General features: G+C 51.8%; 2 protein-coding genes across 3 annotated transcripts in view; one reads left to right on the top strand and one right to left on the bottom strand.

Annotated features, from left to right (window-relative positions):
- Nucleotides 1–608: 608 nt before the first annotated feature.
- PI4KB (phosphatidylinositol 4-kinase beta) lies at nt 609–34827 on the bottom strand. 2 transcript variants are annotated; one of them, XM_073608659.1, is made up of 12 exons: nt 34622–34827; nt 29648–30564; nt 23782–23826; nt 13878–14105; nt 12872–13099; nt 12674–12783; nt 12416–12520; nt 12208–12331; nt 11028–11293; nt 5563–5695; nt 4504–4624; nt 609–1723 (listed from the first exon to the last, which is right to left on the bottom strand). In XM_073608659.1, exons 2-12 carry the CDS (start codon nt 30536–30538, stop codon nt 1542–1544), a joined length of 2433 nt encoding a protein of 810 aa, XP_073464760.1. In that variant the 5' UTR covers nt 30539–30564; nt 34622–34827; the 3' UTR covers nt 609–1541. The 2 variants fall into 2 exon arrangements, with proteins under 2 accessions (XP_073464760.1, XP_073464762.1); XM_073608661.1 differs by lacking the exon at nt 23782–23826.
- Nucleotides 34828–54911: 20084 nt separating this feature from the next.
- ILF2 (interleukin enhancer binding factor 2) overlaps nt 54912–56785 on the top strand; it is a 341977-nt gene continuing 340103 nt past the window's right edge. The window contains 1 exon segment of the mRNA XM_073608662.1: nt 54912–55041. Within this exon segment, the coding sequence (XP_073464763.1) occupies nt 55037–55041 (5 nt within the window). The 5' untranslated portion in view covers nt 54912–55036.

The raw sequence follows: 56785 nt of genomic DNA, 5'->3' as shown, positions 1-56785 counted from the left end.
TTGGTATGCTGACGCCTTAGGAGTTCCCTTCACTGGAACTAAGGGGCCAAGCCCAACCCCTGAGGAACACCACCCCACACCATAATCCCCCCTGCGAGAAGATCTGTAAAGAAAAGTGGACCAAAATCCCTCCTGAGATGTGTGCAAAACCTGATCACCACCTACAAGAAACGTCTGACCTCTGTGATCACCAACAAGGGTTTCTCCACCAACTACTAAGTCATGTTGGACTTGAGTCTTTTTTTCAACCTCACCTACTATGTAACTATGTTTTTGCCTGAGGATCAAATACTTATTTTACTCACTGAAGGGCAACTCCATTTATAACATCTGTATTGTGTGTTTTTTCTTTATTTTTGGTTGATATTCTGTCTCTATCATATAAAATACACCTATGATAAAAATTATAGACCCTTCATTTCTATGTAAGTGGGCAAAACTTACACAATCTGCAGGGGAGACGATCAGTATTTTCCCCTCTGTATGTACTTTGTGTTCATGCCTCTCTATACTATTACCGATGTTCCCTGACAGAACTACGCGTTTCAGGTTTATTCTTTCACTCAGTAAATGACGAAATAAACAGAACAAAGACGAGGTCGGAGAACTTGCTGGATTATCTTATTTTAATACAAAGTAAACATTAAAGCATTCAAGATGTATCTGCTTCTTTAAAAAGACCCCTCCCACCCCTAAATAAAGACACCCCTCCCACCCCAACAAGCCACGCCTCCACCCTGAACCGGGTGGGGGGGGAGGGGGGGAAAAGAGTCCCGTCTGCAGCCTGACGCGGCCTGCTTACCACATCCCGTGTGATCCGTATCGCCACGGAACGGTCAAAGTGCCTTTTTTCTGCGCACACAAATAGAACGCTACAGAGGATGGCGGACAGATTCCGAGACAGAAGAAGAAGCAAAGTTTTCCCCAATAAAACCATTTAAATAAAAATCGGGAAAATAAATTTATAGACAACAAAAAAAAGTTGAACTTGATGGTTGAGGGGATCCGCTTAACCCTCGCTGTGCCGGGAAGTGCTGCTCGTTCCTGATTGGGGGAAGGGATTAATAAAAACGACGAGATTATACAAAATGTATATGAGAACAGAGCGAGGATGATTTTATACTGCGGACAGAAGGGGGTGTCACAGTAAGAGGTAATGCTCAGAGAAGGGGGGGGTGGGGGAGAAGGGTTGTAAACTTGCGCGGGGGGGGGAATTATCGCCATCCTGCCCCGTCTCCATGGTAAGGTAAGGGGGCGTCGGTCCTGATTTGAGGTGTGTGCTGTAGTCACATGATTGCGCAGGGGGAGGGGTTTGGCGGACTTGTCTGAACACTGTCGATTTCGGAGAGAATACTGAGAGAGACGGGAAGGCGGCTGCATAGTGGTCTGTGAGATGCCAGCGGAGGGGCGGAGCCGCCGTCACAGCGTGATCCAGTTCTGAGGCGGGGCAGGTGAGGTTGCTCCTCCCCCACTACGGCTCTGTTATAAAAGTCAGGAGTCCTGGAGCGGGGGAGGGGTGTGCCGTGCTCCTCCCCTCCTCTTCACATGATACCATTGGTCAGGTACTGGAAACCATCGTAGAGTTTGGTGGTTATGGACCTCATGCTGCCGTCCACCATCTGCTCCACCAACAGCTGCAGCTGCTCCTCCGTCATGTTCATGTGGAAGCGTTCCTTCAGGTTCCGGATGGTGCTGGAGCCATGGAAACAGGGAAGATGAGAGCCTGGGGGAGGGGGAGAGAGAAAAAAAAGATGAGATGGGGAGGGAGGGGGCGAGGCAGACCGGGGAGGGAGCGAGGGAGACCGGGGAGGAGGCGAGGGAGACCGGGGAGGAAGCGAGGGAGACCGGGGAGGAGGCGAGGGAGACCGGCGAGGGAGACCGGGGAGACCGGCGAGGGAGACCGGGGAGACCGGCGAGGGAGACCGGGGAGACCGGCGAGGGAGACCGGGGAGACCGGCGAGGGAGACCGGGGAGGGGGCGAGGGAGACCGGGGAGGGGGCGAGGGAGACCGGGGAGGAGGCGAGGGAGACCGGCGAGGGAGACCGGGGAGACCGGCGAGGGAGACCGGGGAGACCGGCGAGGGAGACCGGGGAGACCGGCGAGGGAGACCGGGGAGGGGGCGAGGGAGACCGGGGAGGGGGCGAGGGAGACCGGGGAGGGGGCGAGGGAGACCGGGGAGGGGGCGAGGGAGACCGGGGAGGGGGCGAGGGAGACCGGGGAGGGGGCGAGGGAGACCGGGGAGGGGGCGAGGCAGACCGGGCAGGGGGCGAGGGAGACCGGGCAGGGGGCGAGGCAGACCGGGCAGGGGGCGAGGCAGACCGGGCAGGGAGCGAGGCAGACCGGGCAGGGAGCGAGGCAGACCGGGCAGGGAGCGAGGCAGACCGGGCAGGGAGCGAGGCAGACCGGGCAGGGAGCGAGGCAGACCGGGCAGGGAGCGAGGCAGACCGGGCAGGGAGCGAGGCAGACCGGGCAGGGAGCGAGGCAGACCGGGCAGGGAGCGAGGCAGACCGGGCAGGGAGCGAGGCAGACCGGGCAGGGAGCGAGGCAGACCGGGCAGGGAGCGAGGCAGACCGGGCAGGGAGCGAGGCAGACCGGGCAGGGAGCGAGGCAGACCGGGCAGGGAGCGAGGCAGACCGGGCAGGGAGCGAGGCAGACCGGGCAGGGAGCGAGGCAGACCGGGCAGGGAGCGAGGCAGACCGGGCAGGGAGCGAGGCAGACCGGGCAGGGAGCGAGGCAGACCGGGCAGGGAGCGAGGCAGACCGGGCAGGGAGCGAGGCAGACCGGGCAGGGAGCGAGGCAGACCGGGCAGGGAGCGAGGCAGACCGGGCAGGGAGCGAGGCAGACCGGGCAGGGAGCGAGGCAGACCGGGCAGGGAGCGAGGCAGACCGGGCAGGGAGCGAGGCAGACCGGGCAGGGAGCGAGGCAGACCGGGCAGGGAGCGAGGCAGACCGGGCAGGGAGCGAGGCAGACCGGGCAGGGAGCGAGGCAGACCGGGCAGGGAGCGAGGCAGACCGGGCAGGGAGCGAGGCAGACCGGGCAGGGAGCGAGGCAGACCGGGCAGGGAGCGAGGCAGACCGGGCAGGGAGCGAGGCAGACCGGGCAGGGAGCGAGGCAGACCGGGCAGGGAGCGAGGCAGACCGGGCAGGGAGCGAGGCAGACCGGGCAGGGAGCGAGGCAGACCGGGCAGGGAGCGAGGCAGACCGGGCAGGGAGCGAGGCAGACCGGGCAGGGAGCGAGGCAGACCGGGCAGGGAGCGAGGCAGACCGGGCAGGGAGCGAGGCAGACCGGGCAGGGAGCGAGGCAGACCGGGCAGGGAGCGAGGCAGACCGGGCAGGGAGCGAGGCAGACCGGGCAGGGAGCGAGGCAGACCGGGCAGGGAGCGAGGCAGACCGGGCAGGGAGCGAGGCAGACCGGGCAGGGAGCGAGGCAGACCGGGCAGGGAGCGAGGCAGACCGGGCAGGGAGCGAGGCAGACCGGGCAGGGAGCGAGGCAGACCGGGCAGGGAGCGAGGCAGACCGGGCAGGGAGCGAGGCAGACCGGGCAGGGAGCGAGGCAGACCGGGCAGGGAGCGAGGCAGACCGGGCAGGGAGCGAGGCAGACCGGGCAGGGAGCGAGGCAGACCGGGCAGGGAGCGAGGCAGACCGGGCAGGGAGCGAGGCAGACCGGGCAGGGAGCGAGGCAGACCGGGCAGGGAGCGAGGCAGACCGGGCAGGGAGCGAGGCAGACCGGGCAGGGAGCGAGGCAGACCGGGCAGGGAGCGAGGCAGACCGGGCAGGGAGCGAGGCAGACCGGGCAGGGAGCGAGGCAGACCGGGCAGGGAGCGAGGCAGACCGGGCAGGGAGCGAGGCAGACCGGGCAGGGAGCGAGGCAGACCGGGCAGGGAGCGAGGCAGACCGGGCAGGGAGCGAGGCAGACCGGGCAGGGAGCGAGGCAGACCGGGCAGGGAGCGAGGCAGACCGGGCAGGGAGCGAGGCAGACCGGGCAGGGAGCGAGGCAGACCGGGCAGGGAGCGAGGCAGACCGGGCAGGGAGCGAGGCAGACCGGGCAGGGAGCGAGGCAGACCGGGCAGGGAGCGGGGCAGACCGGGCAGGGAGCGGGGCAGACCGGGCAGGGAGCGGGGCAGACCGGGCAGGGAGCGAGGCAGACCGGGCAGGGAGCGAGGCAGACCGGGCAGGGAGCGAGGCAGACCGGGCAGGGAGCGAGGCAGACCGGGCAGGGAGCGAGGCAGACCGGGCAGGGAGCGAGGCAGACCGGGCAGGGAGCGAGGCAGACCGGGCAGGGAGCGAGGCAGACCGGGCAGGGAGCGAGGCAGACCGGGCAGGGAGCGAGGCAGACCGGGCAGGGAGCGAGGCAGACCGGGCAGGGAGCGAGGCAGACCGGGCAGGGAGCGAGGCAGACCGGGCAGGGAGCGAGGCAGACCGGGGAGGGAGCGAGGCAGACCGGGAAGGAAAGAAGGAGGGGGAGGGAGGAAGGAGAGGAACATGCACACAGCGACTGGCTTACCTTGCTGCATTATCTCCACAATCTGCACCACGCGATCCATGTGTTTGCGGGCAGCGATCAGCCCCTGCAGCATCAGCATCTTGTAGTAATTGAACATGTCTCCATTCAGTCCCCCCATCACCTGGAGGACAGACAAGGCTGGTCAATCAGCGCAACATGCGGGAGGAACTGGTGACGGCACTCCCTTCACACCTTCTGTAATATACAGCACCCCCTACAGGAGAACAGGCTACTGTACTCCCTTCACACCTTCTATAATGTACAGCACCCCCTACAGGAGAACAGGCTACTGTACTCCCTTCACACCTTCTATAATGTACAGCACCCCCTACAGGAGAACAGGCTATGCTCAATGTAATATTTGTGGAATGTATCTCTATGGAATTTGATTCTGAAAACATGAAACATCACAAGACTATTTCCCGGAGGTTCCACTGCACAGACGGGGTGGGGGGAGGAGGCTGGAAGAAGATGTTAAGATTTGGATATAATAAAGTCTAAAGACAATAAAGATGCAGTTTCACAAAACCGAGAGACAGTTGTTTACAGAAGAGAGAAGAACAATAGGGGTGAAATTCAGCGATTCCTCTCACCCAACCCGTCTGTCTACATTCCTCTGAGCGGAAGAACGTCAGCGCTATGATGGAGACATACGTAATCCTGCCACCATGTTGGCTGATGGGGACAAGAGTCTCCTACTACTCAGATGGTGGTGGGTGGGCAGGGCCGAGGGCAGCAGTGAAGCCCAGATGGAGTATTTCCTAATCGGTGAAGCTCCGCCCCTCATCTAGATGGCGGTGGAATCCCCCCCCCATTAAGGACTCCCTACCAATCACATTGCCTACACCCCCCGTTGACTTGTATTTGTTGACTGCATGTTTCCGCGATCATCTGCCAATAAAAGTCAAGTGTGGTCGGTGACCAGCAGCAAAATCGCCAAGAAATCGGCGAGGATTCACCCCCAAGAAGCTGACGGATCAACGACCACCAGACTGAACGGACAGACAATGCCCCTCCCCCATTCTCAGATGGCCCCTCCGGGTTACGACTTGCACTTACGTCCACAAACTCCAACGTCAATTTGAAGGCCGAGGTCTCGAAGCCCAGATTCCTGGGGGAGCTGGACAGGATGAAGCCGAAATCGATGTGGATGATGTGACCCTCGGCGTCCAGCAAGATGTTCCCGTTGTGCCTGGAGGGAAAGCACATTGGTCGTTATGGATCTCCCACGTGTCACCATGGCAACCGAGAACAATACCACCCCCCCCCACGAGAGACAACAGCTTTCTGGGGTGTGACTCTGACCCAAGGCAGGATTCTAAAAGTTAAGAGGCGTGGCTAGGTGTCGAAGAAAAAAAGGGGGGAAAAAACTGCGCTATATAAGAAAAATGTGACGTGAATCAATAAAATAACAATACGACACCCATATGTCACTGGAAAGATTAAGAAACAAAAAGAATCGCGCTAGAAGGTAACAAAATGTGCATAAATATAAAATAGTGACAGACTTGAGTGGGCACAATTATATACAAACACAGAACAACAGTATAAACAAAAAATAAATCCCTCGTGCAATCTTGAAAGTCCAGAGGGTGAAACTAAAAAAAAACAATAAGGACGGTGGCACTAAACCACCAGTTTAAATGAAACTCCAAGTGATTGGCAAATATTCATCCGTGAGAGAGGCAGTCCACCACCAAGAATGGAAGGGGTCACTCCTTACCGCAAGGCCACCATCCCCCACTACAGAGGATCACACCTCGCAAGCACAGCTGAAACTGGCAACCGGAACCCGCATCGGTATCCACTACAGGGTCATCACAACATCAGCGGTAAAGGACCAACTCGTGGAAGGGGCGTACCATAAAATAAAATGGAACTTGCATAGTGTAAAACCATAAAAAGACTTTATTCAGAAACTCATAAATTCACACTTACAGTGTCATCCAGAAAAAAAAAGAGCCTTAGGTCCGGTCCGTTGGCCGTGTGGACTCGGACAAACCCGTCCTACTGGAAATGGAGCACAGATTGGAGGTGACGTCAGCGCGTTGTCTAGCTCCGCCATACGCGTTTCGTGACAACATCACGTCTTCCAGGGGCACAGGCGGCGCACCACGTCACCCCCCTAAATAGTGTAGAACCTAACCAAGCCTCGTTTTGAGCCCCGGTCTATCTATAGATCGGCAGATACCACACAGTGGACCGCACATCCAGGATACACATCTTAAATATGAACTACTGGTAGTGGAGCCATAAAATGACCGCAACACAGATTATTCTGCATGCGGAAATCCTTCTTCTAAAAAAAACTTTTAAATGTAAATCTGTTAAGAATGTTAAAATATATAAAATAAAATAAAAGGGTAAGCCGGAATAATATTGGCATGTTGCGAATAGCCACAGCACGAACATTCTCGGTCATCAATTTAATGTTACAACCATGAATGCGGCTTGAAAAGATGCCGTTTAAACCCGCTACTATAATAGAAAAATAATGTAGTATCATTCCCATTATTCCAAATTATTATGTCAAAATTCAGGTTTAAAAAGGGATTAAGCGTACCATTAAAAAGGGCCTTTATCAGAATCCCAATGTGATCTACTAACCCCCAACTAGTAAACAAAAATCTTTTCTAAAAATTAATTGAAACCATCTTTTTTTATAATCTGAATACCGGAAATGGAATCAATCTCATATAGGGGGTCACTCCTAAGGTGTCACTACTTCAGAAAATGAACAGTGACATCTAGTGGATGGTTGTAAAATTGCAACCTAAACCAATTAATTTGAATGTGGCTAAAGAAACAGGGTAAAAACAAGGAAAAAAGGAGGAAGAAATTTAAGAAAAAAAACGGGGAAACCTTAGATAGAATGATCAAAATAGACAGAGGCTCAGTGAGAACAACACCCGCATAGGACTCAGAAATTCCTGGTGAATGATATTAATTTCTGATAACAAAACAACATCTAACACCAAAGTGGGTGGTAAATGATCACATAACAAATCAATACATCCTTTTTTTTAAAGATTGTGTACTGGACAAGTTAGTGCAAAACCTCCCTGTGGATTAAAGATTGTCTAATATTTAGGAGTTGTTTATAAATGCTTTAACATCTGTATCCACATTTAGCCCAAAAGGGACATATGTTCTTAATCTATGTATCCAAGACATTTCGCACTTAGAAATCTCCCTGACCATCGAACTCCCTCTCCAGTGGGGTCTGTACTTGTCAATCCCCCACATAGCGGGTATTGGAGGGGTCTCTACTGTGCACTTCATCGTAATGTCTTGACACCGGGTGCTTGTCAAAACCTCTTCTAATGTGGTTTATGTGTTCGGTCAATCTGACCTTGAGAGCCCTTCTGGTCCTCCCCACATATTGTAATCCGCAGGGGCATTGTATAAGGTAAACAACCCCCTCGGATGAGCACGTTATAAAAGGCTTCACCTCAAACTCGCGAGGTACTGGTGGAAATGAACTGGCAAATTTTTCTATCCCTACATCTATATAGGGAGCAGACTTGGCAGTTCTTACACCTATGATACCCCGTAAGGTTATGAAAAAGGCATCTATTGATGTTGGGTGGATCCTGAACTGTGGGAGCAACTCTGTTGCCCAAGGTGGATACTACTTTAAACACAATATGGGGACTCCTAGGTAGAACTGTGTTAAGGACTGGGTCAGTGGTCAGTATATGCCAATGCTTTCTGACTAAATCTTCAACCTTGCGATACTGTGTGGAAAACGTTGCAATAAATGGTAAACAAAGATCATTATTATCAGCCTGTCGTTGGCCTGATTCCAAGAGCGATGACCTATCTCTACCTCGTATTGTCTCCAATGACCTAGACAATGCATCCGGATCGTACCCTTTTTCCATGAACCTCCTGGTTAGAACAGCTGCCCGATTGTCAAAGGTCTCAACCTCAGTGCAATTACGCCGAAGGCGTGCATACTGTCCAAAAGGAACCGCTTTCAACCAGGGTTCATAGTGGCAACTGTCTAAGGGGATATACGAATTCTTATCAGTTGCCTTAAAATAAGTAGAGGTCACTGGTCTATTGTCTTGGACCCTAATCTTAAGATCAAGGAAATGAATTTCCACAACACTCCCTTCAAAATTCAATTTGATGCCCCTATCATTATCATTAAGGAAAGACATGAAGCGTGAAAGTTCAGCCTCACTGCCATCCCATAGGAGGAGGATGTCGTCAATGTATCTGGCCCACAAGACCACCTGTGGTCTGTCCTGGGCCTTGACGACGTCCTCCTCCCACTTGGCCATAAATAAATTAGCCAGGCAGGGGGCATATTTAGCTCCCATGGCTACACCCCTATTCTGGTGAAAAAACTGGTGATCGAACCAGAAGTAGTTGTGGCCGGCGGCATAACTCAATAATTCCATAATGAAATTAATTTGAGATGGAACAAGACCAGAATCCCTAGCTAAATACATACCGACCGCCTCCAATCCCAAATTATGGGGTATGATAGTATAGAGTGAGGTCACGTCAGCCGTGACCAACCATAAACCTGGCTTGAAGGTAATTTGGGACAACATGTTGATGATTTGTTTAGTGTCTTTAACATATGAGGGAACATTCTGGACTAGAGGTTGTAAGAAGTGGTCTATATACTTGCCCACCCGGGACGTGATCGGGTCAATACCACTGATCGGGCGCCCCAGGGGGGCAAGTTAAGCTTTTGTGGATTTTTGGGAGGTAATAAAATTACCGGAGTGCGAGGAGCACTTGGTATTAAGAACAGCTTTTCTTTTTTGTCCAGAATCCCATCACGGAAACCCTTATCCACAATAGCCTCAAGCTCTTTTTTGTACTTGACCACAGGATCCCTATTGAGGGGAGTATATGTATCCAAGTCATCCACGATACGGTGCATCTCTTTCAAATAGTCGCTCCGATCTAGGATGACTATCCCCCCCCCCCCACCCTTGTCTGCGGGGCGGATAACCAAGGATTTGTTGTTACACAGGGATTCTAAGCCCATTTCAAGATCCTTATGCATTTTAGCCTTTTTGACCTTTAATTGTTCTAAGTCCCTCAACATAACGTCTCTAAATACTTTAATGGAGGGAGCTAAGGAACCAGGGGGGTTAAACAGCGATTAATTGGTTTAGGTTGCAATTTTACAACCATCCACTAGATGTCACTGTTCATTTTCTGAAGTAGTGACACCTTAGGAGTGACCCCCTATATGAGATTGATTCCATTTCCGGTATTCAGATTATAAAAAAAGATGGTTTCAATTAATTTTTAGAAAAGATTTTTGTTTACTAGTTTATATATTTTAACATTCTTAACAGATTTACATTTAAAAGTTTTTTTAGAAGAAGGATTTCCGCATGCAGAATAATCTATGTGTTGCGGTCATTTTATGGCTCCACTACCAGTAGTTCATATTTGAGATGTGTATCCTGGATGTGCGGTCCACTGTGTGGTATCTGCCGATCTATAGATAGACCGGGGCTCAAAACGAGTATTGGTTAGGTTCTACACTATTTAGGGGGGTGACGTGGTGCGCCGCCTGTGCCCCTGGAAGACGTGATGTTGTCACGAAACGCGTAGGGCGGAGCTAAACGACGCGCTGACGTCACCTCCAATCTGTGCTCCATTTCCAGTAGGACGGGTTTGTCCGAGTCCACACGGCCAACGGACCGAACTTAAGGCCCTTTTTTTTCTGGATGACACTGTAAGTGTGAATTTATGAGTTTCTGAATAAAGTCTTTTATGGTTTTACACTATGCATGTTCCATTTTATTTTATGGTACGCCCCTTCCACGAGTTGGTCCTTTACCGCTGATGTTGTGATGACCCTGTAGTGGATACCGGTGCGGGTTCCGGTTGCCAGTTTCAGCTGTGCTTGCGAGGTGTAATCCTCTGTAGTGGGGGATGGTGGCCTTCCGGTAAGGAGTGACCCCTTCCATTCTTGGTGGTGGACTGCCTCTCTCACGGATGAATATTTGCCAATCACTTGGAGTTTCATTTAAACTGGTGGTTTAGTGCCACCGTCCTTATTGTTTTTTTAGTTTCAGCCTCTGAACTTTCAAGATTGCACGAGGGATTTATTTTTTGTTTATACTGTTGTTCTGTGTTTGTATATAATTCTTCCCACTCAAGTCTGTCACTATTTTATATTTATGCACATTTTGTTACCTTCTAGCGTGGCAAGGTCTCTGCCAGGACGAAAATGTAATAGACAACCTAAAATGCTCACCTTTCCTGAAGAAAATGCTGCTTCAGACCCCCACCCCAGTGATGGTCCCATTACGGAAAACCTAAGTCTGGCCATGTGATCTCTGCTCAATGGGGGGAGGGAATCGGAGTTTGGAAAAGCTGATCTTGCAACGTGGCGCCAAGGCCAACATACAGAGCAACACTGAAGGGGGCATTTTAGTCCCCCCCAGGCCTGTAACTACACCTCCTTCAATCACACCGGCCTGTCCTGGGCACCAAGTCCCGCCCCTTCCCCTCCCCCAGATAGGTCACCTCTGACCTCTCACCTGTCTTTGACTTGGAGAAGGTAGCAGACCAGGCAGTAGCCGGCACAGCTCTGTACAAAGTTGCGTTGTGCGGTCAGGAAGGCTTCGGTGGTGTAGCTGCCGTGTTCCTGGAGGAAATAATCCAGAAGAGAAAGCTGGGACTGCTTCTTCACCTGATGGATGGACACGGCATTGACCACCGGCTCAATCATACCGCTGTCCGCCGAGATCACCAGGATCTTGTATGGCCGGATCCACAGCGGAACGCGTTCCGTCTCCCATATCGACTGGGTGGAAAGAAAAGACGAAGATTAGTACTTGTCATTATTTCTGTTTTGGCCTCATCTTCTGAAATCACCACAACCGGGAGAGTACATGGAGCTATCATTCCCCTCCTCCATTACCACATCTCACCACCAGAGGGAGCAATCATTCCCCTCCTCCATTACCACATCTCTCCAGAGGGAGCAATCATTCCCCTCCTCCATTACCACATCTCTCCACCAGAGGGAGCAATCATTCCCCTCCTCCATTACCACATCTCTCCAGAGGGAGCAATCATTCCCCTCCTCCATTACCACATCTCTCCACCAGAGGGAGCAATCATTCCCCTCCTCCATTACCACATCTCTCCAGAGGGAGCAATCATTCCCCTCCTCCATTACCACATCTCTCCACCAGAGGGAGCAATCATTCCCCTCCTCCATTACCACATCTCTCCACCAGAGGGAGCAATCATTCCCCTCCTCCATTACCACATCTCATCAGAGGGAGCAATCATTCCCCTCCTCCATTACCACATCTCTCCACCAGAGGGAGCAATCATTCCCCTCTTCCATTACCACATCTCTCCACCAGAGGGAGCAATCATTCCCCTCCTCCATTACCACATCTCTCCACCAGAGGGAGCAATCATTCCCCTCCTCCATTACCACATCTCTCCACCAGAGGGAGCAATCATTCCCCTCCCTCCATTACCACATCTCTCCAGCAGAGGGAGCAATCATTCCCCTCCTCCATTACCACATCTCTCCACCAGAGGGAGCAATCATTCCCCTCCTCCATTACCACATCTCTCCACCAGAGGGAGCAATCATTCCCCTCCTCCATTACCACATCTCTCCAGAGGGAGCAATCATTCCCCTCCTCCATTACCACATCTCTCCACCAGAGGGAGCAATCATTCCCCTCCCCCCTTTACCTGCAGCTGTTTGAGGACCTGATAGGCCAGCAGCTCCTGTCTCAGGTCATCACCGCATTTCACGATGACGGAGAGCAGTCTCCAGTTGGGGAAGTGCCCATAGGGGGAGCCCTCACGGATCCTCCTGTAATACGGTAAGTCACATTAGATATATAGACGACAGTCTGGTGGTCATACAAGGAAAACTGGCCCCACCCACAACACGCACCGGACTTTCTCCTCCCAGGGCTCCTTCAGTGCTACAGCGGACGGGTCCTCGGGGTCTCTGCGGAAAGTGGTGGGGGTGTGCGCCAGCTGCTCTGACAGGCGCCGCCTGTAGGAGATACAGAGAATTTTTTACACCACCCATTTAAAAGGTGACCCCATAAATGTGAAAGGGTTCAGAAGTACTCTATAGGTCGAAGCGCTAAGGTTGGCTGAAGACATCCAACATTGGCCTCCAACCGTACAAGCTTGGTTGACTCACCGGATGTCGCCGGCAGCGATAAACACGGGTTCCTTGCTCTCCTGGCTGGTGATACTGTCTACGGAGAACTGGGAGATGTTATCGCAGCTATTGGTGTGGAATTCCGGGAGCTGGAGGACAAGAGAGAGAAGATCCCGGGGATGAGAACCCGCTACGGCCAAATCAGAAACATAACAAAAAAACAGGGAAGACACTCACCTCTACCTGCAGCTCGCCAATGTCGTCCACCGACCAGGCCTCCTCGTCGTTGTCGTAATTGGGCACCGTCGTGAAGCTGCTGGCTCTCTGCTCGTGGGTGATGCCGCACTCCGGAAGGTTCTCCACTGAGCGCGTGCTGCGGATTCGGTTCTCGGGAATGCGGGTTGGAACCATAGATGTCTCGAAGTTCTCGCACTCAAGAACCTCCACGTAGATCAAATATGGAGCCTACAAAGAGAACTTCTTAATGGTGATCGGCTCTGGGACCTCCTAGACCCAATTTGGAAAAAATCAAAGCATACAGGAGTTTGTGTCTCTGCCCCTCCCACAATGGTGAGATTCCCCCCTGTAGTTTGTGTCTCTGCCCCTCCCACAATGTGGAGATTTCCCCCCTGTAGTGTCTCTGCCCCTCCCACAATAGTGAGATTTCCCCTGCAGTAGTTTGTCTCTGTTCCCCCCACAATGGGGAGATTTCCTGCAGTAGTTTGTGTCTCTGCCACTCCCACAATTGTGAGATTCCCCCCAGTAGTTTGTGTCTCTGCCCCTCCCACAATGGAGAGATTCCCCCCAGTAGTTTGTGTCTCTGACCCTCCCACAATGGTGGGATTTCCCTGCAGTAGTTTGTGTCTCTGCCCCTCCCAGAATGGAGAGATTTCCTGCAGTAGTTTGTGTCTCTGCCCCTCCCACAATGGGGGGGATTTCCCTGTAGTAGTTTGTGTCTCTGCCCCTCCCACAATGGTGGGATTTCCTCCAGTAGTTTGTCTCTCTGCCCCTCCCACAATGATGAGATTTCCCCCTGTAGTTTGTGTCTCTGCCCTTCCCACAATGGGGAGATTTCCTGCAGTAGTTTGTGTCTCTGCCCCTCCCACAATGGGGAGATTTCCTGCAGTAGTTTGTGTCTCTGCCCCTCCCACAATGGGAATTTATCAGCTTACACTGACCCTGATTTTCATATTTGGTGAACTCTGATGTATCATACACATTAATGTCCTCCACCCCTCCGTACCTTGTCCTTGGAGTTCAGAACGACGGCCTGCGTGTGAGGGATTCTCACAACGTGGTGGTCGAAGCCGGCGGTGGGTAGCCAGACGCGGGCTGGCAGTTTGTGGTTAAGCAGGGAGAGTTCGGAGATGAGCCGGTGGGTCTTCTGCTCCTTGGTGGGCAGGGTGGCAAGCCTCTTCCCGATAGACATGAGAGACTTGATGAATTCCCGCTCCGGGGCCAGTCTGACAGGCTGCCGAGGGGGCAAAGGCAAAACGTTTTCAAAAAGCCCCCCAACTCAGGTCAGGACCCTTTCCATCTACAACACCCCCACCCAAAGCACTGGTCTGTAATATGAACTGTCTGTGTGACCCGATACTAAATAGGTATGGGTCACCACCTTCCCGAATAAGGCCCATTTTATTCACCCCGTCACAATTTACTATAATGTATTCCCACATAGGGGAGGCCGATCGTTCAGTACAAACTCATACCTGCAGAAGACCCTTGGCCTTCAGCTTCAAACTCCGAAAAACTGCACCCAATTTTATCTCATCACAAAAAAAAAAAAAAAAAAAAAAAAAAACCTTCCTTCTAGTAAAGAACTCTCTACTGGAGCTCGTCTAGTAAAGAACTCTCTACTGGAGCTCGTCTAGTAAAGAACTCTCTACTGGAGCTCGTCTAGTAAAGAACTCTCTACTAGAAGAGCTCCAGTAGAGAGTTCTCTACTAGAAGAGCTCCAGTAGAGAGTTCTTTACTAGAAGAGCTCCAGTAGAGAGTTCTTTACTAGAAGAGCTCCAGTAGAGAGTTCTTTACTAGAAGAGCTCCAGTAGAGAGTTCTTTACTAGAAGAGCTCCAGTAGAGAGTTCTTTACTAGAAGAGCTCCAGTAGAGAGTTCTTTACTAGAAGAGCTCCAGTAGAGAGTTCTTTACTAGAAGAGCTCCAGTAGAGAGTTCTTTACTAGAAGAGCTCCAGTAGAGAGTTCTTTACTAGAAGAGCTCCAGTAGAGAGTTCTTTACTAGAAGAGCTCCAGTAGAGAGTTCTTTACTAGAAGAGCTCCAGTAGAGAGTTCTTTACTAGAAGAGCTCCAGTAGAGAGTTCTTTACTAGAAGAGCTCCAGTAGAGAGTTCTTTACTAGAAGAGCTCCAGTAGAGAGTTCTTTACTAGAAGAGCTCCAGTAAAGAACTCTCTACTGGAGCTCTTCTAGTAACGAACCCCACCTTCCACCTTACTGTAAACAACCCCACCTTCCTGTAAAGGACTCCACCTTCCTGTAAGGACCCCACCTTCCTGTAAGGACCCCCCCTTCCACCTTACTGTAAGGACCCCCCCTTCCACCTTACTGTAAAGAACTCCACCTTCCACCTTACTGTAAAGAACTCCACCTTCCACCTTACTGTAAAGAACTCTTAACTATCACTTTTACTGTAATGGACCTCTTCTGATACCTTACTATATGGAAGTCTTTCTTCCACTCTTATGATAAAGAACCCCTTCCTATCGCTCTTACTGTAAATAACTCCTTTACTAAAGCTCTTACTGTAAAGAACCCTTCTTATACTGATGGACAGCTGATGACCCCTTTCCCCATAATGTACGTTGTACCAGTTATTGATCTGCACTGAGCGATCTCCTCCCCTATATATGCGGACATTTACCAAAATACACCGACACCTATCCACAACCCACCACAAGGGACAGAACAGGAGACACCACCCTTCACTCAGGACACACCAATCCAATCTAACCAATCACCCACCACCAACTACTGATCGACATCCCATTATCCAATCACACATTTGCAGTGAAACTTGGACAGAGCTGGGGAGGGTTACAGGGACTGTCTGGGTTCTACTACAGTTGTTCCCATTGGGGAGAGGCACCTTCGTTTCCTGTCCAGGTGACTATTCAGGAAGTAAGGTCTCCCCAATGGGGACGCGGGCAATAAAACAGATCCCAGAGATCTAACCTGGCTCAAATCTATCCAGGTTTTGGCTGGAGGCCTCAATGATTTTAGGGGTCTGAAGAACACCAACACTGATTACACCCGGATTCTCATCACCATTCATAGCCGGTAATTGGTCACATTCCACTGGACTTTATTTGTAATGGTGAAGATGTTACTTTACTGCTCAAAGCCACTTCTTCAGTTCTACTGAGTGTCCAGAGCATACCCCAACATTTATATCCACATGGGTAGCACTGCCACCTTTATCCAATCACCATGGAATGTGTCAAGGCAGATGCTGATTGTAAATGAGGAGGACTGGAGGTGTGGAAGTGGTGGAACACAACTCTGTCCTAGTTACCTCATCTCATCCTTGGTGCTATGGTCTCCTGCATGGGTGTCAACCCTTATAATCTTGCTGGAGTAGAGAAGATAACATGACATTATATGAGAAGAATGATGGTGAAGAAATCTCTCATCAGTGTTTGGTGAACTGTTCATAGATGGCCTATTTCATGCCCCTTGCAAACAAGTTGTCCTCTGTCCAAAATGTGATTTTCACTGCCCTAAAAAGAATGAATGAGACAAGACTCAGCTCTTCTCTTAGACTTTAAAGAAAAAAAAGGCAGTTTTCTGAGGCGTTCTCCGACACTTCGAAGAAAAGAGACATTTTTCTGAGGCGTTCTCCGACACTTCGAAGAAAAGAGACATTTTTCTGAGGCGTTCTCCGACACTTCGAAGAAAAGAGACATTTTTCTGAGGCGTTCTCCGACACTTCGAAGAAAAGAGACATTTTTCTGAGGCGTTCTCCGACACTTCGAAGAAAAGAGACATTTTTCTGAGGCGTTCTCCGACACTTCGAAGAAAAGAGACATTTTTCTGAGGCGTTCTCCGACACTTCGAAGAAAAGAGACATTTTTCTGAGGCGTTCTCCGACACTTCGAAGAAAAGAGACATTTTTCTGAGGCGTTCTCCGACACTTCGAAGAAAAGAGCCATTTTTCTGAGGCGTTCTCCGACACTTCGAGGAAAAGGGACATTCTTCTGAAGCGCTCTCCTACACTTGAAGGGAAAAGGAGATTCTTCTGAGGTATTCTCCTACACTTTGAGGAAAACAGACATTCTTTTGAGGTGTTCTCCAACACTTCAAGGAAAAGGCACATTCATCGGAGGTGTTCTCCGACACTTCAGGAAAAAGGGACATTTTTTTGAGGTGTCCTCCGACACTTCAAGGAAAAGGGACATTCTATTGTGTGGTTCTCCTACACTAAGGTAAGAGACATTTTGAGGTACAAATTGTGGACAAAGGAGACAACTGGTTCACAAGAGACATGAAAGTGTCCACCCCATGTCAAAATGGGGTTTACAAAAGCTGGAGAGTGCAAAATCAGTTTCACTTCTGCAGAGAAACCAATCAGCTTCTAACCTCAGCTTTTTCAATTAAGCTTTGGCAATAAAACTTGGAAGCCGATTGGTTTCTAAACAGAAGTGAGACCGATTTTGAACTCTCCATCTTTAGTAAATAAACCCCAATGTAAAAACCACCATTGAACAAGGTTGAGGTCTTCAAAACAATCTGTCTTTTACATACAATGCCATTTTATCATCTCTACTCCAACAATTAATCATACAATTTACATGGCTGAAGGTGTGAATTGTTGTCTAACACCTATGCAGTCTGCTTTACAGAGGAAGCCAAGTTGAATGTGACCAACTACAAGATACACCATGACATGGATCCAGGAGAACCTTCACAAAAATTAAGTGGGAAACATTTTTTTCCCTCCCAATGATTTTATTAGTGAAGAGAAAATAACAGCATTGACAATGGTTCCCACTACAGACAGGGAGGATGAACTAACTTGATTCCACCTATTTTCCACTTGATTTGCTCCCTATCGAAGAGCACCTCAGTCCATGGACAGCCTAGGAAGCATCTAAAACTGGCCATCATTCTCCATGCAATCTGTTAGTACAATGTATTTCCGACCCACCAATAGCTACGTGCTACAAGAAACTGCTAGGATTGGGTCTCCACCACACAGATGGGCTTCCAACACATAGATGGGCTTCCAACACACACTTTTGGTGGATCTGAAAAGGTTGTAGAAGAATTGCACAAACAGATTGTAATGGGTACAACTAGGTTGGAGCTAGGCAGCTTCTGAAACCCTTCTATTTTGATTAGCTGAGAGAAAAAAGGAAATGGTGATCATGGAGAACAGAGCAGTGACGAGGGACAGTTCGATTTACAGTTCTATCTCTTCCAAGAAAAGTTTCAGGAACTAAAACTTAAAAAGAACAAAAAGTGAGCAATGATAATGGTAGCCTTGGACATGGCAGCCTCTCAACCTTGGCTGGTGGCCATTGATAAAAAGTATTATTAATTTATGGTAATGTGGGGCCACCTACAAATAATAAGGAAATTAACCAAAACAAAAAAAAAAAAACTGACAAATGACAGACGAGAAATGGCCACCAGCTGGGCGGACACACACACACAGAGAGGACGAGGCACATCAATGACGGGACACACAGAAGAGAGCGGAAGGAGAGGAATTACATCTGGAGGATCATCTGAGACCAAGTCTTCATCATTAGAATCATTGTATTGAAAAAGGAGAAGCAGCATTTCCTCGGAGAGGCCGCCATCTTTGCAGGACATGGCTGGGTTTAGAGCTCACGGGTTATTAGGGAGGATTATACAGAGCCAAGGGGATGCACCCAGAGGATGGAAATTCTCATAACTACCAAAAGGGATGAGCTGACCATTACTTGGCGATAACACGGACTTCATGATGTGGATACATAAAACAGATATAATGGTGAAGGGCTAGGCCATCTTTTTAGGTCACCCCCCCCCCCCCCCCCCCCACCACCACCACCACTCTTGCCCTGGTGACCATTTGCCAAATGACAGGAAGTCTAAAATTCTGAATCAGAAAGTGAGGGGAAAATCTACCAACGTGGAAGGAGAGGATTCCCTCACTTTGGAGATATTCCCTCACACTTTCCGTTGGATCCACGGGACAGGAAATCATGGCAAATCTCCCCAAAACAGACCCAGACAGTGGCACCCCAATAGGTGTTTTGACCATTTTCTCAGCATGGTTAAGCCGTACTCTGGTCAAAAGGAACTAACTACCTACTAAGGCCAAAGTGGAGAAGACAGGTCCACTCTACAGCAATGGACTCCACACACAAAACTCTGCGTATGGATACAAAGATTTTTTTTTTTTGCTTTATGAATTACAAATGATAAAACAGATCGATTTGCCTTCCCACGGCCAAGGTGGTGTCATGCGGTCTTGGCATGCGCAGTGGGCAGGACAAGATGCGGGAAGGGCGGGAGCACAAGGCAGGAAACACAAGACACACAACTTGCAGCGATTGGCCAGAGGGCAGCCATTGTGACACGAGACAAAAGCGTACAATGAAAGCCACGGCTTCGGACTCTACGTGCAACCTACTCACTGAATCAGATCGAAAGTTCATTCGCTTTCGTGCCAAATTGGTTCAACGATGAGGCCCTCCGCACCCCCTCCCCCCCTACACTGAGCCACATGACTACGGCTCCCAGAATGCTCTGGGTGACCAGTGCCTCAAAAGATAAAACATAATTAATGAAAGGAATGGTCAGACTAAGTGAGTAGACACGTAGGACAATGACGGGGCCACATTCACAAATATCGGGGTAAATTCCTACTGCCATATAGCGATTCCTTCCCACCAGCCCGGTGTGGTTGTTATATGTCCTAGCGCCCCCCTCTGGATATACAGTGTGGTTGTATTATGTCCTGGCGCCCCCCTCTGGATATACAGTGTGGTTGTTTTATGTCCTGGCGCCCCCCTCTGGATATACAGTGTGGTTGTATTATGTCCTGGCGCCCCCCTCTGGATATACCGTGTGGTTGTATTATGTCCTGGCGCCCCCCTCTGGATATACTGTGTGGTTGTATTATGTCCTGGCGCCCCCCCTCTGGATATACAGTGTGGTTGTATTATGTCCTGGCGCCCCCCTCTGGATATACAGTGTGGTTGTTTTATGTCCTGGCGCCCCCCTCTGGATATACTGTGTGGTTGTATTATGTCCTGGCGCCCCCCTCTGGATATACAGTGTGGTTGTATTATGTCCTGGCGCCCCCCTCTGGATATACAGTGTGGTTGTTTTATGTCCTAGCGCCCCCCTCTGGATATACCGTGTGGTTGTATTATGTCCTGGCGCCCCCCTCTGGATATACAGTGTGGTTGTATTATGTCCTGGCGCCCCCCTCTGGATATACTGTGTGGTTGTACTATGTCCTGGCGCCCCCCTCTGGATGTACTGTGATTGTATTATGTCCTGGCGCCCCCCTCTGGATATACAATGTGGTTGTATTATGTCCTGGCGCCCCCCTCTGGATATACAGTGTGGTTGTTTTATGTCCTGGCGCCCCCCTCTGGATGTACAGTGTGGTTGTATTATGTCCTGGCGCCCCCTCTGGATGTACTGTGTGGTTGTATTATGTCCTGGCGCCCCCCTCTGGATGTACTGTGTGGTTGTATTATGTCCTGGCGCCCCCCTCTGGATATACAGTGTGGTTGTATTATGTCCTAGCGCCCCCCTCTGGATATACAGTGTGGTTGTATTATGTCCTAGCGCCCCCCTCTGGATATACAGTGTGGTTGTATTATGTCCTGGCGCCCCCCTCTGGATATACAGTGTGGTTGTTTTATGTCCTGGCGCCCCCCTCTGGATATACAGTGTGGTTGTATTATGTCCTAGCGCCCCCCTCTGGATATACCGTGTGGTTGTATTATGTCCTGGCGCCCCCCTCTGGATATACAGTGTGGTTGTATTATGTCCTGGCGCCCCCCTCTGGATATACAGTGTGGTTGTATTATGTCCTGGCGCCCCCCTCTGGATATACAGTGTGGTTGTTTTATGTCCTGGCGCCCCCCTCTGGATATACAGTGTGGTTGTATTATGTTCTGGCGCCCCCCTCTGGATATACCGTGTGGTTGTATTATGTCCTAGCGCCCCCCTCTGGATATACAGTGTGGTTGTATTATGTCCTAGCGCCCCCCTCTGGATATACCGTGTGGTTGTATTATGTCCTAGCGCCCCCCTCTGGATATACAGTGTGGTTGTATTATGTCCTGGCGCCCCCCTCTGGATATACTGTGTGGTTGTATTATGTCCTAGCGCCCCCCTCTGGATATACAGTGTGGTTGTATTATGTCCTAGCGCCCCCCTCTGGATATACAGTGTGGTTGTATTATGTCCTGGCGCCCCCCTCTGGATATACAGTGTGGTTGTATTATGTCCTAGCGCCCCCCTCTGGATATACAGTGTGGTTGTATTATGTCCTAGCGCCCCCCTCTGGATATACAGTGTGGTTGTATTATGTCCTAGCGCCCCCCTCTGGATATACCGTGTGGTTGTATTATGTCCTAGCGCCCCCCTCTGGATATACAGTGTGGTTGTATTATGTCCTGGCGCCCCCCTCTGGATATACAGTGTGGTTGTATTATGTCCTGGCGCCCCCCTCTGGATATACAGTGTGGTTGTATTATGTCCTGGCGCCCCCCTCTGGATATACAGTGTGGTTGTATTATGTCCTGGCGCCCCCCTCTGGATATACAGTGTGGTTGTATTATGTCCTGGCGCCCCCCTCTGGATATACAGTGTGGTTGTATTATGTCCTGGCGCCCCCCTCTGGATATACAGTGTGGTTGTATTATGTCCTGGCGCCCCCCTCTGGATATACAGTGTGGTTGTATTATGTCCTAGCGCCCCCCTCTGGATATACAGTGTGGTTGTATTATGTCCTGGCGCCCCCCTCTGGATGTACAGTGTGGTTGTATTATGTCCTAGCGCCCCCCTCTGGATATACAGTGTGGTTGTATTATGTCCTAGCGCCCCCCTCTGGCTACACTTTTCTCCAGTTTTGGATGGAGTGTGGGTGGATTAGACCAGCGGTTGTCAACCACCAGGCCGTGGTCACGCTGAGACTGGAGCATCCTCTGGTGGGCCTCTTCCTGTGGAGCCACCTAAAAGGCTGGATTACCTACTATGAAGGTCCCCCAACTGACATTATGGGTGGAATGATCTGCACCCGATGGATCGGATATAGTTCCGGTGCTGTGTCTGGCATTTCATTGGGCAGAGATCCCCCCCCTCCCCCTCCCCCGATGTACAACTTTCCATCTTCCTTCCTACACACATTTTTAGTTCCTGAACTTTTACCATCCATATTTGTGAATGTTCTGCGGGGTGGCGGTTGTACGATGCGCCCACTGCGGTGGTGCCATTATGCAGACATGCAAGGGGAGGGGGGTGTGTGGCATATTTTGGGAGGGGCTATTTTTTGTTGCCTCCCTCCTAAACTGTAACTCCACCTGAAACACATTGGCCAGCCGGTACAATAGTCCGCTCTGTAAACTTATTTTTTTTTTGGTCTCATCTCGGTCTACGTGTACAGGCTCTGGAAGTATCCGGTGCAGGGAAGTCTATTGGAGGAATACAGTCCCGCTTTGAGCAGTTAGGAGGACTAGACTAGATACTTCAAGAACCTGCACAGAGATAACAGGGAGAAGATGGGTGATATTTACAGAGTGAATGGATTGACGTCATATCAGTGGGCGGAGCAGAAGGTGGAGTTACACTTGAAAAGGCAAATCCGCCCCAAACTGGAATTTCAGCTCTAAGTGAACACGACCTCACCGGATCTTCTGTGGACTCCGACAGTGATATCTCCTTCATCAGGTTCTCTCTTGAAGGGTGAAACGGCCATGGGGCGGCCGTAGCGGGAGGGTGGCTAGGCCACGGCCAGGGGGCGGCCAGGTGGTGGCAGTAGCAGATGGGTCGCCAGGTGGGACGGCGGCCAGGTGGCAGGAGGATGACCGGGTGGTGGCAAGTAGCAGGTGGGCGGCCAGGCAGCAGTCAGGTGGCGGAAGGGCGGCCAGGTGGCAGCAGCAGCAGGTGGGCAGCAGGAGGGCAGCCAGGTGGTGGCAGCAGCAGCAGGTGGGCAGCAGGAGGGCAGCCAGGTGGTGGCAGCAGCAGGCAGGCATCAGCCAGGTGTTGGGAGGATGGCCAGGCGGTGGCAGTAGCAGATAGGTGGCCAGGCAGGAGGGCGGCAGCCAGGTGGCAGGATGATGACCAGGTGGTGGCAGTAGCAAGTGGGCGGCCAGGCAGCAGTGGTAGCAAGCAGGCGGCGGGAGAAGGGCCAGATGGTGGCAGCAGCAGGTGGGCGGAAAGGTGGCAGCAAGATGGAGGAAGGGCAGCCAGGTGGCAGACGTAGCAGATGGGCGGCCAGACGGCAGCCAGGTGGCACGAGGGTGGCCAGGCGGCAGCAGTAGCAGTTGGACGGCAGAAGGGCAGCCAGGTGGTAGCAGTAGCAGGTGGGCAGCCAGGTGGTGGCAGTAGCAGGTGGGCACCCAGGTGGCAGGAGGGTGGCCAGGTGGTGGCAGTAGCAGGAGGGCAGCCAGACGGCAGCCAGGTGGCACAAGGGTGGCCAGGCGGGGGGCAGGTGGCAGCAGTAGCAGTTGGGTGGCCGAAGGGCAGCCAGGTGGTGGCAGTAGCAGGTGGGCAGCCAGGTGAATGGCCAGGTGGTGGCAGTAGCAGGTGGGCGGCCAGGCAGCAGCCAGGTGTCGTGAGGGCAGCCAGGCGGCAGCAGCAGGCGGGTGGCATGGTGGCGGGGGGGTGGCCAGGTGGCGGGAGGGCGGCCAGATGGTGGCAGTAATAGGTGGGCGGCAGGTGGGTGGGAAGGTGGCGGGTGGGTGGAGCTGAGAACACTGGTAAGGGGAGGTCACTGCTGGAGACTTCCAGAGACATATAGAGGTGGGCGGTGAGGAAACCTTTGAGTGTCCACTTATAACCGGAACCTCCATTGTGGGCGGAGCAGCCCCAGGAATCTCTGTAGAGGAAATGCTGCTATTGGTAGAGACAGAAGCCAGGAAGAGCCCCACCAGCCAACTAAGTAAAACGTGTGTCCACTTACTGAGGTGAACGACCTATCGATACTTTCCGAACTGGATGAGAGGTCCTGGGAAGGAGGAGGAGGAGGAGGAGGAGGAGGAGGAGGAGGAGGAGGAGGAGGAAGAGGAGGAGGAAGAGGAGGAGGGTGATGGGCGGGTAGCAGAGGAAGGAGAGGGAGAAAAAGGTACAGATTTAGCCACTTGTGTGACAATGACATCATCAGCCCCACCCACATTACAAGCGGCGGGTCGTAGGAAGGTGCGGACGGCTGTGCCTGCGTCTGTCGGAGGGAAGAAGGTCAGCGATAAACACGGACAGACTGACGACAAACAATCCGACCCCATAACAAGAACGAGACACTCCCCCTGACACCAGGCCCCGCCCCCCCAGAGGTTACACACCCCCAAAACTAGAACAGGAGCACAGGGATGAGACACTCCCCCGATTACTGTTGGTCACTCCCACCCCAACACTACGCCCCACCCCCCCCAGGAACAGCAGACTCCCCCTGATTGCTGACCGATGGCCACTCCCACCCCAACACCATGCCACGCCCCCAGTACAGCAGATATCACCTGATTACTGACCTATGGCCACTCCCACCCTCAGACGTTATACAACCCAACCCTATACCAGAAGCATGGGGACAGACAGACACTCCCCCTGATCACCGATGGCCACTCCCACCCCAACACCATGCCACACCCCCAGAAAAGCAGACACCCCCTGCTTCCTGACTAATGGCCACTCCCACCACAACATCATGCTCCGCCCCAAGAAATGACCCAACCTTATCACAGAAGCATAGGAACAGACACCTCCGATCACTGATTAATGGTAACAAAATACTCTGCCCCCCCTCCTCCCCTCCCCCGAGGAGGTCACTAAACCCAACACTATACCAATAGCACAGGGGCAACAGACTCTCCCTTATTACCACTCCCACCCAATGTCACAGACCCGCCCCTGAGGAATGGCAAACATCCTTTGACCGATGGCCACTCCCACCACTGCACCCCCCCCCCCCCCCCTCCCGATTACCGCAATTACTGATGTGCATGTTATCACGTGTTCATACACACACATTACATACACATTATATATATTTTATCTAAAGCTCAGCATTCCACCTATATCCATCATTCATACCCCGACTACATTTATTGTTCTTTATATAGTGCCAACATATAGTGCAGCGCAGCACAGCAAATAATAAAGGGGTACAACATATGACACAACATGAATGGAAGCAGAATACTGGGAGGAGCTTACACTCTAAGAGGCGGGGCCTCCCCACCCCCTCCACCTCACTAAAGAAGCCAGAAGTGTTTATAAGCCCCTGACCCCGGCGTGGCCCTAAAATGAATAAATAAAAGGGCGGGGGGGGGGGGGTTGGGGGTCTCGTGCAATTTGCTTGAATCCACCTAGTCTGTATATGTGATGTTCTACCTTAGCGTTGTGTGTTAGAACCCCTGAAAACTCATCATTTTTTGACTGACTTTTGAGGAAATCAAAGGCTAAAGCTTGACACATTGTGTCTGTTTGTATCAGTAAAACAGGAAATGTATCAGAGATTCTTTCTCTTTGTCGGTGATGTTGGAGGAATTGCCCCGAGCAGATCCTTCACTCAGCGGAAGTCCCCGGTGTGGACAGATGAGGAAGTGGTCCCCTGGATGCCTCCCGTGCACGGCGTGACGCTCACATGTCGGTGACTCAGCCTGGAGCCGCACACACAATCTCTGTGTAAAGGTTACTGCAGACAATGACCCGCCCCCAGCATGCACCTCTTGTCTTATCACCCGCAGGCAATGGACCCGGCTCAAAGTCTAACCAAACCCCAAGAAGGAAAAGGTCATCTCCTACAGCTTGTCCTCAGAGGTGGGGGATGCATCTAGTTATCCTGAGAGTCACTCGCTTCCTGTCCTAGGGTGACAACGCTCGCTCCCTGTACTGTATCGATGGAGAAGTGTTGTCACCCCAGAACAGGACTACAGAACACCTACCACCTCCTCCTCATCTTCCTGAAGTTCTCAGAGGGAACCTGAGCAGGTTTGATAAGACTTCATAGTACACAGGATGGCACTGGATTCCCCCTCTTCATTCACAATGAACCCCCATAGCTGGACTTCCACTTTACCGCAGAGAACTTCCTCCTCCCCGAGTGTCCGGGCCGCAGGAGGAGAGGGGGGCGACTGGCACTGGATGAATGAGGACTCTGACGGTTTATGTATCGCGACTCCGGGAAGCGTCCCACACAGCCGCTCCCTGAATGGCACATTGTTCTCGTCGGAGAGCAAGCCGGGGATCGTTATCCCAACAGCACGGACGAGGACCGTTCTATAGCATGAACATGGATGGTTGGGGGGGTCATTATTCCTACAGCATGGACATGGTTGGTTATTGGAAGGAAGGGCAAGCTGGGGGTTATTACTCATACAGCATGGATGGTTCTTGGGAGGAAGAGATAAGCTGAGGGTCGTTGTTCCTACAGCATGGTCATGGATATTTCTTGGGAGGAAGGGGCAAGCTGAGGGTCCTTTTTCCTAGAGAATGAATGGTTCTTGGGAAGAAGGGGCAAGATGATAGTCCTTGTTCAACAGCATGGCATTAGATGTTCTGGGGGGGGGGTCAAGCTGAGGGTTGTTATTCTGATAGTATGGCCATGCATGGCTCTTGGGAGGAAGGAACAAGCTGAGGGTCAGTATTCCTACACCATTGGCATAGGGGTTCTTGGGAGGAAGGGCCAAGCTGGGGGTTATTATTCTTACAGCATAGAAATGGGTGGTTCTTGGGGGGGCAGTAAAATGAGGGTTGTTTGTCCTACAGCATAATTGGTTCTTGGAAAGATGGGGCAAGATGAGGGTCGTTATTCCTACAGCATGGACATGGACGGTTCTTAGGAGGGAGGAACAAGCTGAGGGTCGGTATTCCTACACCATCGGCATGGATGGTTCTTGGGAAGAAGGGGCAAGCTGGAGGTAATTATTCTTACAGCATGGACATTAGTGGGTTCCTTGGGTGAAGCAGTAAGCCGAGGGTCGTTTGTCCTATAGCATGGATATGGATGGTTCTTTGGGTGAAGGAGTAAGCCAAGGGTCGTTTGTCCCATAGCATGGATATGGACGGTTCTTGGGTGAAGGAGTAAGCCAAGGGTTGTTTGTCCCATAGCATGGATATGGACGGTTCTTGGGTGCAAGGGGCAAGACGAGGGTCGGTATTCCTACAGTATGGACATGGATGGTTCTTGGGAGGTATGGGCAAGCTGAGGGTTTTTTTTTTCCTAAAGCATGGACATAGATGGTTCTTGGGAGGAAGGCGTAAGCTGAGGGTTGTTATTCCTACAGCATGGACATGGATGGTTCTTAGGGGGTGGGGGGACTGGTGATGGGGCAAGCTGAGGATCTTTATTCCTATAGCATGGACATGGATGGTTCTCAGGAGGAAATGGAAAGCTGGGGGGGTCATAATTCCTACAGCATGGACATGGTTGGTTATTGGAAGGAAGGGGCAAGCTGGGGGGTTATTACTCCTACAGCATGGATGGTTCTTGGGAGGAAGGAGTAAGCTGAGGGTCGTTGTTCCTACAGCATGGACATGGATGGTTCTTGGAAGGAAGGGGCAAGATGAGGGTCAGTATTCCTACAGCATGAACATTAATATTTCTTGGGAGGAAGGGGCAAGCTGAGGGTCCTTTTCCCTACAGCATGGATGGTTCTTGGGAAGAAGGGGCAAGATGATAGTCCTTGTTCAACAACATGGCCATAGATGTTCTTGGGAAAGAAGGGGCAAGCTGGGGATTAGTATTCTTACAGCATAGACATGGGTGGTTCTTGGGAGTGGGGGGTGGGGGGGGGGGGGGTAAGCCGGGGGCCGTTTGTTCTACAGCATGGACATGGTTGGTTCTTGGGAGAAAGGGGCAAACAGAGTTGTTATTCCTACAGCATGGACATGGATGGTTTTTGGGAGGAAGAAGGGGCAAGCTGAGGGTTATTTTTCCTACAGCATAGACATGGATGCTTCTTGGGAGGAAGGAGTAAGCTGAGGGTCGTTGTTCCTACAGCATGGACATGGATGGTTCTTGGAAGGAAGGCGCAAGTTGGGTATTATTTCTACACACAGGAATGGTTCTGTGAAAAAGGGGCAAGCCGGGGGTTGGTATCCCTATAACTCAGACGTGGACTGTTCCCAGGAGGAAAGGGCCGAGCTGGACTTTTCCCACAGGGAACATGGCTCGGCCCTTTCCTCCTGAGAACAGTCCACTATCAGCTGGAAGTCATTATTACTACAACAAGGACATGGAAGGTTCTCAGGCCAAGGTGGGGCTACCATCCATGAAAACTTACCAAGTGGAGGAAACTGCTTCTTTTTTTTTTTTTTTTTCAGTTTGCATCCCCATTTGGGAGATTTCTCTTCACTTCCTGCCGAGACAGGAAGTTCTTGGAATACTCTCCAGTGGGGACTCAAAGCACTCTTTCAGGAAGTGTTAGAATCTCTGTCAGGTACTACGTTCTTCAGAATACATCCATAAGAAGAGCTAGATCTGTTGGTATCGAGAATTGTTTAATGGCCGCCTCAATTATTAAAATGAATTGCTTCGGTGACGTTGCTCCACCCCAATGTACCAATGCAAGGAGCAAGGCACCCCCAAAACAAGTGGGGTCCTAAAAAGATCCTAAAATGTGAAAAGCAGTGAGGGCACCACTTGTCAGAGTCCAACAGTGCCTTATTACATGACTAGTGCAATAAGAGAGTCAACGCGTTTCGTCAGTTCTAACCCACCCCCCCATGAGATTGGCGAGGCACCCTTATTGCTTCTCCCATAATAAGTAATATTTGCGGTCTGCGTTTTCCCATCCCGGTGACAACTGCCCCCCTCATTTCTTGTCCTGGTGCCACAAGGACGGGAAGTGATGTCACGACTCCCAAATAAGGTCAATTCGTTACTATATCCAAATCTATCCAAGGCTAAAATGAATGGTTGGGGAACTCTGATATCCCCCCCACGTGGAATTTGGGAATACCCAAAGCATGGCTCTTCTCTACGGTATTACCGCGGGGTCGTCAGCCGTGTGGCGGGGCTGCAGTCACATGATCAGATGCTGGATTTGCAGCTTGGACAATAAAGCTGAATTCCAGGAACTCAGCTACTTGGTCTAACGAGGTTCCTGCCCCCCTCCTAGGCCTACCTCTATTACTCAAAACGATTGTACTCCAGGAAGATAACTTCAGGAGCTTCAAATCTGCAGAGTCGCTGGAACTGCTCTGCTCGCCCATTCACAGAAGCCTGTGTATTATGTGAACTCATTCACATAAAAAGGCTTCTGTGAATGGGCAGCAGAGCGAAGTGGCGGGCCTAGCTGCTGTGCGAGTTTCTCTCTCCTCCGTATCCTCCAGGGAGTGCAATACACCGTTCACATATAAGAGAGGTAAGTCCCGGAGGCGACATGCACCTACCTGGACTTCACTCAAAGCATGCCTGCAGTTTTTGCAAAGTTGCTGAATTCCCGGAATTCGGCTTTAACCCCTTAGCGCTGACAGTACACAAATCCGCGGCCTCTCCGCGGGTGGGCCTTGACGCAGAGGCGCCGCACATTTGCGTACCAAGCCCGTGCCAAAAGCGTGCGCGCTCGCGCACGTGCCCGGCATGCTCCCTATTGCGTCTTGTGATCGGGAGCTTCCCAATCACGTGACCACTGCGACAGCCAATTGCGGTGGTCATATGATCGTAAACCCCGCCCCCACCGGATCAGAAACCCCTTAAAGGGCCAGGCCACCGGCATTTTGAAGCCGAGGCTCCTCGCGCGCAGCATGACAACTAAACGAGTAACCGACTCACACGCACTCAGCCAACACTCGTCTCCAAAAAAAGCCCCCCCCCCCCCCCTTACCTCGTCCTCGTACTCCACTTTGGGATTGCTCGCCGTCCTCTTCAGGTTGCTGCTGAGGCTGATGCTGGCGGTGGCGTCGGACTTGGACCTCTGGTGCGTCCGCTTGGACGGGGACAGGCCGGTGTCCGGCGGCGTCAGGCTGAGCGGGGGCAGCTCGCGCTTCTTGTGGGCCGGCTTCAGCTCGTCGGAGAGGATGAGCTTGCGCAGCTTGGTCCCCCGGGAATGGCGCTGGGTGGAGATGTGCATGTCCGAGGAGTAGGCCCCCAGGAGCCAGGCGCACTGCAGGGAGAAGTTGATGCTGTGCCGGCAGCGGTGGACCACGTAGGGCTTGATGGCGTCGCCCACGTCCTCGTCCATGTGGATGTACATGTTGAGCAGCTGCGGCAGGTAGAAGTCCACCTCCTCGTTCTTGAAGTAGAAGAGCCGGTTGCCGATGTAGGCCTGCACGCCGGGCTCCTTGGAGTTGTAAAGGTAGGAGATCCCCATGGAGATGTCGAAGAGCTTGCACTCGAACAGGCGCAGGAGCCACGACTGCTTGCCGGAGTTTTTCTGCTTCCGCCGAGCGTTCTTCACGCAGTTGATGTCCACCTCGTCCTCCTCGCAGATTCTGGAGCCGGTCACGGGGGCCCCGGCCTCCCCCGCCTTGGGGTCCCCGTTTGCAACATGGTCGCCGTCCCCTATGCTCTCCAGGTTCTCAGTGGAGCTGTGCATCAGCTTCACCTTCTCCAGGACATCCTGACACGCCTTCTGCGCCACGTCCGGGTCTATCACCAGAGACACATCCGCCACGCCCTCCGCGATGGCGGAGAGAGGGCTCCCACCACCGTTCCCCTGCAGGGCCACCTGACCAGAGAGCTTAGAAGAAGCTGGTTCCACCATGGCGTCACCCATCGTACGATCGTTCCACAAAACTGGGTCTGGAGAGAGAAAGGACAATCGTTTAGTGGAATGGAGCAATGGAGTAAAGTCACATCAATAACTGGGGGGGGGTCCTCCTTCAGTGTGCTACACACCCAAAAAAAAACAAAAAAGGATCAAACTTCAGCTACTCCGCTGTCACTCCCCTCTCACATTTGGCGGCAGTTGCCAGCTGTCAAAATGACAGCCAGGAGTTGCTGTGTAAATGCAGAAGCTGCTTCTGTCAAAAAACACATCACCCGATACAGTGTTCATAAATATATCCAGACAGGAGATAGAGATACAAAGTAACATTGCAATGTTTATAAACAATGTTACTTTGTATCTCTTCATCTCCCGTCTGAGCAAAGTAACATTGTTTATAAACAATGCTCAGACGGGAGATTCTTTAAGTCTATTTCGCATATGATCAATCTTTATAAACAATGTTACTTTGTATCTCTCCATCTCCCCTCTGAACAAGGTTTATAAACAATGTTGGAGAAGTACAGACCGGGGTCCCTCGGCATTTTCTCAATGAATACAAAGTGTTCTCTGATTGGGAAGAAATGAAGAAAAGACTTTTTCAGAAACCGAATAATCAATTTACAGAGAATTTCCATATTTCAGTGTGAGAATGCGGGTCATGTGATGATTTCCACCCCTCCCCCCTTTACCCCCCCCCCACCCCGGGGACAAAACTGACATCTTTTACACTCTATAGTGACATGAGACGCCGTCACATGACAATCACATCACACCAGATAAAGAAATAAGATGAACAGGGGTGGGCACCAGGAGGCGGGGCACACCACGACGAGGGGGGGCACCAGGAGGCGGGGCCCACCACGACGAGGGGGGGGGCACCAGGAGGCGGGGGGGCCACCACGACAGGGGGGGAACCGAGAGGCGGGGGGGCCACCACGACGAGGGGGGGGGAACCGAGAGGCGGGGGGGCCACCACGACAGGGGGGGAACCGAGAGGCGGGGGGGCCACCACGACGAGGGGGGGGGAACCGAGAGGCGGGGGGGCCACCACGACAGGGGGGGAACCGAGAGGCGGGGGGGCCACCACGACAGGGGGGGAACCGAGAGGCGGGGGGGCCACCACGACAGGGGGGGAACCGAGAGGCGGGGGGGCCACCACGACGAGGGGGGGGGAACCGAGAGGCGGGGGGGCCACCATGACAGGGGGGGAACCGAGAGGCGGGGGGGCCACCACGACAGGGGGGGGGAACCGAGAGGCGGGGGGGCCACCACGACAGGGGGGGAACCGAGAGGCGGGGGGGCCACCACGACAGGGGGGGAACCGAGAGGCGGGGGGGCCACCACGACAGGGGGGGAACCGAGAGGCGGGGGGGCCACCACGACAGGGGGGGAACCGAGAGGCGGGGGGGCCACCACGACAGGGGGGGAACCGAGAGGCGGGGGGGCCACCACGACAGGGGGGGAACCGAGAGGCGGGGGGGCCACCACGACAGGGGGGGAACCGAGAGGCGGGGGGGCCACCACGACAGGGGGGGAACCGAGAGGCGGGGGGGCCACCACGACAGGGGGGGAGGAGGCGGGGCGCACCACGACTGAGGGGAGGAGGAGGCGGGGCGCACCACGACTGAGGGGAGGAGGAGGCGGGGCGCACCACGACTGAGGGGAGGAGGAGGCGGGGCGCACCACGACAAGGGGGAGGAGGAGGCGGGGCGCACCACGACAAGGGGGAGGAGGAGGCGGGGCGCACCACGACAAGGGGGAGGAGGAGGCGGGGCCTGCCACCCTCAGTACCCCCTTCCCTACACTCAGCAGTAGAACCCCCCCGTCTCCAGCAAAGTACCTGCACTGATGTGGCGCCCCATCCATGCTCGTGCCCGGGTGGTGGGGGGGATGAGGTGGGACGTGGATCCTCGCTCCCAGGTGGCGGTGGGGGGGGGGGGGGGGATGGGAATGACGGGGGTGTTTGCTCCCAGGTGGCGGTGGGACGTGGACGCTCACGCCCGGGTGGTGGTGGGGGGGGGGTGGGAATGACGAGGGACGGGGGTGGGGGAATGGGGGACGGGGTGTTTGCTCCGTCTCACTGTGTGGAGAACAAAGCCGGCGGAGTTGAGTTACACGGAAACTTTCAGCCGACACCCGAGACCTCGGAGTTTGTATCATCCTCCGTATCCAGGAGATGGGGGGAGGGGCCACTGACGTCCAACACTAGAGTGTCAGCTCCTGGGCCCGGACACCCAGCAAAGGGGGGCAGAATGTGGGACAATAAGAGGGGGATGGAATACATAAGACGAGGCTTCCTATTCCACCAGCAGACTACAGTCCCTCTACATACAGGGCAGGCTGGGAGTTGTAGTCCCTCTACATACAGGGCAGGCTGGGAGTTGTAGTCCCTCTACATACAGGGCAGGCTGGGAGTTGTAGTCCCTCTACATACAGGGCAGGCTGGGAGTTGTAGTCCCTCCACATACAGGACAGGCTGGGAGTTGTAGTCCCTCTACATACAGGACAGGCTGGGAGTTGTAGTCCCTCTACATACAGGACAGGCTGGGAGTTGTAGTCCCTCTACATACAGGACAGGCTGGGAGTTGTAGTCCCTCTACATACAGGACAGGCTGGGAGTTGTAGTCCCTCTACATACAGGACAGGCTGGGAGTTGTAGTCTCTCTACATACAGGGCAGGCTGGGAGTTGTAGTCTCTCTACATACAGGGCAGGCTGGGAGTTGTAGTCCCTCTACATACAGGGCAGGCTGGGAGTTGTAGTCCCTCTACATACAGGACAGGCTGGGAGTTGTAGTCCCTCTACATACAGGACAGGCTGGGAGTTGTAGTCCCTCCACATACAGGACAGGCTGGGAGTTGTAGTCCCTCCACATACAGGACAGGCTGGGAGTTGTAGTCCCTCTACATACAGGACAGGCTGGGAGTTGTAGTCCCTCTACATACAGGACAGGCTGGGAGTTGTAGTCCCTCTACATACAGGACAGGCTGGGAGTTGTAGTCCCTCTACATACAGGACAGGCTGGGAGTTGTAGTCCCTCTACATACAGGGCAGGCTGGGAGTTGTAGTCCCTCTACATACAGGGCAGGCTGGGAGTTGTAGTCCCTCTACATACAGGGCAGGCTGGGAGTTGTAGTCCCTCTACATACAGGGCAGGCTGGGAGTTGTAGTCCCTCTACATACAGGACAGGCTGGGAGTTGTAGTCCCTCTACATACAGGACAGGCTGGGAGTTGTAGTCTCTCTACATACAGGGCAGGCTGGGAGTTGTAGTCCCTCTACATACAGGACAGGCTGGGAGTTGTAGTCCCTCTACATACAGGACAGGCTGGGAGTTGTAGTCCCTCTACATACAGGACAGGCTGGGAGTTGTAGTCTCTCTACATACAGGACAGGCTGGGAGTTGTAGTCCCTCTACATACAGGACAGGCTGGGAGTTGTAGTCCCTCTACATACAGGACAGGCTGGGAGTTGTAGTCCCTCTACATACAGGACAGGCTGGGAGTTGTAGTCCCTCTACATACAGGGCAGGCTGGGAGTTGTAGTCCCTCTACATACAGGACAGGCTGGGAGTTGTAGTCCCTCTACATACAGGGCAGGCTGGGAGTTGTAGTCCCTCTACATACAGGACAGGCTGGGAGTTGTAGTCCCTCTACATACAGGGCAGGCTGGGAGTTGTAGTCTCTCTACATACAGGGCAGGCTGGGAGTTGTAGTCTCTCTACATACAGGGCAGGCTGGGAGTTGTAGTCCCTCTACATACAGGACAGGCTGGGAGTTGTAGTCCCTCTACATACAGGACAGGCTGGGAGTTGTAGTCCCTCTACATACAGGGCAGGCTGGGAGTTGTAGTCCCTCTACATACAGGGCAGGCTGGGAGTTGTAGTCTCTCTACATACAGGGCAGGCTGGGAGTTGTAGTCCCTCTACATACAGGACAGGCTGGGAGTTGTAGTCTCTCTACATACAGGGCAGGCTGGGAGTTGTAGTCCCTCTACATACAGGGCAGGCTGGGAGTTGTAGTCCCTCTACATACAGGGCAGGCTGGGAGTTGTAGTCCCTCTAGATAGATGTAGTCTTCCCCTCTCCTCACCTCCTCGGGCGGTTACTCGGTCTCTTCTCTCCCGGTGAGGCCGCTCACATCTTCGGGCCGGGGCGCTTCCTCCGCCATCCCGGCTCTTCCCAGCTCCTTACACCATAGAGACTGACAACAACCGGCCGGAGCGACCTACCATAGAGAGGGCGGCTCTCCGCACTAAACGCGCTGCCTAGAGCGGCTCCCGGAACAAGCGAGACTGAGGACAGCGGGGCAGAGCGTCACCCAGAAACCACAGAGATAGCTGAGACAAGATAGAGCGGTGCGGTGCTGGAAGTCTGATCTGGTCACAAGACCCCGGATCCTGCCTGCCCTCTGCCGGCCAAAGAGTGGAATGACAGACAGCAGCTGACAGAGTGACGGGAAACACCTAAAACCCCCCAAACGCCAGAGACCCCGGAGAATACAATGGTGGGTGTTCTATATATACAGAGAGCAGAGACCCCGGAGAATACAATGGTGGGAGTTCTATATATACAGAGAGCAGAGACCCCGGAGAATACAATGGTGGGAGTTCTATATACAGAGAGCAGAGACCCCGGAGAATACAATGGTGGGAGTTCTATATATACAGAGAGCAGAGACCCCGGAGAATACAATGGTGGGAGTTCTATATATACTGAGAGCAGAGACCCCGGAGAATACAATGGTGGGAGTTCTATATATACTGAGAGCAGAGACCCCGGAGAATACAATGGTGGGTGTTCTATATACTGAGAGCAGAGACCCCGGAGAATACAATGGTGGGAGTTCTATATATGAGAGCAGAGACCCCGGAGAATACAATGGTGGGAGTTCTATATACTGAGAGCAGAGACCCCGGAGAATACAATGGTGGAAGTTCTATATATACTGAGAGCAGAGACCCCGGAGAATACAATGGTGGAAGTTCTATATACTGAGAGCAGAGACCCCGGAGAATACAATGGTGGGTGTTCTATATATACTGAGAGCAGAGACCCCGGAGAATACAATGGTGGGAGTTCTATATACTGAGAGCAGAGACCCCGGAGAATACAATGGTGGGAGTTCTATATATACAGAGAGCAGAGACCCCGGAGAATACAATGGTGGGAGTTCTATATATACTGAGAGCAGAGACCCCGGAGAATACAATGGTGGGAGTTCTATATATACTGAGAGCAGAGACCCCGGAGAATACAATGGTGGGAGTTCTATATAGTGAGAGCAGAGACCCCGGAGAATACAATGGTGGGTGTTCTATATATACAGAGAGCAGAGACCCCGGAGAATACAATGGTGGGAGTTCTATATACTGAGAGCAGAGACCCCGGAGAATACAATGGTGGGAGTTCTATATATACTGAGAGCAGAGACCCCGGAGAATACAATGGTGGAAGTTCTATATACTGAGAGCAGAGACCCCGGAGAATACAATGGTGGGAGTTCTATATATACAGAGAGCAGAGACCCCGGAGAATACAATGGTGGGAGTTCTATATATACTGAGAGCAGAGACCCCGGAGAATACAATGGTGGGAGTTCTATATATAGTGAGAGCAGAGACCCCGGAGAATACAATGGTGGGTGTTCTATATAGTGAGAGCAGAGACCCCGGAGAATACAATGGTGGGAGTTCTATATATACAGAGAGCAGAGACCCCGGAGAATACAATGGTGGGAGTTCTATATACTGAGAGCAGAGACCCCGGAGAATACAATGGTGGGAGTTCTATATACTGAGAGCAGAGACCCCGGAGAATACAATGGTGGGAGTTCTATATATACTGAGAGCAGAGACCCCGGAGAATACAATGGTGGGAGTTCTATATATAGTGAGAGCAGAGACCCCGGAGAATACAATGGTGGGAGTTCTATATACTGAGAGCAGAGACCCCGGAGAATACAATGGTGGGAGTTCTATATATACTGAGAGCAGAGACCCCGGAGAATACAATGGTGGGAGTTCTATATATAGTGAGAGCAGAGACCCCGGAGAATACAATGGTGGGAGTTCTATATACTGAGAGCAGAGACCCCGGAGAATACAATGGTGGGAGTTCTATATACTGAGAGCAGAGACCCCGGAGAATACAATGGTGGGAGTTCTATATATACTGAGAGCAGAGACCCCGGAGAATACAATGGTGGGAGTTCTATATATAGTGAGAGCAGAGACCCCGGAGAATACAATGGTGGGTGTTCTATATATAGTGAGAGCAGAGACCCCGGAGAATACAATGGTGGGTGTTCTATATACTGAGAGCAGAGACCCCGGAGAATACAATGGTGGGAGTTCTATATATACTGAGAGCAGAGACCCCGGAGAATACAATGGTGGGAGTTCTATATATACTGAGAGCAGAGACCCCGGAGAATACAATGGTGGGTGTTCTATATATACAGAGAGCAGAGACCCCGGAGAATACAATGGTGGGAGTTCTATATATACAGAGAGCAGAGACCCCGGAGAATACAATGGTGGGAGTTCTATATATACAGAGAGCAGAGACCCCGGAGAATACAATGGTGGGAGTTCTATATACTGAGAGCAGAGACCCCGGAGAATACAATGGTGGGAGTTCTATATATACTGAGAGCAGAGACCCCGGAGAATACAATGGTGGGAGTTCTATATACTGAGAGCAGAGACCCCGGAGAATACAATGGTGGGTGTTCTATATATACAGAGAGCAGAGACCCCGGAGAATACAATGGTGGGAGTTCTATATATACTGAGAGCAGAGACCCCGGAGAATACAATGGTGGGAGTTCTATATATACTGAGAGCAGAGACCCCGGAGAATACAATGGTGGGAGTTCTATATATAGTGAGAGCAGAGACCACGGAGAATACAATGGTGGGAGTTCTATATATACAGAGAGCAGAGACCCCGGAGAATACAATGGTGGGAGTTCTATATATACAGAGAGCAGAGACCCCGGAGAATACAATGGTGGGAGTTCTATATATACTGAGAGCAGAGACCCCGGAGAATACAATGGTGGGAGTTCTATATATACTGAGAGCAGAGACCCCGGAGAATACAATGGTGGGAGTTCTATATATACAGAGAGCAGAGACCACGGAGAATACAATGGTGGGAGTTCTATATACTGAGAGCAGAGACCCCGGAGAATACAATGGTGGGAGTTCTATATAGTGAGAGCAGAGACCCCGGAGAATACAATGGTGGGAGTTCTATATAGTGAGAGCAGAGACCCCAGAGAATACAATGGTGGGAGTTCTATATATACTGAGAGCAGAGACCCCGGAGAATACAATGGTGGGTGTTCTATATACTGAGAGCAGAGACCCCGGAGAATACAATGGTGGGAGTTCTATATATACAGAGAGCAGAGACCCCGGAGAATACAATGGTGGGAGTTCTATATACTGAGAGCAGAGACCCCGGAGAATACAATGGTGGGAGTTCTATATATACTGAGAGCAGAGACCCCGGAGAATACAATGGTGGGAGTTCTATATATACTGAGAGCAGAGACCCCGGAGAATACAATGGTGGAAGTTCTATATACTGAGAGCAGAGACCCCGGAGAATACAATGGTGGGAGTTCTATATATACAGAGAGCAGAGACCCCGGAGAATACAATGGTGGGAGTTCTATATACTGAGAGCAGAGACCCCGGAGAATACAATGGTGGGAGTTCTATATACTGAGAGCAGAGACCCCGGAGAATACAATGGTGGGAGTTCTATATACTGAGAGCAGAGACCCCGGAGAATACAATGGTGGGTGTTCTATATATACAGAGAGCAGAGACCCCGGAGAATACAATGGTGGGAGTTCTATATATACTGAGAGCAGAGACCCCGGAGAATACAATGGTGGGAGTTCTATATACTGAGAGCAGAGACCCCGGAGAATACAATGGTGGGAGTTCTATATACTGAGAGCAGAGACCCCGGAGAATACAATGGTGGGTGTTCTATATATACAGAGAGCAGAGACCCCGGAGAATACAATGGTGGGAGTTCTATATACTGAGAGCAGAGACCCCGGAGAATACAATGGTGGGAGTTCTATATATACAGAGAGCAGAGACCCCGGAGAATACAATGGTGGGAGTTCTATATATACAGAGAGCAGAGACCCCGGAGAATACAATGGTGGGAGTTCTATATACTGAGAGCAGAGACCCCGGAGAATACAATGGTGGGAGTTCTATATATAGTGAGAGCAGAGACCCCGGAGAATACAATGGTGGGAGTTCTATATATACAGAGAGCAGAGACCCCGGAGAATACAATGGTGGAAGTTCTATATACTGAGAGCAGAGACCCCGGAGAATACAATGGTGGGAGTTCTATATATACTGAGAGCAGAGACCCCGGAGAATACAATGGTGGGAGTTCTATATATACTGAGAGCAGAGACCCCGGAGAATACAATGGTGGGAGTTCTATATATACTGAGAGCAGAGACCCCGGAGAATACAATGGTGGGAGTTCTATATATACTGAGAGCAGAGACCCCGGAGAATACAATGGTGGGAGTTCTATATATAGTGAGAGCAGAGACCCCGGAGAATACAATGGTGGGAGTTCTATATATACTGAGAGCAGAGACCCCGGAGAATACAATGGTGGGAGTTCTATATATACTGAGAGCAGAGACCCCGGAGAATACAATGGTGGGAGTTCTATATATACTGAGAGCAGAGACCCCGGAGAATACAATGGTGGGAGTTCTATATATAGTGAGAGCAGAGACCCCGGAGAATACAATGGTGGGAGTTCTATATATACTGAGAGCAGAGACCCCGGAGAATACAATGGTGGGAGTTCTATATATACAGAGAGCAGAGACCCCGGAGAATACAATGGTGGGAGTTCTATATATGAGAGCAGAGACCCCGGAGAATACAATGGTGGGAGTTCTATATATACTGAGAGCAGAGACCCCGGAGAATACAATGGTGGGAGTTCTATATATACAGAGAGCAGAGACCCCGGAGAATACAATGGTGGGAGTTCTATATATACAGAGAGCAGAGACCCCGGAGAATACAATGGTAGGAGTTCTATATACAGAGAGCAGAGACCCCGGAGAATACAATGGTGGGAGTTCTATATATAGTGAGAGCAGAGACCCCGGAGAATACAATGGTGGGAGTTCTATATATACAGAGAGCAGAGACCCCGGAGAATACAATGGTGGGAGTTCTATATATACAGAGAGCAGAGACCCCGGAGAATACAATGGTGGGTGTTCTATATATAGTGAGAGCAGAGACCCCGGAGAATACAATGGTGGGAGTTCTATATATACTGAGAGCAGAGACCCCGGAGAATACAATGGTGGGAGTTCTATATATACTGAGAGCAGAGACCCCGGAGAATACAATGGTGGGAGTTCTATATATGAGAGCAGAGACCCCGGAGAATACAATGGTGGGAGTTCTATATATACTGAGAGCAGAGACCCCGGAGAATACAATGGTGGGAGTTCTATATACTGAGAGCAGAGACCCCGGAGAATACAATGGTGGGAGTTCTATATACTGAGAGCAGAGACCCCGGAGAATACAATGGTGGGAGTTCTATATACTGAGAGCAGAGACCCCGGAGAATACAATGGTGGGTGTTCTATATATACTGAGAGCAGAGACCCCGGAGAATACAATGGTGGGAGTTCTATATAGTGAGAGCAGAGACCCCGGAGAATACAATGGTGGGAGTTCTATATATACAGAGAGCAGAGACCCCGGAGAATACAATGGTGGGTGTTCTATATATACAGAGAGCAGAGACCCCGGAGAATACAATGGTGGGAGTTCTATATATACTGAGAGCAGAGACCCCGGAGAATACAATGGTGGGAGTTCTATATATAGTGAGAGCAGAGACCCCGGAGAATACAATGGTGGGAGTTCTATATAGTGAGAGCAGAGACCCCGGAGAATACAATGGTGGAAGTTCTATATACTGAGAGCAGAGACCCCGGAGAATACAATGGTGGAAGTTCTATATATACTGAGAGCAGAGACCCCGGAGAATACAATGGTGGGAGTTCTATATACTGAGAGCAGAGACCCCGGAGAATACAATGGTGGAAGTTCTATATACTGAGAGCAGAGACCCCGGAGAATACAATGGTGGGAGTTCTATATAGTGAGAGCAGAGACCCCGGAGAATACAAAGGTGGGAGTTCTATATATACTGAGAGCAGAGACCCCGGAGAATACAATGGTGGGAGTTCTATATACTGAGAGCAGAGACCCCGGAGAATACAATGGTGGGAGTTCTATATACTGAGAGCAGAGACCCCGGAGAATACAATGGTGGGAGTTCTATATACTGAGAGCAGAGACCCCGGAGAATACAATGGTGGGAGTTCTATATATACTGAGAGCAGAGACCCCGGAGAATACAATGGTGGGAGTTCTATATATACAGAGAGCAGAGACCCCGGAGAATACAATGGTGGGAGTTCTATATAGTGAGAGCAGAGACCCCGGAGAATACAATGGTGGGAGTTCTATATAGTGAGAGCAGAGACCCCGGAGAATACAATGGTGGGAGTTCTATATACTGAGAGCAGAGACCCCGGAGAATACAATGGTGGGAGTTCTATATATACTGAGAGCAGAGACCCCGGAGAATACAATTGTGGGAGTTCTATATATACTGAGAGCAGAGACCCCGGAGAATACAATGGTGGGAGTTCTATATATACTGAGAGCAGAGACCCCGGAGAATACAATGGTGGGAGTTCTATATATACTGAGAGCAGAGACCCCGGAGAATACAATGGTGGGAGTTCTATATATACTGAGAGCAGAGACCCCGGAGAATACAATGGTGGGAGTTCTATATATACTGAGAGCAGAGACCCCGGAGAATACAATGGTGGGAGTTCTATATATACTGAGAGCAGAGACCCCGGAGAATACAATGGTGGGAGTTCTATATAGTGAGAGCAGAGACCCCGGAGAATACAATGGTGGGAGTTCTATATAGTGAGAGCAGAGACCCCGGAGAATACAATGGTGGGAGTTCTATATACTGAGAGCAGAGACCCCGGAGAATACAATGGTGGGAGTTCTATATACTGAGAGCAGAGACCCCGGAGAATACAATGGTGGGAGTTCTATATATACTGAGAGCAGAGACCCCGGAGAATACAATGGTGGGAGTTCTATATACTGAGAGCAGAGACCCCGGAGAATACAATGGTGGGAGTTCTATATACTGAGAGCAGAGACCCCGGAGAATACAATGGTGGGAGTTCTATATATACTGAGAGCAGAGACCCCGGAGAATACAATGGTGGGTGTTCTATATATACTGAGAGCAGAGACCCCGGAGAATACAATGGTGGGAGTTCTATATATACTGAGAGCAGAGACCCCGGAGAATACAATGGTGGGAGTTCTATATACTGAGAGCAGAGACCCCGGAGAATACAATGGTGGGAGTTCTATATACTGAGAGCAGAGACCCCGGAGAATACAATGGTGGGTGTTCTATATACTGAGAGCAGAGACCCCGGAGAATACAATGGTGGGAGTTCTATATACTGAGAGCAGAGACCCCGGAGAATACAATGGTGGGAGTTCTATATATACTGAGAGCAGAGACCCCGGAGAATACAATGGTGGGAGTTCTATATACTGAGAGCAGAGACCGCTCCTCCGACCCACTGACCCACTAACCCACTGCTCCTCTGATCCACTGCTCCTCTGACACACTGATCTTTTGATCCACTGCTCCTCTGATCAGACTGTACATTGTAACTTTGTAGAAGGAGGAGGAGTCATTTCCTCAGTCTCCCCTCCCCCAGTGATCAGACTGTACATTGTAACTTTGTAGAAGGAGGAGGAGTCATTTCCTCAGTCTCCCCTCCCCCAGTGATCAGACTGTACATTGTAACTTGCTGATTGTATCACAATGTCCTGTGCAATCTGAATCTGTGTAACAACTGTGTGTTATTATATTATATACAAATATATATATATATATATATATATATATATATATATATATATATATATATATATATATATATATTTCACAAAGTGGATTTACTCTTTAACTGTTTGTGGGAAGGGGGGCAGGGTGCTGGTGTGCCCCCTGTACTCATTCCCCTGGGAAGGGACAATATCCGGGGATCCCCTTTAAATGCGACGTGTGATTTCTATATGAAAAGAAATCGAATCTGTAATATAATTCCCCATTATTGAGTCTCTTCCACCTGACTGCCCTCGTCTCCTCTCCCTTATCACCTCCACCTTCCTCTGTGTCTGAGAATATCTCATTGTGAGAGGAGAGAGCGCGGCGTCTGTGATGTCACCGCGGGGAAATGTGCCATAAAGAACAACCATTGTATGAATTCTATAGAGCTCCGAATATCAGAATATTGTGTATTGTCACTCTACTAATGAAAGGGAATAAAACACAGAGAGGGGTGTTCATATCACAGAACATAAAAATAGAGGTAACCCCAACTTACCCCAAATACACCCACAAATACCACAATGGTGAGATTTCCTGCAGTAGTTTGTGTCTCTGCCCCTCCCACAATGGAGAGGTTTCCTGCAGTAGTTTGTGTCTCTGCCCCTCCCACAATGGGGAGATTTCCTGCAGTAGTTTGTGTCTCTGCCCCTCCCACAATGTGGAGATTTCCTACAGTAGTTTGTGTCTCTGCCCCTCCCACAATGGAGAGGTTTCCTGCAGTAGTTTGTGTCTCTGCCCCTCCCACAATGGGGAGACTTCCTGCAGTAGTTTGTGTCTCTGCCCCTCCCACAATGGGGAGACTTCCTGCAGTAGTTTGTGTCTCTGCCCCTCCCACAATAGGGAGACTTCCTGCAGTAGTTTGTGTCTCTGCCCCTCCCACAATGGGGAGACTTCCTGCAGTAGTTTGTGTCTCTGCCCCTCCCACAATGGGGAAATTTCCCCTCAGTAGTTTGTGTCTCTGCCCCTCCCACAATGGGGAGATTTCCTGCAGTAAATTGTGTCTCTGCCCCTCCCACATTGGGGAGATTTCCTGCAGTAGTTTGTGTCTCTGCCCCTCCCACAATGGTGAAATTTCCTGCAGTAGATTGTGTCTCTGCCCCTCCCACAATGGGGAGATTTCCTGCAGTAGATTGTGTCTCTGCCCCTCCCACATTGGGAAGATTTCCTGCAGTAGTTTGTGTCTCTGCCCCTCCCACAATGGGGAGATTTCCTGCAGTAGTTTGTTTCTCTGCCCCTCCCACAATGGGGAGATTTCCTGCAGTAGTTTGTTTCTCTGCCCCTCCCACAATGGGGAGATTTCCCCTCAGTAGTTTGTGTCTCTACCCCTCCCACAATGGGGAGATTTCCCCCAGTAGTTTGTGTCTCTGCCCCTCCCACAATGGGGAGATTTCCTGTAGTAGTTTGTGTCTCTGCCCCTCCCACAATGGGGAGATTCCCCTGCAGTAGTTTGTGTCTCTGCCCCTCCCACAATGGGGAGATTTCCTGCAGTAGATTGTGTCTCTGCCCCTCCCACATTGGGGAGATTTCCTGCAGTAGTTTGTGTCTCTGCCCCTCCCACAATGGTGAAATTTCCTGCAGTCGTTTGTGTCTCTGCCCCTCCCACAATGAGGAGATTTCCTGCAGTCGTTTGTGTCTCTGCCCCTCCCACAATGGGGAAATTTCCCCTCAGTAGTTTGTGTCTCTGCCCCTCCCACAATGGGGAGACTTCCTGCAGTAGTTTGTGTCTCTGCCCCTCCCACAATGGGGAAATTTCCCCTCAGTAGTTTGTGTCTCTGCCCCTCCCACAATGGGGAGATTTCCTGCAGTAGATTGTGTCTCTGCCCCTCCCACAATGGGGAGATTTCCTGTAGTAGTTTGTGTCTCTGCCCCTCCCACAATGGGGAGATTTCCTGCAGTAGTTTGAGTCTCTGCCCCTCCCACAATGGTGAAATTTCCTGTAGTAGTTTGTGTCTCTGCCCCTCCCACAATGGGGAGATTTCCTGTAGTAGTTTGTGTCTCTGCCCCTCCCACAATGGGGAGATTTCCTGCAGTAGTTTGTGTCTCTGCCCCTCCCACAATAGTGAAATTTCCTGCAGTAGATTGTGTCTCTGCCCCTCCCACAATGGGGAGATTTCCTGCAGTAGATTGTGTCTCTGCCCCTCCCACATTGGGGAGATTTCCTGCAGTAGTTTGTGTCTCTGCCCCTCCCACAATGGGGAAATTTCCCCTCAGTAGTTTGTGTCTCTGCCCCTCCCACAATGGGGAGACTTCCTGCAGTAGTTTGTGTCTCTGCCCCTCCCACAATGGGGAAATTTCCCCTCAGTAGTTTGTGTCTCTGCCCCTCCCACAATGGGGAGATTTCCTGCAGTAGATTGTGTCTCTGCCCCTCCCACATTGGGGAGATTTCCTGCAGTAGTTTGTGTCTCTGCCCCTCCCACAATGGGGAGATTTCCTGTAGTAGTTTGTGTCTCTGCCCCTCCCACAATGGGGAGATTTCCTGCAGTAGTTTGTGTCTCTGCCCCTCCCACAATGGGGAGATTTCCTGCAGTAGTTTGTGTCTCTGCCCCTCCCACAATGGGGAGATTTCCTGCAGTAGATTGTGTCTCTGCCCCTCCCACAATGGGGAAATTTCCCCTCAGTAGTTTGTGTCTCTGCCCCTCCCACAATGGGGAGATTTCCTGCAGTAGATTGTGTCTCTGCCCCTCCCACAATGGGGAGATTTCCTGCAGTAGTTTGTGTCTCTGCCCCTCCCACAATGGGGAGATTTCCTGCAGTAGTTTGTTTCTCTGCCCCTCCCACAATGGGGAGATTTCCTGCAGTAGTTTGTGTCTCTACCCCTCCCACAATGGGGAGATTCCCCTGCAGTAGTTTGTGTCTCTGCCCCTCCCACAATGGGGAGATTTCCTGCAGTAGTTTGTTTCTCTGCCCCTCCCACAATGGGGAGACTTCCTGTAGTAGTTTGTGTCTCTGCCCCTCCAACAATGGGGAGATTCCCCTGCAGTAGTTTGTGTCTCTGCCCCTCCCACAATGGGGAGATTTCCTGCAGTAGTTTGTGTCTCTGCCCCTCCCACAATGGGGAGATTTCCTGCAGTCGTTTGTGTCTCTGCCCCTCCCACAATGGGGAAATTTCCCCTCAGTAGTTTGTGTCTCTGCCCCTCCCACAATGGGGAGACTTCCTGCAGTAGTTTGTGTCTCTGCCCCTCCCACAATGGGGAAATTTCCCCTCAGTAGTTTGTGTCTCTGCCCCTCCCACAATGGTGAGATTTCCTGCAGTAGATTGTGTCTCTGCCCCTCCCACAATGGGGAGATTTCCTGCAGTAGTTTGTGTCTCTGCCCCTCCCACATTGGGGAGATTTCCTGCAGTAGTTTGTGTCTCTGCCCCTCACACAATGGGGAGATTTCCTGTAGTAGTTTGTGTCTCTGCCCCTCCCACAATGGGGAGATTTCCTGCAGTAGTTTGTGTCTCTGCCCCTCCCACAATGGGGAGATTTCCTGCAGTAGATTGTGTCTCTGCCCCTCCCACATTGGGGAGATTTCCTGCAGTAGTTTGTGTCTCTGCCCCTCCCACAATGGGGAGATTTCCTGCAGTAGTTTGTGTCTCTGCCCCTCCCACAATGGTGAAATTTCCTGCAGTAGATTGTGTCTCTGCCCCTCCCACATTGGGGAGATTTCCTGCAGTAGTTTGTGTCTCTGCCCCTCCCACAATGGGGAGATTCCCCTGCAGTATTTTGTGTCTCTGCCCCTCCCACAATGGGGAGATTTCCTGCAGTAGTTTGTGTCTCTGCCCCTCCCACAATGGGGAGATTTCCTGCAGTAGTTTGTGTCTCTGCCCCTCCCACAATGGGGAGATTTCCTGCAGTAGTTTGTGTCTCTGCCCCTCCCACAATAGGGAGATTTCCTGCAGTAGTTTGTGTCTCTGCCCCTCCCACAATGGGGAGATTTCCTGCAGTAGATTGTGTCTCTGCCCCTCCCACATTGGGGAGATTTCCTGCAGTAGTTTGTGTCTCTGCCCCTCCCACAATGGGGAGATTTCCTGCAGTAGTTTGTGTCTCTGCCCCTCCCACAATGGGGAGATTTCCTGCAGTAGATTGTGTCTCTGCCCCTCCCACATTGGGGAGATTTCCTGCAGTAGTTTGTGTCTCTGCCCCTCCCACAATGGGGAGATTTCCTGCAGTAGTTTGTGTCTCTGCCCCTCCCACATTGGTGAAATTTCCTGCAGTAGATTGTGTCTCTGCCCCTCCCACATTGGGGAGATTTCCTGCAGTAGTTTGTGTCTCTGCCCCTCCCACAATGGGGAGATTCCCCTGCAGTATTTTGTGTCTCTGCCCCTCCCACAATGGGGAGATTTCCTGCAGTAGTTTGTGTCTCTGCCCCTCGCACAATGGGGAGATTTCCTGCAGTAGTTTGTGTCTCTGCCCCTCCCACAATGGGGAGATTTCCTGCAGTAGTTTGTGTCTCTGCCCCTCCCACAATAGGGAGATTTCCTGCAGTAGTTTGTGTCTCTGCCCCTCCCACAATGGGGAGATTTCCTGCAGTAGATTGTGTCTCTGCCCCTCCCACATTGGGGAGATTTCCTGCAGTAGTTTGTGTCTCTGCCCCTCCCACAATGGGGAGATTTCCTGCAGTAGTTTGTGTCTCTGCCCCTCCCACAATGGGGAGATTTCCTGCAGTAGATTGTGTCTCTGCCCCTCCCACATTGGGGAGATTTCCTGCAGTAGTTTGTGTCTCTGCCCCTCCCACAATGGGGAGATTTCCTGCAGTAGTTTGTGTCTCTGCCCCTCCCACAATGGTGAAATTTCCTGCAGTAGATTGTGTCTCTGCCCCTCCCACATTGGGGAGATTTCCTGTAGTAGTTTGTGTCTCTGCCCCTCCCACAATGGGGAGATTCCCCTGCAGTATTTTGTGTCTCTGCCCCTCCCACAATGGGGAGATTTCCTGCAGTAGTTTGTGTCTCTGCCCCTCCCACAATGGGGAGATTTCCTGCAGTAGTTTGTGTCTCTGCCCCTCCCACAATGGGGAGATCTCCTGCAGTAGTTTGTGTCTCTGCCCCTCCCACAATGGGGAGATCTCCTGCAGTCTAGGGGAGGACATTGAAGGAGGGTGTGATCAGAGGTGCGATGCTCTGCAGGTTTCATGGATGATGAGATCAGTATCTCTGTATTTGGTATTTAGAAAAGGTGGAGTGATCCTTTAAGTTGCAGACTTCAGATGGGGGGTCAGAGAGGTCCCTCTACATACAATAAGAGTCTCCTTTTATTGATGATGGGATATTGGGGGGGGGGGGGAGGGAGGAGGGGGGTGTACAGCGCCCCTCCCCCATGCAGAGCTCACATTGTGATGTAGTTTATGTCATATACACCTGAATGGGACAGGTGGGGTCCCGGGATGGGGGGAGGGGCGGTGAATGAGAAGAATCATGTGACTTTATTTACAGGTAACAGAGAACAGCTGTGTGTAATGGTGGGATCTGTGTCCCCCGTCCCCCCAGCTGCTGATCTCCTGCAGTCTCTTTGCAGCCGCTTCCTCTCTACATGTACTCCAGTGATGGCTGCATGAAGAGCCGATGTGTGAAATCACGGGGCCACATATAGTCTACCTGGCAGGAGGGTCCCCCAACAACCCCCCTCCCCCCCCCAAAAAAACCCCTCCAGGATCTATTGGGATTAGAGCACAGGCATTGGATTGCAGACCGGGACCTAGCGTCTTCTACAGCTGGACTGACTCACTCGCTCAGGTGTGCATAGGGGGTGTGCCAGGTGTACCTGGGCACACCCTAATCACTGCTTGCAGTGCCGGATCCCCCTATCATCTGGGCTTCCCTCCGCTTTGAGGGGTGCACACCAGTGGTGGCTGGTGGGTTTTTTTTGGGGGGGGGGGGCGGCAGTCAGGTCACCCTCATGCTCTGGGGGGTCTCGCGGTTGGTCGGTCATCCATCCCTGCACTTATACCATCTGCCCTGCCCTGCGATTACACGATGCATCTCCTCCTAGGCGTCCAATAGGATCGCCTGTCCTTTCAGCCAACCGGGTGATGGGTCTCAGGACCCGCTTCCTGATTGGCCTGGGAGGAGTATTAGTGTGAGAAAGCCCACTGGGTGGGCTCGGGGGCGCAATGCTCTGCGCCCTGAGCCCACCCTTTTTTTAAGCCAATGAGAGCCTTTGGCTGTAATCACATGCTTCAAAATAACACCCCACCCCTATTGGAATCCATGGGGCTGGTGCCCTGTATATAAATGTATATAGATCAGGGGGCCGGATGTATTGATGGGGGGGGCGCCCTGTATATAGATCAGGGGGCCGGATGTATTGATGGGGGGGCGCCCTGTATGTAGATCAGGGGGCCGGATGTATTGATGGGGGGGCGCCCTGTATGTAGATCAGGGGGCCGGATGTATTGATGGGGGGGCGCCCTGTATGTAGATCAGGGGGCCGGATGTATTGATGGGGGGGGGCGCTGTATATAGATCAGGGGGCCGGATGTATTGATGGGGGGGCGCTGTATATAGATCAGGGGGCCGGATGTATTGATAGGGGGGGCGCTGTATATAGATCAGGGGGCCGGATGTATTGATAGGGGGGGCGCTGTATATAGATCAGGGGGCCGGATGTATTGATAGGGGGGGCGCTGTATATAGATCAGGGGGCCGGATGTATTGATAGGGGGGGCGCTGTATATAGATCAGGGGGCCGGATGTATTGATGGGGGGGCGCCCTGTATATAGATCAGGGGGCCGGATGTATTGATAGGGGGGCTCCCCGTATATAGATCAGGGGGCCGGATGTATTGATAGCGGGGGTGCCCCGTATATAGATCAGGGGGCCGGATGTATTGATAGGGGGGGTGCCCCGTATATAGATCAGGGGGCCGGATGTATTGATAGGGGGGGCGCCCTGTATATAGATCAGGGGGCCGGATGTATTGATAGCGGGGGTGCCCCGTATATAGATCAGGGGGCCGGATGTATTGATAGGGGGGGCGCCCTGTATATAGATCAGGGGGCCGGATGTATTGATAGCGGGGGTGCCCCGTATATAGATCAGGGGGCCGGATGTATTGATAGGGGGGGCGCCCTGTATATAGATCAGGGGGCCGGATGTATTGATAGCGGGGGTGCCCCGTATATAGATCAGGGGGCCGGATGTATTGATAGGGGGGCTCCCCGTATATAGATCAGGGGGCCGGATGTATTGATAGCGGGGGTGCCCCGTATATAGATCAGGGGGCCGGATGTATTGATGGGGGGGCGCCCTGTATGTAGATCAGGGGGCCGGATGTATTGATAGGGGGGGTGCCCTGTATATAGATCAGGGGGCCGGATGTATTGATAGGGGGGGTGCCCTGTATGTAGATCAGGGGGCCGGATGTATTGATGGGGGGGCGCCCCGTATATAGATCAGGGGGCCGGATGTATTGATAGGGGGGGTGCCCTGTATGTAGATCAGGGGGCCGGATGTATTGATGGGGGGGCGCCCTGTATATAGATCAGGGGGCCGGATGTATTGATAGGGGGGGTGCCCTGTATATAGATCAGGGGGCCGGATGTATTGATAGGGGGGGCGCCCTGTATATAGATCAGGGGGCCGGGTGTATTGATGGGGGGGCGCCCTATATATAGATCAGGGGGCCGGATGTATTGATGGGGGGGCGCCCTATATATAGATCAGGGGGCCGGATGTATTGATAGGGGGGCGCCCTGTATATAGATCAGGGGGCCGGATGTATTGATGGGGGGGGCGCTGTATATAGATCAGGGGGGCCGGATGTATTGATAGGGGGGGCGCCCTGTATATAGATCAGGGGGCCGGATGTATTGATAGGGGGGGCACCCTGTATATAGATCAGGGGGCCAGATGTATTGATAGGGGGGGCGCCCTGTATATAGATCAGGGGGCCGGATGTATTGATGGGGGGGACGCCCCGTATACAGATCAGGGGGCCGGATGTATTGATGGGGGGGGCGCCCTGTATATAGATCAGAGGGCCGGATGTATTGATGGGGGGGCGCCCTGTATATAGATCAGGGGGCCGGATGTATTGATAGGGGGGCTCCCCGTATACAGATCAGGGGGCCGGATGTATTGATGGGGGGGGCCCTGTATATAGATCAGGGGGCCGGATGTATTGATGGGGGGGCGCCCTGTATATAGATCAGGGGGCCGGATGTATTGATAGGGGGGCGCCCTGTATATAGATCAGGGGGCCGGATGTATTGATAGCGGGGGTGCCCCGTATATAGATCAGGGGGCTGGATGTATTGATGGGGGGGGGCCCTGTATATAGATCAGGGGGCCGGATGTATTGATAGGGGGGCGCCCTGTATATAGATCAGGGGGCCGGATGTATTGATAGGGGGGCGCCCTGTATATAGATCAGGGGGCCGGATGTATTGATGGGGGGGCGCCCTATATATAGATCAGGGGGCCGGATGTATTGATAGGGGGGCGCCCTGTATATAGATCAGGGGGCTGGATGTATTGATAGGGGGGCGCCCTATATATAGATCAGGGGGCCGGATGTATTGATAGGGGGGCGCCCTGTATATAGATCAGGGGGCTGGATGTATTGATAGGGGGGCGCCCTATATATAGATCAGGGGGCTGGATGTATTGATAGGGGGGGCGCCCTGTATATAGATCAGGAGGCCGGATGTATTGATAGGGGGGGTGCCCCGTATATAGATCAGGGGGCTGGATGTATTGATAGGGGGGCGCCCTATATATAGATCAGGGGGCCGGATGTATTGATAGGGGGGCGCCCTGTATATAGATCAGGGGGCCGGATGTATTGATAGGGGGGGCGCCCTGTATATAGATCAGGGGGCCGGATGTATTGATGGGGGGGGCGCTGTATATAGATCAGGGGGCCGGATGTATTGATGGGGGGGGCGCCCTGTATATAGATCAGGGGGCCGGATGTATTGATAGGGGGGGCGCCCTGTATATAGATCAGGGGGCCGGATGTATTGATGGGGGGGCGCCCTGTATATAGATCAGGGGGCCGGATGTATTGATAGGGGGGGCGCTGTATATAGATCAGGGGGCCGGATGTATTGATGGGGGGGGCGCCCTATATATAGATCAGGGGGCCGGATGTATTGATAGGGGGGGCGCCCTGTATATAGATCAGGGGGCCGGATGTATTGATGGGGGGGCGCCCTATATATAGATCAGGGGGCCGGATGTATTGATGGGGGGGGCGCTGTATATAGATCAGGGGGCCGGATGTATTGATGGGGGGGCGCCCTATATATAGATCAGGGGGCCGGATGTATTGATGGGGGGGGGCGCCCTGTATATAGATCAGGGGGCCGGATGTATTGATAGGGGGGGCGCCCTGTATATAGATCAGGGGGCCGGATGTATTGATGGGGGGGCGCCCCGTATATAGATCAGGGGGCCAGATGTATTGATAGGGGGGGCGCCCTGTATATAGATCAGGGGGCCGGATGTATTGATGGGGGGGGCGCCCCGTATACAGATCAGGGGGCCGGATGTATTGATGGGGGGGGCGCCTTGTATGTAGATCAGGGGGCCGGATGTATTGATAGGGGGGGCGCCCTATATATAGATCAGGGGGCCGGGTGTATTGATGGTTGGGGGGCGCCCTGTATATAGATCAGGGGGCCGGATGTATTGATGGGGGGGGCGCTGTATATAGATCAGGGGGCCGGATGTATTGATGGGGGGGGCGCCCTGTATGTAGATCAGGGGGCCGGATGTATTGATGGGGGGGGCGCTGTATATAGATCAGGGGGCCGGGTGTATTGATGGGGGGGCGCCCTGTATATAGATCAGGGGGCCGGATGTATTGATAGGGGGGCTCCCCGTATACAGATCAGGGGGCCGGATGTATTGATAGGGGGGCGCCCTGTATATAGATCAGGGGGCCGAATGTATTGATGGGGGGGCGCCCTGTATATAGATCAGGGGGCCGAATGTATTGATGGGGGGGGCGCTGTATATAGATCAGGGGGTCGGATGTATTGATGGGGGGGCGCCCTGTATATAGATCAGGGGGCTGGACGTATTGATGGGGGGGGGGCGCCCTGTATATAGATCAGGGGGCCGGATGTATTGATAGGGGGGCCCTGTATATAGATCAGGGGGCCGGATGTATTGATAGGGGGGCCCTGTATATAGATCAGGGGGCCGGATGTATTGATGGGGGGGGCGCCCTATATATAGATCAGGGGGCCGGATGTATTGATAGGGGGGCCCTATATATAGATCAGGGGGCCGGACGTATTGATAGGGGGGGCGCCCTGTATATAGATCAGGGGGCCGGACGTATTGATAGGGGGGGCGCCCTGTATATAGATCAGGGGGCCGGACGTATTGATAGGGGGGGCGCCCTGTATATAGATCAGGGGGCCGGACGTATTGATAGGGGGGGCGCCCTGTATATAGATCAGGGGGCCGGATGTATTGATAGGGGGGGCGCCCCGTATATAGATCAGGGGGCCAAATGTATTGATAGGGGGGGCGCCCCGTATATAGATCAGGGGGCCGAATGTATTGATAGGGGGGGCGCCCTGTATATAGATCAGGGGGGCCGGATGTATTGATAGGGGGGCGCCCCGTATATAGATCAGGGGGGCCGGACGTATTGATAGGGGGGGCGCCCTGTATGTAGATCAGGGGGCCGGACGTATTGATGGGAGGGCGGAGCCCGTGTGCCCCTAATGGACGAGCCGCCCCTGGTGCACTCCCTAATGCCATAGTGGGCGCACACACTTATGCTCTCTCGGTTGAGGGTCTATGAGTGGGTGATGACAGCGGCGGGTTGGGGGGGCAACAGAAGGGTGGCGGTGAGTCCTTTTTGAGGGGCTGGGCTGCTACCTCTGGGTACGGTCCTAAAGTCGTTTCCGCAAGTACTTGTGAGGGTAAAAGGAGCGCCTGATATCCAGTGAGAAGTGAAATGAAGGTAAGTAGTAAAGGGCGCTCCTTTAACCTACCCCCCACAGGTCTTCATTTCACAGTGTGTTTTTGGGGCCACTTACCTACAACTGTCATATTAGGACCTGGGGCTACATCCCCACAGAGTACCCGAGCCAACGAGCGCCCTTCATTACATCTTTCTATATTTTTATTATTTTATTTATTGGTATTTTTTAACATTTTATTTTTTATAGCTGGTAACACCAGATTTGGGTGGAGTTCCTCCTTTTTACATATTTGGGGGGAGTTTCTACATTTTTATTGATATTTTGGGTGGAGTTCCCCCATTTATCTAATATTTGGGTGCAGTTCTTCTTTTTTACATGATATTTGAGTGGAGTCCCTCCATTTTTATTGATATTTGGGTGGAGTTCCTCCATTTTTATTGATATTTTGGGTGGAGTTCCTCCATTTTTATTGATATTTGGGTGGAGTTCCTCCATTTTTATTGATATTTTGGGTGGAGTTCCTCCATTTTTATTGATATTTGGGTGGAGTTCCTCCATTTTTATAGATATTTGGGTGGAGTTCCTCCATTTTTATAGATATTTGGGTGGAGTTCCTCCATTTTTATTGATATTTTGGGTGGAGTTCCTCAATTTTTATTAATTTTTTTTTTGGGGGGGGGGGGGGGTTACATTTTTATAGATGTTTGAGTGGAGTTCCTCTATTATTATTGATATTTGGGGGGAGTTTCTACATTTTTATTGATAGCTGGGTGGAGTTCCTCCATTTTTATTGATGTTTTGGGTGGAGTTCTTCCATTTTTATTGATATTTTGGGTGGAGTTCCTCCATTTTTATTGATATTTTGGGTGGAGTTCCTCCATTTGTATAGATATTTGGGTGTTCCTCCATTTTTATAGATATTTGGGTGGAGTTCCTCCATTTTTATTGATATTTTGGGTCGAGTTCCTCCATTTTTATAGATATTTGGGTGGAGTTCCTCCATTTCTATTGATATTTGGGTGGAGTTCCTCCATTTCTATTGATATTTGGGTGGAGTTCCTCCATTTTTATTGATATTTTGGGTGGAGTTCCTCCATTTTTATAGATATTTGGGTGGAGTTCCTCCATGTTTACTTGTGTGGAGGAGGCCGCCATCTTTGTACTCTCGGCCTCCCGCCCCTACCTTTGTCTATGAATGTATATCCGCCATCTTTGTACTCCACGCCTCCCTCCATTTCCCGTTGGCGTTGAACGAGGCAGACATTTTGTTTACGTCCATGCGTCTGAATAAAGTTTTTTTTTTTCTTTCCTGCCATAGAACGCGCCACCATTTCTAGTGCCTTCTGCCGGGCGGGCGTGGCTAACATTGTTTACTCCGATTGGGCCTTGGCTTTGTCAGTCACGGGGGGGGCGGGGCGGAGCTGTGACCAGCGATTGGCGGTGAAGAGAGGAGTGGGCGGAGCGGACAGCACGGGAGGCTATGATTGGACAGGCTGCCGGCGTTTATATCCAATAGACGGGCATTTTGTTGGTCCAGTGTCGCAGCCTCGAGGTTTAAGCGGGTGTTCATTGTCCGGGAGCGTGTGAGGAACTTCCATCGGAAACATGAGGTGAGGAGGCCGGGGACGGAGCGAGGGGTACTCCGGGGTGAGGTTGGATGGTGGTTCGGGTGGTAGCGGCCGGGTCTTCCATTCATTGTTCCCCTCATTCCAGGGGACAGAGCGGCGTGGTCGGCCATTTTCTGAGCCGCTCATGTTGGAGGCCTCAGCGCGGAGCTCCGGGACAAAGAGCCGGGCCCTTCAAATCTCAGTGCGGGAGGGCCCGACACACTGCAAACTCCGCGCCGCTTTTATGTGTCTCGTCCCCGCGGCTCAGGGAAAGCGGAGCGGGCGGCCGAACTCCCATCTGTGATCCACGCACGCTCTATGTCTCTCCCGCATGGAATAGTTGGGGCTCTCCGTGTCCCACAAAAAAAAAAAAAAAAAAACCGCTGCGGGCGGGCCTGTACATGCAGGAGAGGGGATTTCTTTGTTTCGTAGTCAGCGGCTGGGTATATAAATGGTGCGGTCGGGCCTACCATGAGAGAATTTTTTTTTTTTAATGTTTCACGTCTGGCGGCCTGTTATAAAACTAGGTCGGGCGGGCATGTGATATACCAGACTCTGTGTTTTTTAAGTTTCATGTTTCGCATTCGGCGGTTGTGTATTAAAAAAAAAAGTGCGGTCGGGCCCTGTAATGTAATGTGGGCCTGTTCACTACAAAAGGGGGGGTACTTTTTTTCTTCTTTTTTTTTTTTTTTTTTTTTTTTTTTTTTTTTTTTGTGAACTTTTATAGAAGGTTAAAAAAAATGTGAATGGCTTAATAGTTTGTATCAGAATGTATTTTTGTTTAGCTCCTGATACAAACTCTTAAGGGCCCATCACCCCAGAAATGTTTGTACGCACCGTGTACATACAACCCTTTTTTTTTTTTTTTTTTTTTTTTTTTTTTTTTTTTTTTTTTTTTTTTTTGCATTTCCTTTTTGAGGTCACTTCTGTCTTTGTAGGGGCCTTTATGCGCTCGGTGTTGTATATTTTGCGTTATTTGCCGCTGTATATAGGACAGAACACGGGTTGGGGGGCTCTGTATACAGCACTAGATATATACTATTATAGGGTTAGGGGGGGTCTGTCCTGGAATTGTCAGTAGAGGACAGATCATTATAGAACAAACCTCCCCCGTAGCAGACGGTTGGCTTGGTTTCATCCACAATGCTGCAAAATTGTGAATGGAGTGTAATGTTGTACACTCTAAATAAAGTTTTTTTTTTTTTTTTTTTCCCCCAAAAAAAGAGAGGCCTACGAGACAGAGGCATAATGAGCTAGTACGCGTAGCGTACTAGCTCATTATGTGTTACCTGAGATCGAAGCAGCCGTGGCAACCTCCCCAGCCGGGTGATATCGCCCCCCCCCCCTGGAGTAACTTACGGGTATCGTGAGCCGCGGTGGCGTCGCCCCCGCGCACGCGTGGGGCAGCCCCTGGTAACGGCGCGGTCTCACTGAAGCCACAGCGCGTGCCTGCCATTTGCTTTTAGTGCGCATGTGCCGGCGACGTCGGAAAATACAGGGTTGGCTCCTAAACTGCTCAGGTTTTGTGAGATATCCGGGGTAGCTACAGGTAAGACCTTTTTATTATAGGCCTTATTCTAGGCTTACCTGTAGCTAAAAGTGTGTTGTAAAGGGTTTGCAAGCACTTTAAGGGAAGGTTTATAACTTATCAGTTTTGTGTTTGCCATCTGTGTCCCCCCCCCCCCCCCCCCATTGGGGGAGATTTCACTTCACTTCCTGTCTCATAGACTAAAACAAGTGAAGAGGG

The sequence above is a fragment of the Aquarana catesbeiana genome, linkage group LG13, assembly GCF_042186555.1.
Source record: "Aquarana catesbeiana isolate 2022-GZ linkage group LG13, ASM4218655v1, whole genome shotgun sequence".
Taxonomy (NCBI): domain Eukaryota; kingdom Metazoa; phylum Chordata; class Amphibia; order Anura; family Ranidae; genus Aquarana; species Aquarana catesbeiana.
This window is presented reverse-complemented; position numbering and strand designations above follow the sequence as displayed.

Coding starts and splice junctions, on each gene's coding strand:
- PI4KB (XM_073608659.1), bottom strand. CDS start 30,538: ATGGGTGACGCCATGGTGGAACCAGCTTCTTCTAAGCTCTCTGGTCAG. Junction 12,332..12,415: donor CCCTGGGAGGAGAAAGTCCG/GTGCGTGTTGTG, acceptor ACCGTATTACAG/GAGGATCCGTGAGGGCTCCC. Junction 11,294..12,207: donor AGGTCCTCAAACAGCTGCAG/GTAAAGGGGGGA, acceptor CTTTCCACCCAG/TCGATATGGGAGACGGAACG.